The sequence below is a fragment of the Blennius ocellaris genome (genome assembly GCF_963422515.1).
Source record: "Blennius ocellaris genome assembly, chromosome: 2".
NCBI classification, from domain to species: Eukaryota; Metazoa; Chordata; class Actinopteri; order Blenniiformes; family Blenniidae; genus Blennius; species Blennius ocellaris.
Window position 1 is genome coordinate 19,084,725 of NC_137651.1, and position 55,000 is coordinate 19,139,724.

The 55,000-nt window shown below is 41.0% G+C and overlaps 5 protein-coding genes across 5 annotated transcripts in view; 3 read left to right on the forward strand and 2 right to left on the reverse strand.

The window, feature by feature from the left end:
• Positions 1–1,837: 1,837 nt before the first annotated feature.
• On the forward strand, positions 1,838–4,003 carry LOC308141709 (homeobox protein otx5-like; the record flags this gene model as incomplete). Its single annotated transcript, XM_080511918.1, has 3 exons — positions 1,838–1,937; positions 3,053–3,204; positions 3,365–4,003. The coding sequence occupies 3 exons, from the start codon at positions 1,838–1,840 to the stop codon at positions 4,001–4,003; spliced, it is 891 nt and encodes a 296-aa protein (XP_080368044.1).
• Positions 4,004–20,716: 16,713 nt separating this feature from the next.
• Positions 20,717–23,883, reverse strand: LOC308142185 (histone H3.3A). Its single transcript, XM_080512527.1, has 4 exons — positions 23,778–23,883; positions 22,682–22,825; positions 22,320–22,473; positions 20,717–22,204 (listed from the first exon to the last, which is right to left on the reverse strand). The coding sequence occupies exons 2-4, from the start codon at positions 22,807–22,809 to the stop codon at positions 22,076–22,078; spliced, it is 411 nt and encodes a 136-aa protein (XP_080368653.1). The 5' UTR covers positions 22,810–22,825; positions 23,778–23,883; the 3' UTR covers positions 20,717–22,075.
• Positions 23,884–25,623: 1,740 nt separating this feature from the next.
• On the reverse strand, positions 25,624–28,339 carry LOC308141851 (histone H3.3A). Its single transcript, XM_080512081.1, has 4 exons — positions 28,211–28,339; positions 26,992–27,134; positions 26,656–26,809; positions 25,624–26,542 (listed from the first exon to the last, which is right to left on the reverse strand). The coding sequence occupies exons 2-4, from the start codon at positions 27,117–27,119 to the stop codon at positions 26,414–26,416; spliced, it is 411 nt and encodes a 136-aa protein (XP_080368207.1). The 5' UTR covers positions 27,120–27,134; positions 28,211–28,339; the 3' UTR covers positions 25,624–26,413.
• Positions 28,340–28,928: 589 nt separating this feature from the next.
• Positions 28,929–36,965, forward strand: nop53 (NOP53 ribosome biogenesis factor; the record flags this gene model as incomplete). The annotated part of the gene is made up of 12 exons (XM_080512125.1): positions 28,929–29,125; positions 29,566–29,642; positions 29,753–29,852; positions 31,312–31,514; positions 32,432–32,487; positions 32,587–32,682; positions 33,344–33,445; positions 33,544–33,714; positions 34,151–34,326; positions 35,714–35,780; positions 36,159–36,235; positions 36,349–36,965. 12 exons carry the CDS (start codon positions 28,929–28,931, stop codon positions 36,407–36,409), a joined length of 1,383 nt encoding a protein of 460 aa, XP_080368251.1. The 3' UTR covers positions 36,410–36,965.
• A 6,055-nt stretch (positions 36,966–43,020) lies between these two features.
• Positions 43,021–55,000, forward strand: part of gjd1b (gap junction protein delta 1b) — a gene marked incomplete at both ends in the record, with an annotated part of 23,451 nt that continues 11,471 nt past the window's right edge. The window contains one exon of the mRNA XM_080512470.1: positions 43,021–43,091. Coding sequence (XP_080368596.1) covers positions 43,021–43,091 — 71 coding nt within the window. The remainder of the gene's footprint in view (positions 43,092–55,000) is intronic.

The following is a 55,000-nucleotide window of genomic DNA, read 5'->3' on the forward strand; positions in this document are numbered from 1 at the left end:
TAACTATCAAATGTATTACGGTTTTTTTTTCCGATTTCTATTGTGTTATTCAACGACAAAAAGATCTATTTTGATAATTAATAATTCCCCCCCCCGCTAAAACAAATAGTGCCGCCACTAAGCTGTGAATTCAATATTGAATACTTCTACACTGCATATTGCTGCGCGTATTTCCACTCAACCAAACGTGTACATTGGTCCGCTCCTTTGTATCCGTGCTTTTAAACTTCTTATAAAGCCAGAGAAATAATCGAATAGCGAGGAAGTTATTTGAGTCTTTATCAATTCTTGAACCGACCGTGTGGAATGATAAATACCGTGAAATGTCCTAAATCTACTGTGCGACAGATTGTTTTTATTATTATTATTATTATTATTATTATTATTATTATTATTATTATTATTATTATTATTATTAATAATAATAATAATAATAATAATAATAATAATAATAATAATAATAATAATAATAATAATGGTTGTGAGGAATGAATGCATGAATGGGCCGGAGGGAGCATGTTGGGGATCAGGAGGGGATTTAATAGTAGAACAACGCGCTCTTTGTGCTGCTTTTAATCCGGCATGTACCCCCTTGTCCGCCCCTCACTTGTTTTACCTCTGCCTCCACACTCAGACTCGGACCCAATTATTTAGGAGGCCAATCTCCAGACCGCGTTGTAACGATAAAAAGAAAAGACGTTATCTTTGAGTAAACATAGTTCAATAGTTATTGTATATTTCCTAAAAAAAAAAAAGTTTCTTCGGAGTCCTCCTTCAAGTCTGGTATTCAGCCTATGTGGTTTCATTAGTTATTTTTTTCTTCTGAAAAGAACTTTGAAATTGATTCCTATCAACAGGTGTCTGATGCTTAAGGCGTCGCTACGCTTACGAAGAATTGAATAATTGTATTTTTAAAGAAAAAGCCAATTGCGCGCAAAAGCTATCAAAATACATCAAAGGAAACATGAAAACTAATGAATAAATGAATGATGACGTGGAAATTATGTGAAGGTGTTTGCGTCTGAGGGAGAGAAGGAGAGAGAGAGAGAGACAGAGAGAGAGGGAGGGAGTGAGGGAGGGAAGGAGGGAGGGAGGGAAGGAGGGAGGGAGGGCTCTGGGTGTCTACTTGGGTAAGAAGTTACTTCTAATTAGCCAGTCTTTTCTCGCTCGCCTCACTTGTCCACCTTGCAGATTCCCATCCTCTTCTCAGGCCCCAGGGACATTCAAGGCCCTACAAGTTCTTTCCGTCGCCCGTCGTCAGACAGAAACCTTCAGGCGACGAGCTTTTGTGGGACCTGCCTTTTGTTGCACCTTTTCGACGCGAGTGCTCACCGCAATTACGCGCGACTTTTATAGAAAAACTGCTTTATAGTTCGGGTGTTTTGCTTGGTTTTTCAAGCTTATTATATTAATGTGGCGTTTACAGATTGTTGGCTGATTTTGGTTGTTCCTTATTTGACTGGAAGAAACAATCAACGTACATTAAGTTCTTAAATTTGCTGTATTTTACGCGTCGGGCAGGAACAGGTGTCAAGGCGCGCCTGTACTGTTGCGCGTGGACACAGACGCACCAAGTCAGATAGAAGTTGTACAGGACAGTGCTGCCACGAAAAACTGCAAAAACAACAAGTAAGTGACAAACAAGGCAGGGGAAAGAAAAACAAGAAAGAGAGCGAGAGAGAGAGAGAGAAAGAGAGAGAGAGAGAGAGAAAGAGAGAGAGAGAGAGAGAGAGAGAGAGACACCCCCTAGAGACTAGTTGGGAGACCCGGCCCCCGGCCTGAGAGAAGGAGAGAGAGAGTGAGGGAGTGAGGGAGTGTTTTAAAGCCGGCAGGAGGCATGATGTCCTACATTAAGCAACCCCATTACGCCGTGAACGGGTTAACGCTGTCCGGCCCGGGCATGGATCTGCTCCACTCCGCCGCCGTTGGATACCCCAGTAAGTAATAGTCTTTGACTTTTAAATTGAATGTTTTCAACCTTTCCATTGTTATTGTTGCGACTTTTTTTTAAAGGGAAAAACTGAAACATTTAGCCTAAGAGATTCTCAGAAAACTGCAAAAAAAAAAAAAAAATCCAAAATGTAAACCCCAAATGTATTAGCATGAAGTTTGTCTATTATTAAATTTACGCTTTATGACAATGTGATTCTTTAGCTATAAGAACATGTGTTCACTTGACCTATAAGTCCAGCGGATTACAGAGTCAAAAAACAATGAAAATGTGTGTGAATGGAAAGGCAGCCGGTTCTCACACCGAATTAAAACAAACTCCAATCTGTTGCTCTTTTAAAATAACCTATTTACAGAAGGACTGTCATTGTATTATATTTGTGTGTATGTGTGTGTGTGTTTTTCCCCCTTTGGATGAAGACTTTTTTGAGCTACATTCTCTGATCAGCATCTGTCTTCTTAGAGAAGACTGTTTCTGAAACGATGCCGAGGTTTGGCACCAGTGACAGACGGCGCGTAACAAAGATCGGCCCTCTTGTCGCAGATTAGGAGTCTGAAATTTAAACAGCTTTTTTTTTTTTTTTTTTTTTAAATATACGCATTTAAGTGACTTTCGTTTTTTCGATTTGAATAGTTCGATTGTTACTGCCCTACTTGAGGAATAAACAAGCACAATACATTTATTATGAATTTATTCGATCCAGTAAAATGTAAATTCGATCTATCTAATGGAAATACTGTTTGAGAATGATACATTGACCAAAGATTGCAAAATTAAATTTTGTTAAATTGTATTTTAGTGATATTTTATAAACATGTAGAGTAATATAAAAGAACATGCAGCAATTTTAAGATACTTATAAAGTTAAAAAGGGGGAGTTATTTATTTAAAGAGAAAACGTTGGATGATATAATGATCATAATAATGATCAATTCAACATTTTTACAAATTATTTTAAAGAAAAAGTTCTTAGATTCTGTGTAATCTACATGCATTTTGTAAAATCATTTACTATGTCATTTACCAGTTTTCGTATTAATCTGATTAACCAGAGGTACAGCTTGTATTAACAATAATGTTTTTGTTCCGTTTTTCTTGAAGGTACCCCACGTAAACAGCGTCGGGAACGCACCACCTTCACACGTGCACAGCTGGACATCCTGGAGGCTTTGTTTGCCAAAACGCGCTACCCAGACATCTTCATGAGGGAGGAGGTGGCCCTCAAGATCAACCTGCCAGAGTCTAGAGTCCAGGTATGAAAGGAAAAAGCTTCATATTGTGTGTTTCACAAGGAGTATTAAACATTTGGCAGCAGGAAACAAAGCAATGTGCAGAAAGAGATGAATAAATAGTAATTATGTAGTTGTTTGTCTATGATGAATTGCTCATCCTTATTTTCTCTCCGGCTCACAGGTCTGGTTCAAGAACCGTCGTGCCAAGTGCCGCCAGCAGCAGCAACAGAGCACAGGCCAGTCCAAACCACGGCCCCCCAAGAAGAAGGCCTCTCCCACCCGCGAGGCCAACGCCGAGGCCAGTGCCAACGCCACCAACGGACCCTACAGCCCTCCGCCTCCCCCTCCAGGCACTGCCATCACCCCCAGCTCTAGTTCTGCCAGTGCCACAGTGTCCATCTGGAGCCCAGCCTCCATCTCCCCTCTGCCAGACCCCCTGTCCGCCTCCACCACTCCCTGCATGCAGCGCACCTCCACCTACCCTATGACCTACACCCAGGCACCGGCATACAGTCAGAGCTACGCAGGCTCCTCCTCTTACTTCACTGGCCTGGACTGTAGCTCCTACCTCTCTCCGATGCACCCGCAGCTGTCGGGCACTGGCGGTGCCCTGAGCCCCATCACGGCCTCCTCGATGGGCGGGCCTCTCAGCCAGTCTCCCGCATCGCTCTCCTCCCAGGGCTACACAGCCGCCTCGCTGGGCTTCGGAGCCGTCGACTGTCTAGATTACAAAGACCAAGCTGCCTGGAAGCTCAACTTTAATGCTGCTGACTGTCTGGACTACAAAGACCAGAACTCCTGGAAGTTTCAGGTCTTGTAAATAAAGAAAATAGGTTATGAGGATGGAAGGAGAATGGGGGACGAAGTAGGAAAATTGAACAAAATCGAAGTATTGTGAAGAACCCAAGATTTTTCTTCTTTCTTTTTTTCTTTTTTGGTTTTGTTTGTTGCTGTTTTAGAGATATGGAAGTGAACTTGGGATTCGTGAATTTCATAATCATGTCAGTTGAACAACGAATCAGCTGAGTTAATCTCTCTTCACATTTGTTGTTTCAGGACATTTTGTGTTGAAGTAAACTGATCCGCTGATGCTCGATGATTTGAACAAAGGGTATTGCTTCTACATTTCCTACAAGAACATCACTTTTGAACTTAACAAATGGCCACATGTGGGGACAACAGGACTCATAACAGTTATGTACAATCACATTGTTAGGAAAGCAGAATCCTCGTTGGATAAGAAAGTCTGGGCTGGACCATATTCAAATCAGTTAAAAAAAAAAAAAAGAAATCATTATTATCGTGCCACAAGCACAGCATCAGCATACCTTCAGTAATCTTTGAGTTGTCTGAATTGCTTCCATAGACAGCCTTGAAAATGACTTGTTTAAGCACAAGAACTGATGAGAGTCCAGGCTTATGTTAATTCTTCCTGCTAGACTCAGTCTTGTATTTCCTGTGATCTCTTACTTTTCCAGAGCTGCTTTGTTTTTATTTTTTGTTTTTTTTTATTTTACATAATCAAACTGATGCAGAAACTTTTGAGAAAAAACCCCAATGATATCTAAAGGTTGTCTTCCCAGGGTGGCCACGTTAAAAAATGTACAGCCAAACACATGCTGACATTCCCCAATTAGCCTTGTTTGATAACTGACCCTCTGCAGCCTGTGTATGTGTATGTGTGTGTGTGTGTGTGTGTGTGTGTGTGTGTGTGTGTGTGTGTGTGTGTGTGTGTGTGTGTGTGTGTGTGTGTGTGTGTGTGTGTGTGTGTGTGTGTGTGTGTGTCACCAGCGGAGAGGGTGGAGAGTGTGTCAGTCACTCCAGTGACTGCAGTACAAAACCTGTTGCCTTTGAGCATGGTCGCAATCATTAGCAGAATGGCTCGTTCATTGTTAGTTTAATAGGATCACTTCCACACACTTTGGGTAACAATGGTCCCATTGTGACTGTTGTAGCAACCCCTCCCACCACCACCATCACCACCACCACCACCACCACCACCTCATCTCACAGTGGTTGCATGATAGTAACCAGATTGTCAGAGCAGTTCTGAAATCTACACATGACTTTATTGTGAAGTTTTTGTCTGCGGGCGAACTGTGAAGAGTGATGGGAGTGGGGGGGGGGGGGGGGTGGGGACACATGCAGCCCCCGTTTGCACAGTTTGGTGCCTCAATCAGCTCCAACCTGTAAAGATGTGACAAGGATGATGCATACCACTTTGTGTTTGATGTTTTGTTTTGTTTGATTTTATTTTTTATTTTATTTTGTATTAGATTTCAACAATGTTTCTTTAAAAAAAATAATAATTGTGAATTCATTGAAGTAAAAATTGTGGTAATTTGTTTTGAAGTTGATATTATTATCAGTATTGTTGCTCTCATCGTTGATATTATGTCTTTAACTGACATGGACATTGCTAATATACAATTTTTGTTGTTGTTTTGTAAATATTAAAACTTGAAAAATGCAATCATGTCTGGTATCAGCGGTGTGTTGTTACACAGGCACTTCACCCAACAGACTTTCACTCTTTCTTAATTTCTAGAAAACTGCCAAGTTTTTTTTTTTCTGTTTAAACTTTTCTGGTTTCTTCTTCTTCTTCTTCTTTTTTTTTTTTTAAACTCAGGGGTTTTATTCAGTTAAAAAAAAGTAGCAGTAATAGGACACAGTGCTATTTATGCTTCTCAATCTTTTGCTGTACTTTAATCTTTTGCATTATAATCTTCTCTTCTTATTTTTCTGACATGAATTATTTTGTATATTTCATTTGTCTCCTGTGTTTGATTGGTCTCGCCACTACCATGCTAGATAGCTATTATATTTCTGAGACATTAAACAATTCATTAAAACCCTGGGTTCTTTGTTTTCTATTGGATTTGAGTGTGTAAAAGCTGTTAAGTGTTGAATTCAGGCAGGATTGTACCCTCGCCAGCTATTTCTCTGCCATTTAGGGCAGCACAAGAAGAAAAAAAAAAAGGGGGCAGACATCTACAGGCGGGATGCCGGGACTCATTTTCTGGGCGCATTCCACTAATCCATACTGGAGGTTCAGTGAGTATAGGCCAGAGATGAGAGGGAGCGGGGCAAAGAGGACTGAAAACCGATTAGACCTGACCATAAAACTGAGCCCCTCCACTCGGCGAGCAGAAAACCGGCGAGTATGAAATATGAACAGATTATTTTGACCTGCTGAGTGTTTTCCTCTGCCTTCCTGTATCAATCACTCGATGCACGCTGTGTGTAACTATGTGGACATCTGCAATGTTTGAAATGGTACCAGATAGATAAGAAACATCATGATAACAAATAAATAATACAAATAACAAATCTTTGGAGAAGCAAGATGTAAGGGGGTGGACAAATGCTCGATGAAGTCCAACCATTTAAAAATGATCATTTATAAGTAAATGACTGGACAAAAGCTGTGGGAAAAAAAACACATGATTGAATACAACTGGGACATAAATCCATGAGTGTTCCTCATAGAGTTTACATTCAAGCTTCATTATACCATTCAGCCACCAGTTGGTTGACAGTTCCTTTCACATTCTCCTACAGATTTCACCAGTTTGATTCAAATAATGTTAATTAAATCACCACCAATTGTCTCCATTCACACAATCACTTCACATCAGACTAAAACTTGAGTGAAATATTAACTATTGTCTCATGTCCTATTAGTCTTTTTTAAATTATTATTATTTATAGCTTTATTTTCATCATCCTGGTCCAGTGTGCTTGATATTTACAGCTGACAGCAAATGCTCACATGAGCTCAAGTAATTTTTTGAAGCTGATAAAGTTCAAACATTTTACCAACTCAGTATTGAAATATTAGCATTGGCATTCATCTGGAAGTCGGTGCAGTTGTAGAGATTTGCTTCCTTGGGATGATTCTTATTTTTCACTCATCAAATCAATACATTTTTATTACAGTTTTTCTCCATTGGTTTGGCTCATTTCTTGAAACAGAAATTACATTCTCAAAACTGTAAGATCATTTGGCAAAACAGGCTTACAGTTCAGCACAACACCATAGTTCACTTGCAAAAGGTCATATCTCTCCCAAAACAGTTAACTCATGCTTCAAACTAAGTCCCTTTCTCATATAAATAGTCAAGGCCTCCAAACACAAGTTTCTTTCTCAATTGCTTTGGCTCATTTCTTGAAACAGAAATGACATTCTCCAAGCTCTACATGCATTTGCCAAAATAGCCTGGATGGTTCAGCACAACACCATGGCTCACCTGCAAAAGGTCATATCTCTCCAAAAACAGTTAACTCATGTGTCAAAACTAAGCCATTTTCTCATATAAATAGTCAATGGCCCCAAAATGCAAAGTCTCTTTGGCATTGTGTAAGCACTGTTGGTCAAAATGCTTAGATGTTTTGTCACTATGGCAGTGGACCATGGAAATATCACTTATGTCACATTTCAATCTTGGTCCAGACCATTCACTGACAATGAATGGTTACTGTAATTGATGCCTTTTGTCTAGCTACCAGAAATCAAACTGTATCAAACTGCAAAACAATGATGGACCTACACTGTCATGGAAATTGTTACTGTATTTGTATTCACAAACATAAAGTAACTGCCAAACATCACAGTAAAAAGAAAATGTATACAGCAAAATATACTGTACTGTAAACACATCAACACAAAAAAAGGAAAATTATATGCAATATCGTTCACACCAGTAACTCCACCTCAATGGTCGTCCTCCTCATCCTCAATCTCATGGTCGTCCTCTCTCTGCTGTCTGTCTGGCCACAGATTTTCATCCACATCACACCTAATATTCTCTGAGATGTGTTACACACCCCCTTTATTAGTCAAGTACTAGATTCACCTGAGTCAATTTATCAATCAGCAAAAGATATTCATATCATGTAAGGTGATGTTATGCATGGTATTATGCTCCTGACTAATTTTGACAATTGAATGAACTCTTGTGCATATGATGGCTGACACAATGAAATAATGCTGACATGTTTTGGAGAGTAAAACCATTTGACTGACAATCAACAGTTAGTTTAGATCAGCAAGATATATACAATTGGTAATTGTGCTAACTGTAGGCAACTGTAATCAATCATTTGCAAAGTGTGCTAAGACATTTGCAATTTGTTGAAAGGAATGAGAATTTGAAATCTGTTGTGAAGAAGTGCCCAGTGGTTTGGAGGGTTGTTCATGTTGTTTTGAGAATGTAGTTTCTGTTTCAAGAAATGAGCTAAACCAATGGAGAAAAACTGTAAGTCACTTTATGGCTAACCTTTGACCTAATAGTCTGATTTTAGAGGTTTAATACTGTTGGAAGCATTTACCAGCTATGTAATTCTCTTACAAAGTTGTACCATATACGTCTAATCAGACATATTTCAGTTTTCACACGGTTGATTCTGCGCCTCTGTGCCATTTGGCCTTGCTGCTTGTCGGCTGCACAGTTAAGAGTGAGACTTCTGACAGGGATTTAACCTGACAACAAGGAGCACTGGGTTCAGCCTCACGGTGACACAGCACAACATTGGCCTGAGCAAAAGCTCATTACAGTAACGGAGTGCAGTGGACTACGCTCACTAACAAGCTTTCATCCGTGGCTGCATGGCTCTTTTTCAGACTGCAAACCGTACTTTGTTCTGTCCGTTTAACACGTCGGCCAAGCCTGAGAATTTATTTGTGGCAAAACCTTTTTCGAACAGATGGATGGATAGATAGATAGATAGATAGATAGACAGATAGATAGATAGATAGATAGATAGATAGATAGATAGATAGATAGATAGATAGATAGATAGATAGATAGATAGATAGATAGATAGATAGATAGATAGATAGATAGATAGATAGATAGATAGATAGATGGATGGATAGATAGACAGATGGATAGATAGATAGATAGATAGATAGATAGATAGATAGATAGATAGATAGATAGATAGATAGATAGATAGATAGATAGATAGATAGATAGATAGATAGATAGATAGATAGATAGATAGATAGATAGATACATAGATAGATAGATAGATAGATGGATGGATAGATAGATAGATAGATAGATAGATAGATAGATAGATAGATAGATAGATAGATAGATAGATAGATAGATAGATAGATAGATAGATAGATAGATAGACCCCCCTCCAGTGTTCTGCAGGCAGCCTCCCCCTGTAATCTCCCAGTGTAGCATATGGACGGTGAAACACAGAGACACAGATACACTCAGGACTTAGAAATATGATTCATTTCTTTCCTCTCTCTAATCTCCTACAAACAAGCTGGTGGCCAGCCTGCTCTGGAGGCACGCTGTAATCATGCCATGGGCTGCTGCTGCTGCTGCTGCCAGAGCTGACCGGCTTCTTCATCATCCCTCCCTCTCTTCATCCCCTTCCTCCCTCCTTCCTCCCTCCCTCCTGCCCGCCTGCAGTCCAATTTCCTCTTAATCGATTCCTAATCCCAACGCCGCCAAGCATACGTGCGCCGAGGTGCACGCTCCAAACGCATGCATGAGTACACATGTGTAGCATCCGTCCATTTAACGCACACTTTTGGCTCCTGCACCCTCTCGCATGCCTGCATGCAAAAGAAAGAAAGCACGCGAATAAAAGTAATTCCCAGTCATGGATCCTGTCGCACATAAGTTTCGTAGGCACAGATGTACACACAGGTCACAAACTCTCGTGTGTGGATTAAAAAGATGAAAATATAAAATGAATGAGTTTTATAGAGACAAATGATTTACTAACAGAAGAGAAACATTTGATGTGGGTGGAAGACAATCAGTGCAGGCTAAAACAGTCGCTTAGAACATAATACATGGCTCAAGTTATTGAAGCAGCACTATTAGACTTTTTCTGCTGCTATAATTATTTCAGTATAAAGTTGCTAACCGATGAAGCAGCATCCACTCTTGGGTTTACACGGTGAGCTATTATTTTCTGGGTTGCAATGTAGAAAAGAGAAAAGAATAGATGGAGTATTGGTTTGTACTATACAGTACACTTACTTTCATTTACTGGGGATTAGCTGGATGTTGAAGCACAATGCGTCACATTGCCTCGGCTTGTTTAGCAATATTATGTTTTATATCATAATAGGATTGTGCGAACCTCAGATTTGGTATTATTATGCCCAACCTTCAGAGAACTGACATAACAAATATATTTAAAGTCGCCTTTTGGAATAAACTACAAAATCTAGAGAACCAGAAACTACACACATGTTTCACTTCAGTAAATACATTTGAGAAATAGATTGAATTTACTGAAGTAAAATGGCAGATTTTGAGATTTTGGTGTTAAAAGTAAAAAGGAGTCCTTTTAACAATGATCAATTTCTCTGAATTAAAACTGTATCTGGTAAAAGTGGTGCTGCTCTGATTATATAGAGCACGACAAGCAATAATCAGTATAATAAGTCAACTATCACTGGCTCTCCTTGTAACAAATGTACTCACAACTCCTCAAAACCTGCTGTCAAGTTAATATCGGTGCTTTTTTAAATATATATTTGAGTTTGTTGCACAGTACATTGGTACTGGCTTTGTTATTCCCAATCACACACTTGAAACCAGTATCAACCCTGCTGTAAAATACCGCACATTTAATGGAAAAGGGAACATTTGCATTAATCATTTGAATGGACGGCTGCATGAGCAGTAATGCTGCAGAATCACACAGTCCAGCAGGGTAAGTAGGTGTGAGTGATCTGGTGCTAGTAGTGGTAACAGGATCAGTATTACACTATGAATGGATCAACCAGCCACCGTCAACCTCAGCATACACTTCTGCTCAGGGCTTTACTGCAGATTACAACTTAACACCTAGTTAATATCACTAATAGTAAAAGTCAGAGTTTAGAGCCACAGATTAATGATATGGTGAACCCAAACAGTAGTCTGGATTACGGGAGCGTTGGGAATTTGATACAGGTGTAGAACAAGAATGGTAAAACCTGAAGCAGCTGGAGGAAATGCTTCAATGTTTGTGTGATTATGGGTTCAGTCGTGATCTTTTTAATTGATTTCTCTCGGTTCCTCCATTGTACAAGTTCTTCTCGTGTCTCCTTCACGTCAAAGGCGGCAGGACGCTGGTGGAAATGACAGATTTGTCCTTACTTCATTAACCCCTGCCGGTGCTTCTCTCAGGTGCTTGTTGATTTTTCACCTCCTCTGCCTCTATGTGCCGTCGCTTCACATGTTCCCTCCTTCATGCCACCTCCTCTGATGCATGCCACCTCTCCCAGTGTGCCCCCTCATCCACCTCTCCTTGCAGTGCAGTTTGTTATTCTTGCTGATCTAATTTAGAGAATGTCCCAAATCCTCTTAGCGTCCTGCTCCCTCAGCGCAACACTAAGTGAATTAGACAGGATTACCGTCTCCCTCTTCCTCCTCCTTCCCTTCACTCCTCTTCCTCTTCATCCTTGCCATCACTCTCCTCTCATCATCCTTCCTCTTGTACGTCCATCTTTCTCGGGACATTTCTCTTTTCATACACAGGATTAAGGCCTTCGCCCTCTCCAAATGACAAATTATTACCGATGTTCCCCTCCACACACCGCACCCCACACACCCGGGTGACAGATGCTCCTGCAGCCCCGGTGCATCATTGGACACAAAGTATCAGTAATTAAACTTTGACCTTTTGAAAATAAAAATAGGAGTAAAAAAAACCACAAAAAAAACCCTAAACAACTATGACATAACTGTAGTGAGCTCCAACAAACACTGGCATGAAAAACGAGTACCAGAAGACAAAACAGAAAGAAAAACAAGATTGAGGCCTTCAGTCGTTATATAACTACTACAGCTTCCTGCCTCAATCAGAACTTTTGTTTTCTTGTTTTTCTAATAAACAATGGTGGTTGAAGCATGCTTGCTTACATAGCTGAATGATACAGAGAACTGAAGGAATCCCTTCCGCTTTCTGTTTCACACCAATGATATATAGTCAAATGAAATGTGGCTCTCATCAATTCATGCTGCAATTTCATTTCTGATTAAGGCTTTATTTACCTCATGGTGTTTTCTGTGACCCCCCCCTCCTCATTGACAAGACCATAGGAAATAATCTAAAGCAGGTGTGTCAAACATATAAGGCCTCTGAGCCAAAACCGTCCTTCATGAGGCTGCAGTCTGACCCACCAAACTACAAAACAAATTGTTAAAATATCAAAGAAAAAACTAGCCTCAAACAAATGCTGTCAGAAAAAAAATACATAATGCAACAGCTATAGGACACGTTTTTGGAAAGTTTCACTGTATTTTGCACCAGAAGGTTTTATTGAAATTGCCTTTATGTCAAGATTGTAGCCATTTTCCATAGTAATTGTTTGGCTTTGTAAATATATGGATATTTTCACTATGGATACTCTGCTTCTAACTTTAAATTCAAAGGCTATTTCTGTGCTATTTTGCCCTCACAAGATGAAATCGGGCTATATGTGAAGCCTGAACTCAAATGTGTCTTAAACCCCTGCTCTAAAGTCAATATCTACAGTTGATTTATCCCAGTGCATCTCCATTCTAAATGTTTTCAAACGTCTCACTGCCACAGCTCCAACAGGAAGTTTGTCATCAAGCGCTGAAGAAACTTGATTAAAGCTCATTCCTCGGAACAGAGAGAAATCTACAGTAAGCACTGACTCCACCAGGGCTTGACAAGGCTCACCTTATCAAAATTGGCCAACACATTTAAAAATAAGTAACAAAAACTAAATAAATGATTAAAGATAAACATGATTTTTGAATCTCCAGGCCAGATATGCTCGGTGTACCACAAAAATAACAAGCATTAGCGGTTTGAACAAACTTTACATTTGAGTTCCTAAAACTTAAAATCATAAATAAATGTAATTTAATGTTTTTCGGGGTCATAACAACAAGAAACTGAAGGTATATAGTACCAACCTTTTCCCTCTTCAATGAGAATCAAAATGTTGTGGTGATGAGCCCATCCAGGGTCGTTTTTGTGTTTTGATCAAAAACATTGAACATCGAATAGATTAATTATTCAATATCTACTATATTATGAAAATATCATATAGCAAACATTTTTTGTTCATTTCTAAATTGCTTTCAAAACTTAATTTGTCTCATTTTTCTTTTAATGAACATTAAAATCTTTCAAAATATTTTTCTATAATATAATCAGTTATGACAATATTTTGAAAAGCACAGCTATGAAGCACTCCTGGGCCATCATCTGTTGTGTTCGATTGAAATCGTCAGGATTTCTGCTTGCGTTTCACGTCAAGCCGTAATTCAAATGGCTTCATCCAACTCCGGGTTGCTGGACACTGGATCCAATTCCCTGTGGGCAAAGAGTTCATGCACAGCATGCTATGACAGCATTTCAAATAACAGTGGATACATAAAGAAATGAGATCATGTAGATCTTGTAGCGTAACATTAAATCTAAAATAACCAAGACCTCCAGCCCCCCCGCCCCCCCAGCTCCCCCTGAGCCCTGTGTGGCTAGGCCATGGGTTAATAAGGGAAGGAATTCCCCCTCTGGGGATTCATACAGTGCTGTAAAAATAAATATAATATCAAACAAATAAAAGTTATTTGTTTCTATTAGATAATTATTCATTCTTGATAGTAAGAAACATTTTAGTTTACTGTTCACCCCACTCATTAGTTGACCTGAGTGAGGAAAACAGGCGAAGGTTCCTAAAACCACAAATCCTTTGTTATTTTCAAGAGCAGCAGCTGGTTGTTTGTCAGTAGTTGCTGCTAAACAACATAGATCACCCAGGCTGAGACGTTTGATATCGATAGTTGAATTAGATATACGTGTTATGTCTATATGTACGTAAGCATGTATAGGTGTGTGCATTCTTAGTTATGAATTATTTTGTGTAAATGTATTTTCATAAAATATACATCAAATGATTTAAATTGATTTTTTGTTTTGTTTTACAATTTCCCATACTCCCATATATTTATAAAGCTGAAAGGGGACATTAACCTTATGGGTCAGTATCTGGACTTAGGTTTAAAGCGCAGCCATTAAGGCAGTGATTTTCTTATCTGTTGAGCTTTTCCCTCCATCACATTTACACTCCCTGTTGTGAGGCCATGTTTTATTGTTCATGGACATCCACTTTATCAAAACACTGCATTTAGAGCAGAACAAATGTGACTATGGGACCTCTGTTTTGTTCAATCCTGCTTTTAGTCTAAACCCTCATGCAGATCTTCATCCACTCTCCCTTTTTGTTTCAGGGCTTCTTTCCCTCTCTTTGTTTCAATCCCTCCATATCTCCATCTCTCTTTTGCCTCTCTGTTCATCTGTGGGCCATGCCCCCACCACCCCCCACCCCCCACCCCACCACCACCAAGCATTTTCTCCTCCTTCACTTTCTGTAATTCCAGCGTTGCTTCTCTTTCTCTCTTTCTCGCTCGCAAGCATAGCTTGCCCTAATCCAGCTCTGACCTCAATCCCGTGATGTAACGGATCATGTGATGCAGGGAGAAAGGGAGAGAGGAATAGAAAAGAGAAAAGCAGAGAGAGAGAGAGAGACAGAGAGAGAGAGAGAGAGAGAGAGAGAGAGAACAGGGGCTGTAAAGTGGGGAAACATTGCCTAATCCCAGATGCTGGAGCCAAAGACCAATCGCAAACTGGTGGGGGGAGGGGGGTGGGGTCAGGGGTGCCTCCATTAACTTACAAAATATAAGTCACACACACACACACACACACACACACACACACACACACACACACACACACACACACACACACACACACACACACACACACACACACACACACACACACACACACACACACACGGAACCTTTCTGGAAACAACAAGAAGTCAACATGTTTGTTTCATCTCGGTGCCTCGGTGATTATTTGCACATTGGTTCGTCTGTCAAAAACACATCAACACCCAGCCAGTGTGTTTGTGACTGACATTAAGCCCCCTCACACCTCAGCATCGCAAACATCTGCCATGTGAGGCTCCATGAAGATACTGTACGTATATATTTTCATATTTCAACATGAACACTGAATATGTGTTGATGTTGTGATGAAGAATGAAAACAGCTTATGATGCTAAAAAATGACTTGCGATTACAGTTCATTATGAAGGACTGCCATACACTGACATGTGTGAAGGCTTCACTTTTCCACCTTTTCTAACTTAGTAAGTCCTGAAATCCTATTTGAATTTCTGTTGTTTTTTGTTTTGTTTTGTTAATTAAAAAAAGGGGGCACCATAAAAAACTATAGGAAATGTGGCATTTGTTGAAAATCTCACATTTTTCTATTTGATTGCTGCCCGGAGGGCCTTTTTCACTGCTTGTGGTGCAGAGCTTTGTTGTAATACCCTAATTGTTCATTGGAGGGCGCTTTAGAGGAAACCCTCAGGGTTTCTGCTCTCCCTCCCGTCCTGCTGCTGGTAGCAGTGTGACTACAGGAGCACATGGCCTAAGACAGACTCGCATGCGCGCACGCGCACACACACGCACACACACACACACACACACACACACACACACACACACACACACACACACACACACACACACACACACACACACACACACTAAAGTCGTCCTCTGTTCATAAATGTGTTGCTTATTGTTTGTTGCACTCTTCAAGCGTCTGTGGAGCTTAAAAAAATGCTCGTCCATGTTTGAGTATTGAGTACTGTACATCTCAGGATACATCATACATGCTGTATATCAGAAAACTTATGTAGTGGCACAAAGGTTCTACTGGTACCAAAATCAATTGTTAGTTTTAAGTGACAACAATAGTTGCATTGTCAGTGTCAGATTTCATCTTTTTTTTTTAACATATGTATTCATTCTGGTTGTAAATACAGATATGAAACTTTTACTACATGTGACAGTTTAGTGAACAAACAGATTGTAAAAACATCTGCTACTCTTCTAAACCTAATATTTCCACGGGCTCTGTATTTGCCCCATACTAGGATATATAGTGACAAGTCTCTAGAACGTATTTATCTAAAGGTATGGGGTTTTGTTAAAAAAAACAAAACTTTTTTTTTTGGTTTGATTCCTAAAATAAGGTCCAAAATTTGGTTGGTACAAACTCCATGAACTTCCATATTAAGTATATCTGCTCTTGTGTTGAGCTGTATAGTCTTACTGAACCACCAAACATCCAATTGGTGTTTAATGTCAAGTATAGCTCATTTAAAAGATGGGCCCATGTTTGCGGGTGTTGGGATGCTGAGGACTCAGCTCATTGAGCAGTCCTCAGTTTAATTAGAAAACTGAGTCAATCTTGAAATATTACCGACTGGAGATCTTAAACCACTGTTTCATTCTGACATTTGTCTGCCAACTGTGAAACTGGTGTTCAGCTGTGAGGTTTCTCTTGTTTGCACATGTACAAATATTTATATTTTGGATGTTCAATTGTTCGGTTCAAAAAAACGGATGAAATCTTTGGGCTTTTGTCACAAAGAAATAAAAATGAATGGAAACATTCAGGTCCCACTAATATTGGGTTGCTCAGAAAACGGTCGACGAGGGGGGTAATTTTTTGTCAATTTGTAAGCAACAGTGGAAACGTCAAACATACGGTCGCTCTGAACGAGGCTCTTCATGTAAATACATGTCAAGATGTCAAGAAATCCCATGTGTCGACAGACTTAAACGTAAAGTCTCATTGGTGACCCTCACCCACCGTCTCACTGCAAATCATTTTCGTTAAGAATGTTCGTTTTCATTCACAGGTGAGTTGGAGCGTTTCATATCCTTGGTTCACATCAAAAGCTTGTTGAGTGCCGCGTGCGACTGCACTGAACGCAGCTGTGTTACGAGCTGACTACCAGGTTGTGCTAATGGCTGAACACAGTTAATCCCTGGGAGCAATTCCCCGCTCCCACCGCACCCCACTGTCAGGTTATACCCCCCCCCCCCCCACACCACCACCACCACCACCACCCTTCCAACTCACTCATCTGTTTTTGCTGCATGAGTACACAACAGTAATCTCAATGGTTTTCTCTCCCACCAACTTCCCACTGCAACAACAACCCCCACAAACATGCGCGATCCATGTCGCTCCTGTATCTTTGTGGCTTCTACATTAAGTAATCAGCTTTTCCGTTGGAATTTAGTCAAACCGGCGCATGTTTGTGAGACGTACTCCTCAGGCAGACTCGGCAGCATTTACACTTCCTCCTACGGGCCTCACGAAACACAACAATCCACCCTACGTTCCAATTAAAATATAGAAATTGTCCTCTTGGGGTCTTTTTTTTTTGCAGTGAAATTGTAAATGTTGAGTCCCGACAAACTTTACATGATCAGTAGCATTCATCCATTCACACATCCATTACCCAAGATGGCTTTAGCACATAAACTTGAGAAGGGGAGGGATTGAAACAAAAGAATTACATCACTTAAAGCAATTTACTGAGATGTTCAATTTTAAATTGGCTATTTTATATATATATATATATATATATAATACATATATTTCATATATACATAAAATATATATTTCATATATATTTCATATATATATATAATATATATATATATATATATATATATATATTGACATGGCTGTCAACACATACACATACACACACACACACACACACACACACACACACACACACACACACACACACACACACACACACACACACACACACACACACGCTTACCAAATACATCTGTCCCTCTTCCTTCTTCCCCCCTCTATCCCTGTGCCTTACCCCCCCACACCTCCTCCAATCCCCCACCCGCACCCTTTTTTCTATCACACACACACACACACACACACACACACACACACACACACACACACACACACACACACACACACACACACACACACTGTACCAGTTGTGTACTAATCTGGGGTCGACCTCTCAACCTGCTGCCCCTCCACCTCCTCCCAACACACACACAAGCATGCAAGCTGGTACACACATCTCTATCGTCTCCTCCTCCACCTCCTCCTCCTCAACATCCATCCACTTCTCCCCGGTGCCCCCTCAGCCCCCCTCACCCACGCCTTCCCAATCCCAGCACTGTGTTAATCTGCTGCTGGTCTGACGGTCAGCACTTTGAGCGGCAGACAGACAGATTGGCTGTAATCCCCTGAGTGCCACAGATGGAGCGGCACTACGCAGACCTTGGGGAAGGTGAACGCACACAAACACACGTATGCACGCTCAAACGCACACTCACAAAGATGTATGACTTACAGGAAAAGCGTACTCATACCTCTTTACATTCATGGACATTTTATGGCCAGCATTTATTGCAGGATGCCGTCATCAGTGGTGGCCGTGTCGTATGGGACTCCATCACTGAAAAAAAAAATTAAAAATCACTGAATATTTGTCATTAAAAAAAAGATGCACAAATAAATAAACAGAAGACATGCATTCAATATCAAACTGAAGCCTTCTTTTCTCTGACTTATTAGCCACACTCATAGATGTCTTAACAATGCGCATATAGCTTTGTCGCTAGGATTTGTAAATGCAGATATGAAGTTCTGTTTAGAACAACAAATGCCCTTTTTTTCTCAAACCACAGTGCGGGTGTGAGACATATTTGCTTTTGATATTCCATAATCCTGCTGTTTGATTCACAGTGAGTTAGCTCAGGGTTTTTTTTCTCTCCCTTTTATCCAACTTCTACATTTTTCATGTACAATTAGCTGGTAGCTGCGAATTTGAGGATTAAAAAAAAACAAAAAAACAGATGAGGCAAAAGTTCAGTTGACATACTACTTTTACGGCTTGTACTGACAAAAACCTTAGGATTTGTTTCCATTAGGGAACCAAAAGATACATGGATGTTATACTGGTGAAAAATTAGTTCGTATGAGCTGGTGACCATGTGACAGCAGATTTCTCCATTATTTACATAAGAAATCAGTGGAAGTTAGAAGATGAACACATTGCTTCTTCATTCTTGATTCAAAGCATTTTGGTGCAGGTTTGCATGCATGAGTTTTCGACAGCTTCCTTCCAAAATCCAGAAACGTGTTTCTTAGGTTCGGTTGTGGCTCTCAAATGCCAGTGTGTGGGGCATTGTGTGTTTCTCTCCGTGTTTGGCCCGTGATGGACTGATGACCACAGTACACTAAGTCTGCACAGTGGTAAAAGAAGATTGGCTCCAATTTTTGGATCTGTAAGTGAGATAATGTGGGTATAGTAGATGGATGGATGGATGAATGCATGCACGCATGAAAGGATTGATGGGTGGATGAATATACCTTAAAACAATTAGCATGTCTTCAAGAAAAAATACAAATCTATCACCACTCGGTTATTGATTTGTTGAATTAATAAAACTTGCATACCACACCAAGCCGTAACTCTGAAGAGAAACCTCTGTGTGTGCACATGAGTGTGAATCATGCGTGTTTGTTCCACTGTAGTTTTGATGGCCATTCAAAACAACAGGATTAAAGGCCTGGTCTTTGATTAGATGTTTGTCTGTGTGTGTTTCATTGTAATGAGTAATAGTTGGGACTGCGACAGGCCAAAGTGTGTGTGTGTGAGTGTGTGCGTGTGCGTGTATGTGTGTGTGTGTGTGTGAAGGTAATGAATATGCCTGCAGGCTTGGTTTTATCCCTTTTAATCAAGGAAGTAGAAGGATGAAATGAAACACTGATGAGGGGAATGATGTCAACCCAGAAATGGATATTAATTGTAATGCGAGATTGTCTCTTGGTGTGTGCGTGCATGTGTGTGTTTATTGCCCTGCATTGTGTATGTGTGTGCACATGTTTGTGTGAGAGAAAGTAGTTCGAAATCATACTGCATTGGTCGTGTAAAAACGTGCAAAAGAACTCCAAGAACATAAATCGCTGCAACACGTTAAAACGATTCTGCCATTATTGCGCCTGCTGCAGTCCAAACACTGGAGAACAGTGAAATGATCAGTGTGGAGTTTGTGTGCGAGAGAAAAAAGGCCTGTCCTCTTCTGCCATCTAGTGGCCAAACTTTGCAAACCATCAACAATCTGTCTTCGACGGGAATCCCAGGGTTACTGGTCGCTGCAGCAACTCAGTTGAGTATGAGTGAAGGCAAGGACACAACCTGGACAGGTGAGCAGTCCATCACAGGACATTTAGTCAATAATCAACCTCAATCACACGTTTCTGGTCTGTTGAGGTAAACTGGAGAAACCCTTCTCTAATTTTTAGGGCTGTGTGGAAGTGAGTCATTTGAAGAATGGCTGTGCACTAGAATATAGAGGAGAAAAACGAATTCCTCTATTGGTTGATTCTCGTGATTTGGAGATAACTCAGTAAGTCATGAAGCATACAATCCCAAGTAGTTTAAGTATCTAACAAACGATGCAGACAAAATGATAGGTCTTTTTCTACACTTTGACTTGTTTCATGCACAAGAAATGAGCATTTGTATGGCTTCGGTTTCCTTTTAATGATTAAGAAGAAACAGTTAATAAGGTAATGGATCAGCAACTTGTTTTCTCCCAAATTGAAAAATAGTTCATTTGATTGTGATGAACGGTGTGTATTTATGGAAAACTGACACGGCAGAATGTGTGTAACATCCATTTATTACCACATTATATGACAAATTTGGAAATTACAAACATTGTTAAATTGAAACATTATCATCAACACTTCCCAACAAAAAAGAAAATGAAAATCAAATTGGGGAAAAAAAAACAAAACAAAAAAAACTTAAGTTAAATGGTGTCAAGTCAACCTGAGAAACGGTATACAGATGATCAACTGAAGCGCAGAGGAAAAAGCACGGGGGGGGATGTGTACAGCACACATGACCGGGATTACTGCCATTAGTCATGTTAATGCTGATTAAGTTTACGTTTCTATCACTTTCATTTTTAAAAATCATTTTTACATTTTGAGAGCTTTTGGTTTTTCAGAAAGTTACAAACCTCGACAAAGCTTTGATATAAAAAAGCCACTGCAAAAAAAAAAAAGAAGGAAAAAAGACCACTGACACCAATGTTAAGCTCCCAGGTTTTAGCTGTGAACTTAATTTTATGAAACTAAGTTGAGAACCACAAAAATAGGAGAGTTCAACTCTGCGGTAAGTTGGGAAGCGAGTGTTTAAAACAGGATCGATCTTTGGTGTCAGTCAGTAGCGTCACATTTCAGTAGAAAAAATAGTTCAAATCTGCTTTGTTTGTTTTTGTTCTCTGGTTTTTAATCCGATTCATCCCCCCATCTCTGTGTCATCCACAAACGTTGTTGAAGTTTAAAAAAAAACAAGACAAAACAAAACAAAAAAAAAAATCATGTGTGAGGCTTATTTGGAAAGAAAAAAAAAGCTAAAATGAAGGATGACAGCCATGATGTAATAGCAATAGCAAATCAAGTTCTCCAAAGTTGCTGATGGACTGTATACAATTCTCTGTAGTGATGAGGGCAAACACTCACACACACAGGGACACAAATCCAGCCTCAGCTTCCACCAGCTTGTGTCTGAGTGGAGGCAGAAGACTGGAAACAGAAGAGACCCGGGTGTGTTCTTCTAGCACCCTGCTGCAAAAATAAAAAGAGAGAGCAGAATCCTCCGCAGCAGATAAAAACCCGTCCTCTCCAGGTGTCTGTCCCTCCTGCATCTCCAACTGTTCCAGTCCACGGTTTTCCTCATCGTCTCCACAGGAACAGAGCAAACTCGGACATGTGTGCTTGAGGGGGAACCTCATCACCAGAGACACGGTACATGCACAAAAAGAGAGTACCTAGAAGTCTGCTGCCGAGAGCACTAAGAAAACCACGACTATACACTTTAATTATAATATAATCAGTTTTCCTCTACACACTACTAACACAGGGAGAAGGGGGGGGGGGGGCAGGGACGGAGAGGTGAAGGGAGGAGAAAAGGAGGTGAAAAGGAGAAAGATTGAGGGGAAGCGGGGGCGTTTTAAGCACGCTCTCCGCGGATACGACGTGCCAGCTGGATGTCTTTGGGCATGATGGTGACACGCTTGGCGTGGATGGCGCACAAGTTGGTGTCCTCAAACAGACCCACCAGGTAGGCCTCGCTGGCCTCCTGTGAAAGACGGAAAACAGAAGTGTTTAAGTGAAGCCAAAAATGATTAAAGATGAATGCCTTATTCTGACTCAAGCAGGTAAATACAGGAACTTAAATGAGTGATTTTTTTAACCTGCAGAGCTCCGATGGCTGCACTCTGGAAACGCAGGTCAGTCTTGAAGTCCTGGGCGATCTCTCTCACCAGACGCTGGAAGGGCAGCTTGCGGATCAGCAGCTCAGTGGACTTCTGGTAACGACGGATCTCACGCAGAGCCACAGTACCAGGCCTTTGCAAAAAAACATTAATTATCACATTGTTGAAATATTGAAAAGTAGAGCATTCTTAGAAATGCTATTCATATGTGCCATTTTCATACAGCAAAGACTAAATTTAAAGCTTGTTTTATCAAATCAACCTTACATTTATAAAAGTGAATCACTATTTTGTTGGCTTTGTTTCTGTCTGACCCAACAGACCATGTTTTGCCGTCTCACCTGTAACGATGGGGCTTCTTGACTCCACCAGTGGAAGGTGCACTCTTACGAGCAGCCTTTGTGGCCAGCTGCTTACGTGGGGCTTTGCCTCCAGTGGACTTACGGGCAGTCTGCTTGGTACGGGCCATGGCTACTACAGATCACCTGGAGAACACAGAATTTTTTAGTATGCAAACAGAACACTTTTTTTTTTTTTTTTTATAAAGGTACCCAACTTACTTCTAGTACTGTCACATAATTACCTGACAATAACACAGCATAATATTATTGTTCCACAATGAATTTGGAGACTAACTAATCTTATCATCTACAGACGTAACAACTTGACTGAAGTAACTGTTTATAGTTTATTACATTCAATGAGCTAATCCTACACTAGACGTAAAGTCACAGTAGTGGAGAACGGCTCCTGTGACATTCATATCAAACTATTTGCTGACTTTTTTTTCCGTCCATTTAAAAGACAGAACTTACACGAAGTTAACTTTTTCAGTTAGTAAACATACGGCACATTCATTTTCGATCCGCCCGATGCGTCAATCAAACGCCAACAGTTATCCTATTGGCTGGTAGGGCAAGTGGAGCTGAAAAATACAACCCGAGAGCCAATCAGCTCGTAGAGTCTGAAAAGTGGGCGGGCTCTACCGCTGCCTTCCACTGTTGCTAGGCCCGCCCACCTCGCTCTGATGATGGCGGCGGTTTGATGCGCAAACGGGATAAAGACCCAGGGCAGAAGAGCAGAGGAGTAGCACTAAACAACTCCAATTTTAGCAATAACCGCTGTTCCCGCGTGTCGGAAAATAGCAGAAGAACACAGAGGACACTTCAGGGAAGCCATAGATGTTGAAAAAGGGACTGAGCGATCCCTAACGGCTGCGTAGAACCGAGCTGAACAGGCGCATTTATTTGAAATCGAATTTGCCCTCCTCTGAAGAGACTGCGTTCCAGCGCCGCTCCGACAGCCACCTCTGCTTGTTTTCACACGACACAAATGTCATGTTTTTATCAACAAAACGCCGCGAAAGGTTTAGATAAATAAAACTTTTTTTAAATAAACTTTATTAACAGGCGCGGTGGTACAATTCAGAAGGCTTACCGAGCGTAGAAGTGAGCAGAAGTCGTGAGAAATATTTCGCTTGTCTCTATTTTCTTCTTCGTATCCACAATGAGAAGCAGCGTCCAGCGGGAAAATGGCCGCCGCGTCAATCATCGTCCCACAATGCAACAGTGTTCATTTCTGCGATTATGGCTCGAGACGGATGGGTCCGCGCGGGAAGTTACCCGAATGTACTTTTTATTGGTTTTAACACGAACGTACTTTATATAGTTTTACCGGGAAGTTACTATAGTGTACTTTTTTTAAAATATCGTCTTCACCTGGATGTTGCTTCTATCTTTTTTATCGAGCGTTTTCACACTTTCACACTCCACTCAACAAAGTTGAGGAGCTGCTCCATTGGAATGATTGATTTTAAATAAAAAGTGACAACCCGGCTGAAATGAGAGAAAGTGTGGTTAAAAAGTTACTTTACACCACGCAGAGGCTCAAATGTGCTGTGCTTAATGCCAGTTGTGCACCTGTACTTATAAATAAATGTTAAACTATTTAAATCCACAGTGAAACTTTCTTAATTACATTTGTTAAAGATTGAAATGTTCAAAAGAAGGATGAGCAATCCCCAAAAAACTTTATTGATCTCAAATGTAAGTTGGAATTACAACAAAAAAAGTGTTGGAATTCTGACTTTAATTTAAGAATGCTGAAATAAACAAATCATAATAATGAAAATAAAAACAGTTTTCAGACATTTTTGGTGGCCCTAATATTCTTTTGCACATCATAACACTGTTACGAATATGCATATTTTTCATACACAAAATAAACTATTCCTTTTTTTTCTTCAACAATACCAAAGATTCTCTACTTCATCTATTAATATTATATATAAACATGTATCCTGTTTTGCTTTGTAATGACATACACAGAAATAGTATGTGCTCATTTGATCATATCACTTGCATTTCTTCTTAATTTGCAAATAAATTTGCAATTATGAATTGTTTTGATGCCTCATATCTAAATAGAAAATAAGTGGGAATGAACTTCCACACTCATGTTTATTGGTGAATAGATACGTTTTCCTGAACTGTTAAATATTTCTGGAACATGCATCCAGATATGTATCAGTAAATATATCCTAAGATGTTTGATTGCATATAGGAGGCATATCTTTGGTGAAAACTGTGCGTCAAGCAATGTTATTTAATTACCTATCCAAACAATTAAGTTGAAATGTTAAATTGAAATTTCACATTAAAACGTTTTTCATTGGCAGATTACTTTTTTGTGATTCTTTACTTTGGAGCATCATTTTATTGATTTAGGCCTGCAACACTTACTTTCGAGACTGGCTTTAATTTGTGATGGTCTTGGGACAAATATAGCAAATAAGTAATTTACTTGTACATTTTACATTGTTTAGGTATCCCAATGTCATTCATAGATAGTGTGACAAGATGTTGCATGAAAGAAAAAAACAAACAAACCCAGCACAAAAAGCACCAAAGGTTTTAGTGATGTTAATTCCCGATTTTTTTTTTTGCTTTTAGGTATTACTCTGAAATTATTAAAAAACTGCATTATGGAAATTGAACATTTTACTGTTTTGTAGCCCCATTACTTGAAAGTAGCACCCAAAAAATAACTTTTTTTTAAGGCAGATTCGTGTTTTTTTCTTTTTCTTTTTTTAACATTGACACATTCTCATTTCACTGTATAAGATCACTGTATTTCACCAGTTACTTTTATTTTGAAAGTGTCGAAAAGGTGTAAATGACCATTACTATTATCGCAATGTGTTTCGCAACTGCTTGAACTTTTCTGTTCAACAAATATGCCAACTTTAATATTTAACTGCATCACGACAGACTTACATATACCCTTTTTTAACCACAAGAATCAATTTATTATGTTTGTATGTGATTTTCCGAGTACAAATATTTTGCTCTTAAAAATGAATGATAACATAACTCAAAAACACTGTAGAAAAAAAGAGTTATCATACCAACCTGAGAGGAACAAAAAAAGCCAAAATATTACCACCAATAACATGGCTGAAAATCAAAATATGGTCAACATAGGTCTGCTACATATATGCCGCTTGTAGTCTGTCAAACCATGCAATGTCATCATAGCACAATGACGTTTCTAATTGACAACCAGAATGAATCTTTTGTATTTTGATACATCAAACAATAACAGTAGAAATACACCATCGTTGTAAAAAAGAAAGCTCACTACTTTTACAACAGATTTCTAATAAAAATAATGGAGAAATAAATCAAAAGACCCATTATATCAATATATGTGTCCGTCTAAAAATGAAAATGTCTCAACCTTAAATGCTAATTCCTATGCTCAATGCAGATGACACACTAGTCTTGGCTTGCTAAAACACCTTATTCATGGACAAGGCATTCCTGTGTGAACACTAATTACAAGTGATGAGTTCTACTGTGATTCAAAGTTTGAAACATACATGAAGATACCTCTAAGAAAGATCTGCTAATAGTAGCACCGAAGATGACATGATCACACATTTACGGTTATCACAATCATATGATATATATATATATAGAAACTCAAACCAAAACTACTAAGTATAGAGGAAGGAAAAGAAGAAACAAGTGAAGGGGACAAGAGGACAGCATATAATAACTCAGAAACCACTTTTAGGCACGCTCTCCGCGGATACGACGTGCCAGCTGGATGTCTTTGGGCATGATGGTGACACGCTTGGCGTGGATGGCGCACAAGTTGGTGTCCTCAAACAGACCCACCAGGTAGGCCTCGCTGGCCTCCTGTGAAAGACGGAAAAGAGAGGTGTTTCAGTGAAGCCAAAAATTATTAAAGATGAATGCTTTATTCTGACTCAAGCAGGTAAATACAGGAACTGAAATGAGTGATTTTTAACCTGCAGAGCTCCGATGGCTGCACTCTGGAAACGCAGGTCAGTCTTGAAGTCCTGGGCGATCTCTCTCACCAGACGCTGGAAGGGCAGCTTGCGGATCAGCAGCTCAGTGGACTTCTGGTAACGACGGATCTCACGCAGAGCCACAGTACCAGGCCTTCGCAAAAAAACATTATCACATTGTTGAAATGTTGGAAAGCAGAGCATTCTTAGAAATGCTATTCATATGTGCCATTTTCACACAGTAAGACTAAATTAACCTTACATTTATAAAAGTTAATCACTATTTTGTTGACTTTGTTTCTGTCTGACCCAACAGACCATATTTTGCAGTCTCACCTGTAGCGATGGGGCTTCTTGACTCCACCAGTGGAAGGTGCACTCTTACGAGCAGCCTTTGTGGCCAGCTGCTTACGTGGGGCTTTGCCTCCAGTGGACTTACGGGCAGTCTGCTTGGTACGGGCCATGGCTACTACAGATCACTTGGAGAAGAGAAGGAAAAAGACAAAATCTTAGCATTTTTATGAGAGAGAAAAAAGGCAAATTGTGTAGGGCTTGTGGGTTTGACATTACAACACTCACACACATATATATGTATATATAAAACTCTTCTGACTTTTTTTTCTACTTGAATTAAGTTTGTTTCAGTAAATTAGCAAAGGACAATTCGAGAATAAAACAATTTTAACCCCAGGTTGTATTTATTACTCACATTGTACAGTATGCAAAGGACGTAAAAATATGTTTTACAGTTGTATTTTCCATAAATATGAAACTTCACCTTCCAACAACACAGATTTAATGTTTTTAAATTAAAAAGTGTGAAAAAAAATACGCATCACTTCAATTTTGTTCAGGGAGCTTATGCAATCGCTTCAGCATGAGTGACAGCAGAGAAGTCCAATCAGAATAGAGCTTCTTATAAGTTAATCCAATTACATTGCGTGTACAAGCCTCGGAGGCGGAATGTTATCAATCGTTCCACCAATCACCAGACGAGGCTCGCTATTCAAACCACGCCCCTTGCGCAATGAAGAAGGGTTCGTTCGTTTCTTCATACTGGGCTCGCCGGTGGCGCACAAGTCATGTTTATTTTATTCAGAATGAGCTATTTTAAAGGAAAAGCAGTCGGCCCCGCCCCCGCCGGCTGTTCGGTGTATACAATCGAGCGAACGCAAAGATGATGGCTGGCTGCTGGCTTGAAGAATGTAAACGGGAAGGGAAAAATAGGTCTACCAAACGAAGAGGGCGATGATAAAAACGACGGAACAACATAGAAACCGCGGCGCCAAAGTGGACTTTACTTTTTGAAGATGACACTAGACATGTCAAGGGATCGATCTGTGAACGATTTTTTGTCAGATGACCCCTCACTTTGGGCGCATTTCCGAGTCAAATTCGAGCGGATCAGAAGTGCTTTTTAGGTCCCTGACTCCCCGAGCAGGCAGATAACAGCTCGTTTTCTTTCTCACCGAAAATAAACCAAAATACACTTCCATCCCGCATTTACACGACGTTAAACGGAAGATCGAAGTTTTATTCAAATGGTGATACTCACCTGGGAAAACTTTCTGACAGATTGCCGCTTAAAAATGTGGATTTATTGTTGAGTGTCTAAAGCGTTGTTCTCGCTATAAAATGAAGGGAGGAAAAAAAAGAGAAAGAACACAGGAGAGCCAGAGGAAACACGTTTCCCATCATGCATCTGGACAAACATATTAAACACATGCTGAAACATGATAAACAAATTACAACAACACTATCACTAGAAATAGAGTCAAACTAGTTTTGATTTTGTTTAGTTTTTTTAATTCCTCATTATTGACCCTTTTTTTTGTTACCCAAATCTTCCAATTTCATGGTGGTATTTTAATTTTCATCAAAGTTGCCTCAAATGGCAAGAAGGAAACAAAACACGATTCAAAAGTAAACACGGGAGTTTAGCTCTTTCGAGAGAACTATATACATATATATATATATATATATATATAAACTTTTCACTATGTTTATTTTGTTAATAAAATGAATTCAACACCACAATAATACGACTCTGTTTTTTCTGTGATTAGATTCCACATATAAAGACTGCTTAAAATAGGCGATTATTTATATATCTTCATATAATCGTGTTGTAAATTATTACACTACTTAAACATTTCATACACACTGTGCATTTAGCTGCCTTTACATTATCTGTCCAGCAGATGGCAGAACTGACGTCACCACAGCACCACCTCTGAAGAGAAGAAGAGTCACGCTGTTTTTACTCCGCCAACATGGCGTCTACCAGGAGGGCGAAACGCGTGGCGGCCTCACAGTCCGGTTTTTTAAACTTAAGCTCATCTGCATCACCGATCAGCAGTCGAAGAAAACGACTAAACAAAAACAAGAAGAAGAGCTGGAACAAACACAGTGACATAAACGATGTGGAGGACTTTCTGGAGGACGTGCGGCATCAGGAGAGGACCACCGGGTGAGTTAGCCACGCGAGCAGACCACGATGGAAGATTGCAGTTCCACTCACAGGCAATGGCTCCGATATAATTCACTATAACGTTAACGACAGGTCCTCCGTGTTCACATCCAAGTTTGGTTTTGAAATAGTTTAATTGTTCTAAAGCACTGGGCGAGCTCCCTGTGAGTGAGTTACCTGCTCATATGGTTCGGATGTGTTTCTGTAAAGAAACATGCCAGGACAAGTTCCCCAGTTTTAGGAGCCAACTGTCCATCCATGTGTTCGACTTGAATGGAGTCTTGTAGATTGGCATTACAAACCCAGTCTAGAAGTTGTGTGAACAGCCAGGACAAATCATTAAAGGTATCACCAGAAAGCAATGTCTTAAGTGTTGAGACGTTTTAAAGAACCGTCGATGTAAGCTGTATCAGCTGTTTTAACATGTTTGTCTGTTCCAGAGGTCTGCTGTCCGAGAAGCCAGATGACAGTTTGTTCTTCTTGGATGTTGGCCAACCAAAGAAAGCTGAAGAGAAAGGTGAACCTGGGATTCCTTGTCTCTTGTAGAGGAGCAAATCAAGTGTTAAGTCTTTAACTCCTATGTTTTCTGAGGTTATCTGATGTCTGATATTTCTTTGTGTGGAGCAGCAGAGCCTGTAGAAGTAAAGAAGAGAAAAGGAAAAGCATCTCGTCCCCTGAGGATAGATCTCATCCTTCAGAACGACTCGCTCATCTTGCCGCCTAAAGAGTCAGTTCTCTTCAAAACTCTTTGCTTACGACTGTCTTCTCTTGTTTGACTTCAGGTTCAAAGATGCCACAAAATGAATCTTTTAGTAGACTTGCATTATTATGAGCTATTATCATTACATTTGAGGTTATTCAGTCTCAAATCTTTTGACAATATCATTTATCTGCGATAATTTGTGGGGACAATATGTTGCCCTGGAACATTTATCGTCACAGGCCAACTTGCCATACTGCTTCTGTTGGAGCTGATGTCTGAAGCTGCTGATGCAGTTGCTATTAAAGGCATTTCAAACCAATCTGTTTTAACCACAAACTATTTGCAGCCACGGTTTGTACCAGTGAAGACCAGCTGGTCTCAACATGAATGACTGAATAGTTATTATAGATAACATTGTGAAAAATATTGGTATGGTTAATGAGCCCAGTCATCACTTCAGCTGCAGTTCAATTAAAATGTGTTGCAGACTTTCACAAAGTACTGATACACGCACTGAGCTGACCTTTTAGAAAGGTAATGCCACAGTAATGTATTAAATTCATCTTGTATATACTACTATACTTTGTTTTATCTACTTCTCTTACCTCATAATCTTGTTCAATTGTTCCGTGTAACAATCACTGAAGACTAATATTAAACTTAAGGTTTGTTCTAATGGCATCAATGAAAGCCGACAAGTACAACTTTAAAGTGTGAACTCGTCAGGCTTTTTATCCGGTGAGGTATTTGCTACACATAAATTAAGAACTTCCTCTAGATTCTCTCAGAAAGGCTGCAGAAATCCTCAAAAATATTGAGATTTGACCAAGCATTACAATGAAGCCGAACACTACCGGACTTTTGTGAAAATACAAAGACTAAATCTTTCAAAATGAAACAGTTGCTTAAAGTTATTGGAAGCTATTGTTTTTTTTACCCTTATAACAATGTGGACAACCTCATCAGGCAAAAATGTTTGGTGCCTTCACCCACAGAAGCGGTGGTCTGGACCACAGATTGGGGCAAGCTGTAATTTATGTACTCTCCTAAATCTACTTTTTGCTCGGTGTCAAGGTGTAATTTCACTTTTGACTTCCCCCCCCAAAAAAACAATTGCAAACATGATGATCGCTATAACTGTAGTGTTTTATGTGCTCCAATTTCTAAGTTATTACCATTGATTTCAGTATAATTGAAATTCTTATTTTTATATTTAATAAGTAATTTGAGGTGATCAAAAAGTTGTGAGCTTGGTTGTGTATATCCTGTGATGATCTCATCCTTGCGCTCCCAGTATTTCCTTCACGGGAATGTGAAGACAACTCACAGGAGCTCAGGAGGCTATTGTGTGAACGGCGTCCTGAGATCTGAGGATGTGCAAAGACTCGGCACAAAGTAGCAGTCTCATGAGTTTTTAATTTCACTTCCTCCCGTCTCACACAATCGGCATCTCTCCTCTGCTTCTCTCCCTCCCCTTTTCCAGTGTGCTGGCCCACCAGCAACCAAATGCCAAGAAGCTCCGCCGCGTCGCCGAGAAGGCCGAGCAGCTGGCAGCCAAAGGCGTTGTGCCCCGGCGGCAGAGGCGGCTCCTGAACAGAGGGCCCATCGACGGAACGGCCAAGAAGGCAGCGGCGGAGGCCAACAACTACCCCGACAGAGGCTATTATGACATCTGGGGACAAGAAAGTGAGTTTGAACTCTGTGCACTTGCATGCATGTCTGTCCCGTGATGATCCCATCCTTGCGCTCCCAGTATTTCCTTCGTGGAAATGTGAAGACCCACATGGAGCTCAGATCATCGTTGTGTGAACGGTTTTCTGGGATCTGAGGACAGAGAAGCACTGATTTTGAGTTGTGATCCAAAGATCAGGATGGACTTAAAATAAGAAATAAAATAAGCTTGTAGTCTTCAATATTTATACGCTTTAAGTTCTCATTCTACTGGTCCAGCGTCACAGCCATTCTTTTAACCGCTATATTTACGATACCACCTCAAGTTAAAAATGGTCACAGAGTGCATTTGTGCAATATTCCACATTTTCCACACATACAAAATATAAACATGGCAAAATTAAACTCAGAACTTGGTTGTCCATGAGGTGGAGAGTTGACTCAAATAGTCAAACATCTTTACTACATCATTAGTAAAACAACAAAAGTACATGCAGGTACACAATTGTAGAAGCATGTTGCAGTGGGATTCATACATGGAGCATATAGACTGAAAACTTTACTGCTGAAATACAGGGCATGAGTAATAATAGGCATATGTATTGATATGAGATGTGACTGATATTGTGAGTCTACTTCTCTCTGTACAATATTTCCTCTCCAGTTGAAGCTGAAATCTTCTGGTATCAGACTGGCCATCGCAGGCAATTCCTTATCCATAAATAGTTTGTTGTCTATTTGCTTGATTTCTGTGAAAATGAGATGAGAAATTCTAGAAAGACTTGGTCCATTTCCCCTGAGATCTGTTTATTAAGTTTAGATTCCTATTGACCCCATTTCTTAAAAAAAAAAAAAAAAGTTGACTATACAAGTTTAAAACAAATGTAAATAGTAATATTTCAGAAGAATCGACAATATCTTTGTCTTTTCAGCCAAAGATTCAGCTGATCCTTGGTATCTTCAGCAGACGGGCAAGAAACGCGTCAAGGTGAGAATAATGAACTGTGGGTTCATAGGCTAATAAAAGATCATCGTTTCATTGCAATTGAAAGTTTAATTTTAAGTAATGTGTCTGTTACTTTCTCAGCGTCCGGAGAGCCTGAACGAGAAGCCGTCTGCGCTTCCTGCTGTGGAGGTGATCGCCCCGGGAGGATCGTACAACCCAGATTTCTTCTCCCACCAGGTAATGTGAAAAATCCATGTCCAGGTATACCAGAACAATGAGATTAGTGTTGAATGGCTATTTATTTGTGCTGTAATTTAATCCAACAGTAATTGCTTTTTGAGGTTTGTTTAGCTTTTGTTTTTTTCCACATGGAGTAAAATGTTTCAAGCTTTTTTGGGATACAGTTCTGAGTGATGTGGCTTCGAGAAGAAATTGAGAATATTAAAATTTGATTTGAGGAGATCAGCTTAAATTTAAAAAAGAATCATACAGGATAGCTGACCTTTTGCTGCGCCTAACTTTGTGACGCACAAAAGTAAATTACAGATCAAGCGTAAGCATTTGTCATCTCGTTCAGATCAGGCTGACGGGCCATTCAGGAGCATTTGACACTCTTTCAGTATTTGTGACCTTCGTGGTTGACCGACACAGACCACAGCAACTTGAAATGGCTCCTGTATCCATGTAAAACTGAAATGCACTTTTTTATTTTTACCATCAATCAACTGGCTTCATGTATTTACCTTCTAGGACATGACTTGTTGCAGAGCTCCAACGTCTGCTTGCAACATTATCAGAGTATGATGTGAAAGTCGAGAGTGTGCAGTAGAACATGTTCACAGGACTGTGTTGTGCTTCAGTTGACCTTACATTGACTCTCCCCTCCGTCTGTGAACAGGCTTTGCTTCAGGAGGCGCACGAGGTGGAGGTGAAGAAGAAGAAGGAAGAAGACAAAATCGAGCGGCAGCTGGCTTTCGACAAAAAAGACAGAGCAACAGAGGTGCACATGACGCATTCATGCAGCCTCTTATCATTTTCCATTTCTGTGCCGATGTTAAACAGGAACTCGTGTGTGTGTGTGTGTGTGTTTTTTTTCAGGAGACAATCCTCCGTGAGCAGGTGGAAGGTTTGGTTGAGGAGGAGGAAGAGAAGGAGGTAGCACAAATGGCTCCTAATGAAGGGGAAGAGGATGTTGCCGGGGGAGCCATTGCACTCGCTCAGAAAAAGACGGAGAGGCAGAGAAAGAAAGAGAAGGCTCTTAAAATTAAGGTACGCACTGAAGTGCATAAACAACTGTTTTTTCTTCTTTTTTTTTTAAGCGTTTTTATAGTCTTCACTCTTAAGAGTTGCTTGGTGGATTGGATGATTGTACTCTCCCTCAGCAATAAGGCGAGAAACGACACACATTGGCCATTTTTTTTCTGTGCTTCATTCATTTTACACTGTCGGGAACCTCAGTAGCGTGTGGAAGATCCATACAGCCACAACAGCTTTGCACATCTTCGCCACACCTAAATTCTGCAGGGAGTCTGTGATGATTCTGCAATATGAGATTCCCACTGGTTCTAGAGTCTCATTGCGATGCCTCACTGCATTCAGTTTTCCTTCCATGATGACAAGTTCTGTTTTACCCGTGAGAGAATAATAAACTCATGTTAAACTCTCCCTTCTTGCCTTTTTTTTTTTTTTTTTACTCCCTCTACAGGAGCAGCAGCAACTCTCCAACAGACACAAGACGGAGCAGCAGCAGCAGCTCTTCCAGCTTCGCTCCATTAAAGCCTCAATCAAACAGGAGGAGCAGTCCACCAAACAGAAACAGATCAAACGCAAAGCCAAGCAGGAGGCAGAGAAATTTCAGCCCAGACGCCTCGGCAAACTCAAGTACACACTTCAAACAGTTTTTTTTTCTTTTAAATATGGCTTGAAGCTTATACAGTGGGGGAGAACAAGTATTTGATACACTGCTGATTTTTGAAGTTTTCCCACTTACAAAGCATGTAGAGGTCTATAATTTGTATGAAAGGTACTCTTCAACTGTGAGGGACAGAATCTAAAACAAAAATGCCAAAAATCACAGTGGAGGATTTTTAAATAATTAATTTCTATTGTATTGCATGACATAAGTATTTGATACATCAGACAAACGGAACTCAATATTTGGTACAGAAACCTTTGTTTGCAATTATAGAGATCAGACGTTTTCTGTAGTTCTTCATCAGGTTTGCACACAGTGCAGCAGGGAATTTGGCCACTCCTCCATACAGATGTTCTCCAGAGCGTTCAGGTTTCGGGGCTGTCGCTGGGCAACACGGACTTTCAGCTCTCTCCAAAGATTTCCTATTGTATTCAGGTCTGGAGACTGGCCAGGCCACTCCAGGACCTTGAGAGGCTTCCTACGGAGCCACGCCTTGACATGCGCTGGCTTGAGCAGGGGGACCTTGTGTGCAGTGCAGGATTTTACTCCATGACGCGGAGTGTGTTACTGATGGTTTTCTTTGAGACTGTGGTCCAGCTCTATTCAGGTTATTGACCAGGTCCTGCCGTGTAGTTCTGGGCTCATCCCTCACGGTCCTCATGATCTTGCATGGCGCTCCAGACCGAGGGAGATTGACCGTCGTCTTGAACTTCTTCCATTTTCTGATATTTGCACCAACAGTTGTTGCCTTCTCACCAAGCTGCTCGCCTGTTGTCCTGTAGCCCATCCCAGCCTTGTGCAGGTCTACAATGTTATCCCTGATGTCTTTGCACAACTCTCTGGTCTTGGCCATTTTGGAGCAGTTGGAGTTTGTAGACAGGTGTCTTTTATACAGGTAACGAGTTCAAACAGGTGCAGTTAATACAGGTAATGAGTGGAGAACAGGAGGGCTTCTTAAAGAAGAACTAACAGGTCTGTGGGAGCCTCAACTGTAACTGGTTGATAGGCGATCAAATACTTATGTCATGCAATACAATGGAAATTAATTATTTAAAAATCATCCACTGTGATTTTCTGCATTTTTGTTTTAGATTCTGTACCTCACAGTTGAGTACTTTTGATACAAATTACAGACCTCGACGTGCTTTGTAAGTGGGAAAACGTCAAAAATCAGCAGTGTATCAAATACTTGTTCTCCCCACTGTATGTATGTTTCTGAAGCCTGGAAGTTTTGAGACTTTATTTGATGGCCTCCAGCACACGAGGCCGCCGTCGTAGATTTTCGTTTCAATGTCCTTCACCGACTTTTTCCCCTTTCACCTTGCTAAATGAGCTTCTCCTTCATTTGAACAGATTCCAGCCTCAGGATATGGAGGTGAAGCTGAGTGACGAGCTGGCCGGCACCCTGCGTCAACTCAAGGTACTCCACCAACATTCCCCATTTTTCACTCTGACCTCTGCCAACGAGGACACAAGTTTTTATCTATAATGAGTTTGGTTCTGTGTATTATCGTCGGCTTTCTGTATTGTCTTATTGTAAGCTTTATCCTTTTCCTCTAATACTGCCGCGACCCAGTTTTCCCACCGGTGTCATTAAATTTTCAAGTCGATGTAATTGCCTGTGGAAACTTCTCTTTATCGCCTGCCATTATGTCCTTTTGAATCACACTTAAATCAGCCTCAGTGGTGTGAATGAGATTTTATAATTTTGGGTGGGAATTGTGCATCGGGTCTCTCTCATGGATTTATTTTTTGGTCTCAACTCTTTTCCCTTCCCTGTAATACTGCGGCTGTGCAGCCAGAGGGCAGCATCCTCAAGGACCGATTCAAGAGCCTGCAGAAGAGGAACCTCATCGAGCCAAGAGAACGAGCCAAGTAAGGACCTCAGCCTTGCTCTTACATAACACTTCATCAGACGCCACGGTGACATGCGAATTCATGGAGTGGATGCTGAGTGAAATGTGTTTTTCTTTTTTTCTGCGCCGCAGGTTCAAGAGGAGGCTCAAGTTGAAGTATGTGGAGAAGAGGGCTTTCAGAGAGATCACTTAATACTCAAGGATGGACCACAGGAGCAGAGAAACGTTTGAAACCCACAAGTGCAGCACAATGGAACTGTGTATATACGAGATAATGGCTGCTGAGGCCCCGATCGACCTCTTCAGACCATCAACGATGATTTACAAACTGAATGGAGTCACACACGTTTTCTGCAGCGGAGGGGCCCGTCTTACAGATTTCACTGTCCTTTCTATTTTTCCAGTTTAAACACAGTTAGTGTTATTTTTGTTCAAGTTACATAACATGACCCTTCCCAGGATAAGGTTATCAACAGGGTTTATAGTGTACAGCTGAGCCTGCTGAGGCCAAATGTCAGTGTGTCACTACTCTGCTCATACATGAGTAAAGACTCGGTTGAGGCTGATAAACGGGGTCGGCAGCCACATCAAGCGTTGACATGCTCCGCAGGCTCGCTGCGCTGCCTGATGTCAAACGGCAGCGTGATTGTTATTGATCTGCAGCCTCCAACACCTGAACCTTTGAATATATCCAGATTTCTCAGTGACAAATGGAAGAATTTCTATGAAAATAAAACAAACTGATCCTGTCTTGTCAGTGATGCCGCATGATTTATTTCCCAGCCTTTTTCAAAAGATCATTTCCTTTTTAATATTCAGTGAATTTTCCAAAAATGTGAAGAGATACGGCACCAAATTAATGTGTATCATATTATCCACATAATGGATCAGTTAATTAAATTGAGTGTAAAGATTTTTTTCCACCCAAGACTTAAAAAACCCCCCCAAAAAACAAACTTGGATTGGCTTGAGGAAGTTGGCATGTGATAATTGATTCTATCCCGCTGGCTTAAAACCATAATTGCCTTCAGTGCCCTGCTGGTGTGAAGGACGGCCACACACACACACACACACACACACATACATACACACACATCCCACCCCATGGTGCCTGGAGCTAGGCCAAAGCTTCTTATCTGTTAATCAGTGTGAAAATGTAATCTTTTACCTTCAGAGTCTATAAAAGCCCCCCCCCCCCCCCCCCCCCCACATAGCTGCTTAAAATGGTTGATCCCTCCTGGTCACCCCCCACATGTCAAGAGAAAACAAACCCCCGGTCCACCTCCCATTTCGGTGGCTTATCAACGCTTCTATGCCAACTACCTGCAGATAAATTAACCTGCTGACTCATAAAGTGACAGTGTGACGGCTGCGCTAACCTCCCCTATCCATCACTTTGCGTTTTACAGGATTTACGGCAAGATTTACTGTAAATGTGCCTGAAGGGAGCCACTGAGTGGCGGCTGACTCACCCCGTTAGACTGATAAAGGTGATTCCTAGAGATGGTAATCCCCCCTCTTCTCGCTGGTGTCCATGTTTTGTCTTTTACACCACTTATTTACCTTAAATTGATGTATTTGAACTGTGGGAGGAAACGTCTGCATATGTAGGCACGGCGTGTAAACACTACGTAGGAGCTCCTTTAAACTGCCACTGTTCAACATTGTCGTGCAACCTTTTTTTTTTTTTCATTCAATAATTTGGTATTTCAGAAACGTGTACTTAAGTGTGTGTGTTCACAGCCTGATCCAATGCCCTTGGTTCGTGCTGCCTTCCACCCGGTGTCGGATTGATGGGAAACTGTTTGGAAGTGCAGCTTCTGTAGGATCCATGTTACTGTGCTAATGCATTGACGCATTTCAAACTGGTTTGAACTAGCGAGGATTGTTTGAAATGGACTTGATCATTTAAAAAAATGCAGTTTATGACGTGCCAAATTTAAAAACAACAATTTCTTTAAATCCACACAAGTTGGATACAAATGGAAAGGTTAAAACATACTTTCAAGCCTTTGGTATATTTATGCTCATAATACATAAGTAACTACTGGCTTTTATAAGAGTTCCATATCATTTGCCTGGTTCAATTGAGATTTCATCTATTGTCGCAGCAGTTTTGGAATTGTTAGTTTAACTTTTTATGTTTTCGGATGTTTTGGTGAGAACGTAAAAGGGTGATTACACATAATCTGAAAACAATTTACGGAGCATCTGTCATACCTGAAATTAAATGTATTGGTATGTTCCACTTTTTATTTTATATTTCTACACCGACACAATACTTTTCTTGAAGAGCCGTGTCGACGTGGGGGAAAAAAACATCAGCTTTTTCAGTGGTCAATTGTCACTTTATACCAGATCATCAGAAAACCCATTTGCTCAAATGTCGCAGTCCAAATCTTTCTATTCTGAAAGGGCCTCCACTTTCATACTTGGTTTCTGTCTCCTCAGTAACACCCCCCCCCCCCTTTACAGCAGAGTGGAATGCTCATTAATTCATGAATATGAGACCTAATTTTACATACTTGCTGTTTTTTTTTTCAATAATTAAAATTTGTCTGGGTGCTTAATAATACAAAATTATGTGGCGTGACAAACTCGGAGTACAAATTTAGTCCTTCACCGAAACTGTATTAAATGTTGGCAGGATTCAGCTGTGCATCTTTATAATGGTTTCTTTAAAAAAAAAAAAAAAGATGTGGTCATGCCAGCAGCTCTGTGAGTCTTATCTTTAACACCGATATGATAACTTGCCAAACGTAACGACATTAACTTCACTGACGTTGAGCAGATAGTTAATGTGTTCGCTATCTCAGCTTGTTAGTCGGTCAGCGTCTGCTAATAAGATCTGAAGACGGAGTACAACTAAAGCTCATGGAAATGTCATTAGTTTTTAGACGTGTGGCTGTCCACCGCGGATTAAAGTTCATCCTGAGGCAGAGCGGCTTTCCTATTGTCGCTGCACAGCAACATACAATAAACAATGTTTAGAATCTACAGCATAAAGGATTAGGTGTAGTGGTTGGTCCTCTTACCTCGTAGAGAAAACGCCACCCATAGTCCAAATCCATAAGGTTAATCGATGATTCTAAATTGCTCCTAAAGGTGTGTGTGTGTGTGGTTGTCTTGGTGTTTGTTAGCTGGGATCATGTCCAGCCCCTGGCACTAAATTGGATAAAGCGGATGAAGATGACGGGACGCATGTATAGGCACATGTGAACAACGTCAATATATGTCAGAAATCTCAAGCATACATGTTGAATGGTATGTTTTGACCTCATGAGTCTTACTGCCTAATCTCATTACAGCCTATCCTGTTGTCATAACATTGAACTTGAAATCTACACACCAGAGCTGCTGCTGATGGTGTTTGAGCACCATCCTTGTGTTTAGGATATGTTTTAAAGGTTTAATTTAGCAGACATTGTGCAACTGCTGCTTGTTCGAAGAAATGGAGAATGGGCTTTACAGTGAAACAACAGAGCTTACGATCACCTTACAAGGCTATGCGGAGCTTAGAGATAAATCCCAGTGTTTTCTTGTCCGCCAGTGTTGGAGACAGATTGCACTGTTGTAACCCCTCCCTATTTTCTTCTTTTTTTTTTTTTTGTTGCTTTTCTTGTTTCACGTGTAAGTCACGGTGCTGCCAGATTGTCTTGGCATGGGGTAGGACGGATTACGTGTGCAGTGCACTCACTCATTACCTCCTTCAGAATGGATTACTCCTCCGGCCCGCGGAGATGGGGAGTAGCTGAGGAAGCCACTAAAAACACTGGGCTGCAGGCGTAGATACGCTGCTCCCTGTGTGTGACTGAACCCTGTCGTGTGATCCCAGGCTCGTCTGCGAGCACAGGGACGAGCGCTTGCATGGCGGCCCAATGTCTCACCTCTTCAGTCACAAATTGGGTAGCTGAGCACACGCAGAGGCACGTGGACAAGCTAATGCTTTGTGCTGTGAGATGAATGAGGTCAAATACTTCCCAGAACGCATCAAACGGGGGCAAAAATGCTACATGAAAATAGGACGGATTGATTTGTTGTTGAATTGAGTTGTTCGTGTCATCTTCAACATGAGTTGCCTACTTCATCTTAAAATGCCACTGTAGCCTATATCACAGTAGGAACATCACATGATTTGACTTTTTCTACATCTCCGTGTGTGAACACTTCACAAATCTACTATCGCTAATGGTTTGTTAAGTAGACTCTGAACTCTAACCACACGTCTTGGTTCATGCAAGCAACTTAGCTTCTTGATCTTTGCAGTTTTGTGATTAAGAATCCCTTAAAAAATTATAATACATACTGATCAGTATGTGATAAGTGATTATGTTGAGTATTTGGGATAACATACAGGTTAAGGCCAGACAGGTCACCAGTCCATCACAGGGCAAATACAGAGAGGCATACGCAGACATTTATATTCATAATTTATGGTAATCATTTAACCTCACGTGCATGTGTTTGATTGGAGGAAACCAGAACATCCAGCGTATATAGTGAGAACATGCAAACTCCCTACAGAAAAGCCTGTGCTAACCACATCTCTCATACACATCAAACTCAAATAAATGGGCCGTATCTCTGTCAGACTTGGTGAAGTTGTTGTGGATCAGATCCAGGAAGCGACTGGCCTCCTAAGCGCCACATTCCTGCAGCAGGTCGTAACTGACCCACACAATGGAGGAACTCCTGTTGCTGCTTTAGCACCTTAATGCATATAAGCTTTTGGTAAGTTCTGAGCCGGTAAAAATAGCACCAAAATAATCCAGCAAGCATTGTGTTGCATTGTTGGAGAAGAATGTGGCAGAATGTAGGATGCAGCAGCTGTCCAGCATACTTTTCGCTCATGTCTTGAAAATCCTAGCCTGTGCTCAAGGTGAAGTATGGAAAAAAAAAAGTCCTCACGTCTATCTCTGCACAGGACTGTGCATGCTTTAAAATGCAATTCAAAATTGGTGGACTTAGCAGGGCTTACTACTTTTTTTACAGAAATATAGACAAACTGCCAAAGTTGGCTTGGAAGTACAAACTTGTCCAACCAACAACATCAACAACAACAACAACTGTATATCAACTCCTCCCATACATCCAGATTTTTGAATCAACTTGAGCATTTTCAGGCTTGACAACAGGTATATCCGCACGCCTGTTGTTCTCTGTCAAGTTCATAAGTAAAACAATTATCAGAATTAATTTAAAGAAATAAGCAGATTGATGCCGAAAACACACGGCTGCTGTTTGACCACACATGATCCGCTTACACGATTACTGTGTGTGTTTGAAGTGTGGGAAAGCATCCTCTGAGTAAATTGCTCTAGATCTTGATGGCTGTCACTAATGCCTTTTCTCCATCTCACACACACATACACAGATTTCATCACGTTCTGGCTCCGTCACACACTTTGCCTGTGTCGACTCTGTATCCTTGCATAGCCCCGGTGTGGCGCTGCCTCTCACGTCTGTGTGAGCGCTGAGCGACACTGATCACCCTCGCAGTCACTGGAGGTTTCAACGCATTGAGGTGAGGGTGCAGCTGATGACAAACACACATGAAAGAAGGTGGAAAATGTTGTGTGACAGAAAAGTGGAGGAAGGAGGGGGGGGGGGGGGTGGGTGATGGTTCATGTGGTGGTGTTGGAGCAGTTGGAGCGGTGGGAGATGAAGAGGAGGAGGAAGAGGAGGCGCGGGGATAAACACGGTGATGATGGAGAGTGAGTGAGAGGGAGCGTGAGGGGGGAGGAGCGGAGAGATGATTCCTCTCTCTAATCCTCTAGACGCACGCTCGGTCTGGCTGCCTACTGGCTCAGAGAGGAGGAAAGAGAGAGTGAGAGACAGAGAGAGAGAGCGAGAGGGACGGAGGCAGGTGGAGGTTGCAAACAGAGAGAAATCAAGTGGGAAGGGGCAGAGAAAAAAACCCCCAAGATGAAGGAAAGAGAAGGAAGGAGAGGTTCCTCCTGTGCAGCACGCTGACAGAATCCCAGCGAGGGAAAGGAAAGAATCGGCGAGGAACGAGGAGGAGTGGAGAAACCAGAGACTCCTGCAACGGCTTCTGGCGGAGTGAGGGCGCCGGAGGAGGAAGAGTGCGATGCTTCGTTCCTGCTCTGGTTGAACCCAAACAAGAGAGAGAAAACGAAGGCGCAACAGAGGTGGCCGTGACGGAATCCCCTTTTGGAAAAGCAGCCAAAGAAAGACAAAGGGAGAAATGAGGGGGATGGCGGAGAGGAGAACGAGCAGAGCTGCAGACGCTCGGTCGCTGAGGCTCACATGAGTTGTGTGGACACGAGTTACTACAAGATGCTGTCAGGGAGCGAGTGTGTGAGGGCGGGGTGTTAGTGATGGATGTGTTGTTTGCACAAACTATGGCAGCTCCTTGAAACTCTCCAGAAGTAGACGAGAGGCCGTATCTCTGTCAGACAGAGGTGTGTGTGTGTGTGTGTGTGTGTGTGTGAATGCCAGAACATATGACAGACCAGCTGTTTTAGCGGGTAAACGGGGTCAGAGGCGCCCAGAGGAGGGAACCGAGGGAGGACGTGCTCACGTGTGGAAGTGCATGGACAGAGCTTCACCCGCAGCTTAAGCACCTTGAAGAGAAGAGCGAGTGACAACAATGGGGTCTCCCTGAGCATCTTCAGAGCTTCTCTTGACTTCAGACCTTACCATCCACTCCCTACCTCAGCTCGACCCACCAAGTGGACTTGACGACTCGCGCTAAAGGGCTTTACCTCCAGCGCCGCTTCCCTTGCCAACTGGGAAGCACCACCTGATTTTCCTGTGCCCGGTGGATGCCTCCCAACTCTAACCATGGGAGAATGGACCATCCTGGAGCGCCTCCTGGAGGCTGCAGTGCAGCAACACTCTACTATGATCGGGAGGTAAGTGTGTTGATTTAAGAGTGTTTATTCATGATGTGATTCTTGCTAGTGTTTATCGGTTGTGTACACACCCTCATTGGGAAATATTTCTACTCTCTGTATGTATATTACAGAGCTTAAACAGGTATATCATATAATAATAGTTGCAAAAGCAACCTAAAATAATCAAGAACATGAAGAGAATCAGTTGTCAGGACATCATCTGAAAAAAACCTAGTATTTCGCTACAGCTGCCTCCAGACTATCTAATCTTGCACTTCCACATTGAACCACAAGATGGTGTAGTGAGAAGCTATAGCACCTCGTCTGTCCTCGATCTCCATCCAGCAAGAGAGGAATATCACAACTGAATTGGATTGCAAAAAATAATCGTCAACAAATCTCCTGGACATCATGAATGGCCAAATGAGGAAGAGGCACATTGAGGGCAGACTGAAACATCAAGTGACTCACCTCTGCCATCTAGCGTATACAGAAATACAATATATTGTACCTTTAAAATGCAATGTATGTCTGACATGTGCCTGCAGAATATGAATTCTTCTTTGCAGCCAGTGAGTGGTTTCTGGTCCTAAGCGGGGGGTGGTGGTGGGGGGTGGGGGGGGCTTTAGCTTTTTAATCCCTCTGAGTGACATGATGGGAGGGTTAGGCGACCATGAGGGACGCTATTAGTTCGGCGTAGAGGCTTTGATCATCAAAGCAGGGTGAGGATACGGCACCTCAAAAAGTCCACAATGCTGTCATTCACAATTTTCCACCGTACTCCTCCACGCTGGTGTCTTTGTTCTCCCCGCTTTACGGTGTTACACAGGTGTGCCTCATCCATGCTCAAGCACAGTTTCTCTCTCTCTCTCTCTCTCTCTCTCTCTCTCTCTCTCTCTCTCCCCCCCACCCCCCACCCCATCTTTCTCTGTGAAGTATGATGTCACTTTCACAACTTGATAGAAGTGAAAACAAGTCACCAGAGCAAGGTCACGACAATTATGATTTATGCATTCGACTACATGCTGGGATGTCGTGTATTCTAGTTTGAATTAGTCATTCTCGTCATCCTCAGAACAAGCAGTTATTCATGAGCGTTTCAGCCACAGAGGCACATCAACCCTGTTAACAGTATTGGACACAATTTCACATCTTGTAAAAGGACATTTTCCTGAGTCTCAGGGTTTCCTTTGGACATGTCCGCAACGGCAAGTTCAGCTTGAGTTCATTGGTCTGAATTTGCAAATTTGACCAATTCCCTGTAGCCACTGACACACCCAGGCGAGTGGTACTCTTAAATTATTGAGCGAATAAATGTCGGCAAGTCTATGAAAGTAGATGAATTGTGGAGACATGTTGTGTTTTGGTCAAAGCAGTCTTCCTCTGTTGACAAAGCTCTTGATGTGTGAATTTAGTTGTTTCCAGTTGATGTGATATTTGGGATTCTGAGAGGAGTCTGTCGGCTGAGTGGTTCATTAGTGCCGTTTCCTTTGGTGCAATGGTAAATGATTGGTCAGCATTTGCTTCCCCTCATGAATGAGACACTGGAAGAGTGCTGTCGCTCATCAACCGGGCTAGTCATACTGGCTGCAGGCTCTGAGTGCGCGCGATACAGAGAAGAGACAGAAAGAGAGGGCTGCTGAAATGAAAATCACCAAAGGAGAGTGACATCAACAGGGGCAGCCGGGGAAAAACAAGAGAGAGGAAAAAAAAAAAAAACTCAAAGCGAGTGAGCTCAGTTGCAAGGCGGAGAGACGACAATCAGGGTGCGAGATGGGGGAGACACGAATCAGATGACGGAGTAAGAGTAAAAAAGACGGAGTGAAGGCGACGGCAACGGGGGAGCGGTTATTCACAGACAAGTGAGCAGACACATGGCCTCGGTCTGCAGGGCGTTGGTAGCAAGCCAAGAGGACTGTCTCGTCACGAGATGGTGCTGCGTGTCATGACCTAAGCGGGGCAACCAGGACACCCGCAGGCAAAAAGCCTCAGATCATCTTTGCACAGATTATATTTGTTGTTCGGACAGTTAAAATATTCAAACAGCGGGGAAATATAAATGTCAGGGCTTTTTCACCAGCAGTTGAAAATGTGCTCACAGGCACATCGGCAGCCTGCTGTGCTTGCAACTCATTCATTTGTTTACCTTCCAGTTAATTTTGTGACCTTTACTCTGCTGTTCAACACCAACCCAACGAGGTATCAAATGTATGAAATTATCAGCCACTTCCGTGTTATTGATTTCAGACTATTTCATTTTCAAAGTCACATCACAGTGTCTGTTTTCCTCCAAGGTCTAGTTTGACTTTTCGTTAAACATAAGTAGTATATCATTAATACTTTAAATCAAAAGAGTTTTATGGATTAACACAAACTTATCTAGAATGACTGGCATCCAGTCATTCTAGAAATGTTTGACAGGCTACGCTCCAACCCCAGTGACGCTAATTAAAATCAATTGTCTATAAGGTTTAGATATTAACATATGGCTATTTTCAGCTTCAACCATAAAACAAGCAGATGACTTGAACCTCACCAAATGTCCAACTTGTCCTCTTGAGATGATGCCATGTCCTAGAATTCATTCATTTAGTGCAACTGCCCCCTTTTATACTACAAATAAAAACCTGTATTTTTTTCTCTGTACGGGACTAACAAACAATTATGTGCGTGATGATATTCATTTATTTTCTAATTTATTGCCATTTGATGCTATATGACTCTTTATTTGTGCTGTTGCAGAAATAATGAAAACAGACAGATGGCCTCAGCTGTAGATTGTAAGTGACAGTCTGTACGTTCCAGCAGTGATGTGCCGTCCCTGCATTTGGCATTCCTACAGCTTAAAACCATCTAATCTGGGCCATCATGGCTGACATGATTTTTTTATACTAGTCACGCTAATACTCCCTCAGTCATTAAACCTGTCCGTCCTCTCTACTTGTCTCATTGGTTGTCAAAGGTGCCCTCCTGTGGGAGGAAGCATTGGACAGGTTTCTGTCCCTGAGGCGGTGCCAGAGTGCTCTCATGAGCCCACCATGATGAAAGAGCCTGTGTGCCTGAGTCCATTCGTCATATGTGACTCACATACACACGCACACATTAGCACAAATGTAATGCTCATTTGTGTAAAATTGCACATGGCTCCAGAGATTTGCCTCCACGGCCGGGGTTTGCGTTCGTATGGAAGCACTGAAGGTGTGCACAAAACGTGACTTGTGTTCCTCGGTGGGCATATCACCCGCGCTCTGATGGCTCCGAGTCCTTGTTGCCTCTGTGTGTGTGTGTGTGTGTGTGTGTGTGTGTTTGTGTGCTCACCTGCTACCAGTGAATTATTCCTGTCACTACGAGCAGTGGCCCAGGTGCGAGTCGGCTTCCCCGGGACCAACTGATGGACCGCGGCTCTACCGGCCCACTTGGTACATGGCCTCTGAGGATAAACCATGATGAAGCACTCCCTTCCTAACTCCCATCAACACATCATTCATGCCCGTGTCCGTAGTCCTCCTCCCACCGGCCCGTGTGCTGGGATTGGTCGGAGTGTGACTGCTAAGCATGCACAAGTCTGTCCTCCCACCTCTCTGATATTGATTTCCAATAATGGAATAGGAAGTAGAGTTTGATAGAAGACAGGGCACTTAATGAAATAGTCTTTAGGCACGTCCATTTGCAATACAAATGGATTCACAGGCTGCACTGATGGGAATGTTAAGCGAGTGATTAAATCTGTAAGTACTTGATTGACTTTTTTGCCTGTTAAAATAAATCTTGATCTTAATTAGCACAGAGTGTATATATTATGACTATAACTGTCTGAACGAGGCAGGTGGCAGCTAAACGCCCTGAGAACAATAACATAAAAGTTATTGCTACTCTTCTCAATCGGTGTTAATGCCGACATGTGGCAGTTAAATCACTCTTGTCCTCATTAACAAGGTTTGATCAGGGCTTTTGTACGCTTGCCTCTAAAAGAAACCATTGCTGTTTTTAGCTTCACTGTATGATTCTCGAAAATTGTTAACAAGAGAGGGGCTAAACAAACTTTCTGAGATGCAAGATGTGTTCCAGGAATAAAAAAAAGAAAAAAAAAGAAACTGGCAACTCCTGCCAACAACCAGTTCAAGAAAATAAACCTCATCTATTGATTTTGTTTTGTTTCCATGTCTCCATTGAATGGAGAACAAAGCTTCCAGCTTGTTGCTGCTTCTTTATTGTTCAAACACTCGTATACTCACCTTTCAGGTTTGTCAAAATATGTTTCTGCGTTTGCTTGTTGGTTGTGTTCCCGTAATGATTAATATCTTCAACTGCTTGATAGACGCTGGACCTTGGGTCAGTCAACTGATATAAAATTTACATAAAACTTGAATAAAAAAAATTGGGAATCGACCAATATGGTTTGTATTATGCATTCCACACCATGCTTCACTTTATTATTATTTCCTACAAAATACGTGCTTGTAAATAATGGTAAAACAGTAAACACATGTAAACAGTTCCACCACTGCTCTCAGCATGTGAATGGAGAAATGATAAATAGCTCCTCCTCATATACATACACTTCATGTATTGAATGCTGGTTGATGGTTCTGGCCTTTCTGGGCAGAGTTTGCATGGTCTTCATGTGGGTACTGGGTTTTCTGCAGTTTCTAAAAACTTGCATTTGACGTAAATTACAGACTGTAAATTGGCCATTAGTATGTGTGACTATCTGTCTCTGTGCGTTTTCCCTGTGATGGACTGTTTACCTGTCCAGATGTCGCCCGCCTTCATCCACAGTTATCTGGAATTGCAGTGCCTCCTGACCCTGAACAGGATGAAACAGTATAGAAGATGGATGGTTGGAGTAATTTACTTTTCTTTACATAATGTTTTAGTTGTATAAAGCACACTTTCATGAATGTTTTTTTGTATGGGCTTCTAAAGTGTGTTTAAATATATATTTTCACACACATTTAGACAAAATTGCAGACTGTTCAGGGGCAAATCTGGGCAATTCCACCCTTAGTTAAGTTTTTTTTAGATTCTGTTACATTAGTAATTTGTAACTTTAGATTGTTTTAGGCAAGGCGTGGAAAAAAATTACATAGAAATCCAAGTGAAATATTTTGTAGTATAACTGTTTCTCGAGTTAATATATATAATATTTGTGAGCATGTTGGCTCTCGTGATAGCTCTTTCTGCTTCTCTTGTTTGTGCCACTTGTATTCTTTTTTTAAGTAAAGCACAATAAATATGTATTTGTGAGCTGTGTTTACATGCGAGTCAGTGTTCCTGTGCCCGCTGACAGGTTACCGCTCCGCCGTCACGTGACCTTTAGATCACTGTGCTTTTATTTAGCAAATCCCCACGGAGCTCTCACAACCCCCGCAGAGGTGATGATGGATGATTTGTTTGTACAGAATTTATCTCGTAAACGTGCATCGCGTTGCAGACGAGAAGAACGAGGCCCTGGTGGCGCCTCGCTTGCCAGATTCTTGACAAGATTGTCTTTTCTTTTCTCTTTTTTACTTCTTGACAAAAGACACTAAGATCGCCGACATCTATTCTGCCCATCTTCTTTTTCCCGCCTCCTCCCTCCATATGTAATGACCCCTGAGATGCTGCTGGCTGGGATGTCAGTGTCCTCCTCACCGCCGCCATAAGAAGAGTTATTAAAATGACCTCCCATGTTCCTTTGGGAGATTATGAATCACTGATGAGAGGCTGATAAGCCCGGATTCCTGTCACATCCTTTGTCAACACAAAGCAGCCACCTGCTGATAAAAGTGGAAATTAAAGATGGGTTCAGAACTGAAGACGTCTCACCACTGCACAATTCACATCCACGTTGGTGCTGGTGAAGAATTTGATGTACTGTTGCTGTGCTACTAGAGATACAAAGATCCTGGAAATGATCCCCAGGAGCGGGAAAGATGCGCTCTGTCGCTGCTCGCAGTCTTTCATGACTGGAGTACTACAACCAGTCTCCACAGGGACTGCTGGAGAAGCACAGTCGTAGCTGGGGGAGAAAGAGACAGCGGCTGCACATAATTATGCAGCTTGTGCTCTCATTTCTTCCTGCTTACACCTCATATCTACTGCTCATCCCCCACTTATCTGTGTCTCAGCCGCTTCTTCTCAGTAACTCATCTAACCACGGTCCACATGTGCTATAAGGACGGGGAGGGTTTGCTGTTTATGTGCGGGCAGATTAATCGATTAAGCTCCTATTGTACGACGTCAAGTTAGAGGATGCGTCACGTCACAAGCTTCATGTCTAAGCTGCTATAATCTTAAAAATGCAATCAACACTTTCAAAGAAGAGCTCCACACTGAGGAAATTTGTCGACGTAAGAAGGACAGGTGAAGGGGTCAGAGTTCATTCGGATTTCTCCTCGCGAGGATCCGTCTCTCGCAGAGTGACACAGGAAAGCTAATAGATTTATCATTAGCACGGAGGACAGAGCGGGTCAGTGTTAAATTGATACCAGTGGGAAGTTTAACGTGAACTTTCCCCTCACACACTCCCGCAAACTGAGAACAGCCCATTAAGGAAGTCACTGATTCTCACTTAAACTACTATCTTTTCACTGGTACATTAAAGTGCCCGTACTCCGTACTGCAAACGTGTACAGTATCATTATATCTTGTTGAAATCAATTCCTGGTGGGTCAGGAGACCATTGTGGGGAAAAACACTTGTCTGAAATAGCTCTATTTCCATTTGTTGTTTGACATGAATATTCCAAACCATGCAAATGAGCCATTTCCCACCCTTACTTCTTTGTATACCTTATTAATAGTCATTTGGAAAAAGAAGCCAATGATAAAAAAGAGTGTGTATGTAAGTTAACTATATTTAAATTAGCTTTAGGGTGAAAAGTGTAGCAGGTATAAGGATCGCTTCCCTATAAGACATCCACTTTCTGATCATACATTTGTATATTCCTTGTCATGAATGACAAAATCTCTTAATATAAAATCCATTTCGAAGTCTGATGTTAATGGAAATTCATGTCAAATTATGCACTGCCTGATCTACAAATTATTAGCAGGGGTTTCACTCTCAATGCATGGGAGTTGGCAACTCCGCTTCAATCAGATTTTAAGCTAGAATTATTTGATGTTTTGGTTTGCTGGTGAAATATTTTTAATCACATCTAAAGTCCCTCCCATGACATTTAATTGAATTGCATTGTACCTTTCTGCAGCGTAAAGTATCTGCTTCGACGTATTGATTTCACAAGATGTTTATCCAAAGTGTAAATAATTAGGTTTACACAATTTTAAATGACTTGTTGCTCCTAAATTTGTCTTAAAGTTAACCATTGTAGAGCAATGAAGAGGATACAAAAAGATAAATGTATGGTTATTGTTTACATCACAATTTAAATCGGGCTTACATTTTCTTGCATCAGAAACTTGTGACTTTTAACAGCAGTACCCTATAATGATTGCCCTGAAAAAAGTGTGGTTGAAGTATATCTTAGGCTTTGATTTTACTCCTCTAATACCTTAAGTGCTTGTGAGTCCATCGCCTTTTAGCCCAATAAATTCTCCAGCCGTCAAGGCAGGCGTGAACATCTTTCCACTTGAGATCAGTACAATGAAAATGTTTCTTGCTCACAGCGAAATGCAATCACAAAACCTTCACAGTCACTTTGGTCTACTTTTCTAATAGAAAAGCAGCCAAAAGCAGAACCATATAGGAAGTGAATTTGTCCCAGCTGGATCATCCTTTCTCCAGTGATTGGATTTTACAAGCCACGAATAACAATCACCTGCCTGGATCCAAAGTGTGTTGTCAGAAAATCAGTACTTGAACATCCAACATGGAAGACGAAGAAAAAGAAAAAAAAATCAGTCCCTGAGGTCATCTGCATTACCGCATGATGGTAACGCTGATGTGATGAATAATTAATTTCTGACACATTTTCCCCATCTGCATGTTGATTTCTGCCTCCACGTCAACTTTTAACATGAGTTTGATGTATTAAATTAAGCAGCTGATTAACTTTCCTCAAGGACTGAAACTGTCTGAAGCTGGTTTATCTATGTCAGTGTTACTGTTGAGGAAGCTGATCCCCGCTGATGAAGGCATTCTACTGGCTGCAGCGGTTGCCAGTCCATAACCAGGGGAAGAAAAAGAGTCAGTCAAAATCACTCAAATTCATGTCTACAATTTACATATAATCCTCAAAAGCATATAAAAAAAGGTCCCCAAACCTAAATTTGAACCAGAATATTCTGAGTCTTCTTCAGTCTCATGTTACTGATCTAATGTTTAATATTTTGACACGTTTAATAGTTCTGGAAATGTGCTTTTAAGTTGGCAGAAATACTGATTTCTTCCTTGAAACTTGCATCAAATGAGCCTTATTGACTGCCTGACAACTTAAACAAATAAAACAATCATAAACAAACTGAAATCTACTTAAAACATTTTTTTAATTTCATCTACATTTAAGCCTTTTTAGGTGGTTTCAAATGCTATTAGGGAAGATTTTGCTATTCTGTATACACACACAAAAATGTTTTAATATTTAATGATACATCACAAATAAAAAGCTAAATTGCATGTTATGTAAACAGATCATACTTTTGGCTTCCAAGTATTTTGTAGGTGGCCAAGTTAGAGAATTAACGTAATTGATAGCATTCTCAAACAGAAGTAATGAGGTGAGGGTTTGGGTGTGTCGCAGCCTACGGCCCACATGGAAAGACTGGAATATAGGGGATGATCTGTTACAAAGACAACATGGTGGAGCAACAACAACAAAAAATAAATGCATGGCTTGGTAAGAAGAAAAAAACTGGTGAGCTAATCTGCCCCTTCCTTTCAAACATATCAAATACAGATGCAATCGTAAACCAAGCAATTGCAGTGAGGTGTTGTAAATCACATTGCACATGCGAAATGAATTAAATCGCAAATACTCCAACCAGTATTTTTCACATTCTGCCACAAAGATCTGATACTGCGTCTTGGAAAAAAAAAAAAAAGCACCTGCCAGATGCAATCATCAGTGCACCCATTTAACAGATCACCTTCAACATGAGAATTCAAGTTTTCATATGTTTCTACACACAGAAACATTTATTACATCGGGCCGCTGGTTTCAGGCAATGTAATAATATTCTTCTAAGCAGATCCTCAGGTTTGGATGGGAATGTGTCTTTACAGATCTTCAGTCGCGTACAGTGCACAGTTTGTTGAGTAGCTCGAGTCGAGCTCCGACTGGTAATGTAATCAGTCCTGTGCTGGCACAATGTTTTCAAATGTAAAAATGTGACGTGCAATAAAAGTAATTAAAACTCCCGCTGAGCTGACTTTGTCCACTGATATAAAAATATGTGAGCAGCCGAAATAAACCAAGTTACATAAAATATGAGGGTAAAATTAAAACAAATAGCCAACTTTGATCTTTGTGTAGTTCAAAGCGAGGCTGCAGCTTTTGAAGTCCTCCGAGTTGGGTCTATTTGTGTGGGCTTGCGGCTTTGCGAATATTGTCTTATTTATACAATCTGCTTTTATTACTCATGACAGACGACGTTCCTTTGCAGACGCCGTGAAGCTGGTTTTGTCTCATTGGACCTAATATCTGTCTGCTGTTGTCGAGATTGAGCCGCTCCTCCACATGTGATCCTGCACCATCCACTTGTTTGTTGTTGTTTTTTTTCCCCTTTGTTCCCTTGCCTCCAACGCTTGATCCTGCTCCAGTTCACGCTTTGTAGATGAAAAAGATGCTCCTCTGCCACTGAGTTATCCTCTTGTAGCCCGCTCACACACCCCCTCTGCAGCGCCCATCACTGGCTCCATTTAATGCTTTACAGAGTTTCGTTAATGAACAAGGTGAGAGTCCCTGTGGTACATTCATCTCTGAGTGTGCGTGTGTGTGTGTGTGTGCGTGCGTGCGTGCGTGCGTGCGTGCGTGTGTGTGTGTGTGAGTGTGATGACTGTTTCCTCAGAGGCAGTATCATCGTCTGCACAGTGTGAGTGACTCAACAAGAACATTTTCAGAGGGCTTACACCTTTGCTAAATCACAGATCATCTCTACGAGGTCCAACATACTTTTCACCAAGCTGTGTGTGATTCAACGCTTCCTCATACAAAATGCACCATCACGCACACACATATGCGCGCGCTCACAACCAGATGGTCATCCGAATACGCAAACGTGTGCGTAAGCACACTTGCAGCGTGGTTACTATATTTACTCTTTACTCCAGGGCTGAAACATAGACATCGACACGCTTTCACACATATGCACGCATGTTGCCAAAAATGTGACAGCCCCCCCCCTCCTGCCCCCCACAAGGTAATCATATGAGCAGCCAGATAGGGTGTGACAATGTGTTCACACCTAAACGCACGCACCCACGTGCGCAGGAACACGTGCACTTACACTTTCCCATTTGCAGATTCTTTAATTAGGCAGCGACGTGGAGCTGCAGGGAGGGTGATTGTGCTCTCGGCAACATGCTGCATTCACATTGATGTCGTTATCAAAAATTGGAAGAAGAAAAAGTACCCAAAAGTACACGTAGACGCTGTTGTGATGTGAAACGGATATATTTAGACTTTGCAACCTGTAACATGACAGCAGCATGGACTGGTGTGTCTGGCTGCTATTTGCTTGAGAAAGCTTTATCTCCCAACAGGCATCTGTGTGACATTTTGAAAATTTGAGGCTGCCTTCACATCCTATCAGATGGTGGTGAGACATCTATAGAGCGCAGGAGCTTCTTATATATTTAAAAAAACAAAACAAAACAACCCTCTGCTTTCAAACGGGGTTCAATAGACTCAATTTGTTTGTGAAATGTGTCATTTTGATATCAAAAGTCACGATCAAGCGTATTTACATAAAAGCCCTGGTTTCCAACTACACCGACATTTACCATTCTCTGCACCAAAGATACAGATTAAAAGTAGTCCGATAAAACTCCAACAATAGATCTCATTGCAGCGGATTATAATGAATCTGTATAGGATAAGGTCAAGAGGTGTATTATAATTGGTTTGAAAGAAGTGACGTTGGACGAATCAATTATAGGACTGTCAATTAGAAACATTTGCAAGAAGAATATGTGTACATTTACATTTACACCATTTCATACTGGAGACATACCTATGTTATGTAGTGTTTTGGACCAATGGAATTCCCAAACTAGAACACAACCCTGTGGTTTATTAAAAGAGCTGTTTGATTGAATTAAGGAGGCTACATTTCCTCTCACATGTGTTCTTGAGATCCAAGATTGTTGGGGTCCCTAATGATTAACCTTTAACATATCATTGTTGAATTAATTGGATGGGTATGAAACTAGTTCTCCCTTCAAGACTAAATTCTTGAAATTCGTGTGTGATCTGACGAGCTTGTCGCTTTCCCACTGAAAAATATATGAGCACTGTCAGCTTTTTGTCTCATTTTCACTACGTTTCCACTGTAAATTCAGCATCACTTTTAAACTGAAGTGTACTAAATGGAGCACTTCAGAAAAAAAAAAACCTGCTTTTTTTTTGGTTATAACAGATGAGTTTTTTGTTGTTTATTGTATTTACTGTTTCGCTACAATCTTTTTAAACATGGCCACACTGCTTCCTTTATAAAACTTGAACCTGCTTATTCTTTCTGCCACAAAGGATAATAACATCAATCACTGCCCCTCTCTCACACGCTTATATTTCACTTATATGTATTTTATCTAATAAAAACCAAATCATTGAATCAGTTTTTTTGTTAATGAATGTGAGAGTTTGTAAAGCTCTTTAAATTATTATAATATAATTCATTTATTTATAAATTACATTATAATTTTACATGTGCTGTTATTGTATTTGCTGAATATGTGTTTGATTTAAAGTATCTGTTAAGTCTTTATATGTACTATATTGCCTTTACTGTTACACTTGTTTTTTACAAAGTTTTTTTTTGTTTTGT

Coding starts and splice junctions, on each gene's coding strand:
- LOC308142185 (XM_080512527.1), bottom strand. CDS start 22,809: ATGGCCCGTACCAAGCAGACTGCCCGTAAGTCCACTGGAGGCAAAGCC. Junction 22,474..22,681: donor AAGAAGCCCCATCGTTACAG/GTGAGACGGCAA, acceptor TTTTTTGCAAAG/GCCTGGTACTGTGGCTCTGC. Junction 22,205..22,319: donor CAGCCATCGGAGCTCTGCAG/GTTAAAAAAATC, acceptor CGTCTTTCACAG/GAGGCCAGCGAGGCCTACCT.
- LOC308141851 (XM_080512081.1), bottom strand. CDS start 27,119: ATGGCCCGTACCAAGCAGACTGCCCGTAAGTCCACTGGAGGCAAAGCC. Junction 26,810..26,991: donor AAGAAGCCCCATCGCTACAG/GTGAGACTGCAA, acceptor TTTTTTGCGAAG/GCCTGGTACTGTGGCTCTGC. Junction 26,543..26,655: donor CAGCCATCGGAGCTCTGCAG/GTTAAAAATCAC, acceptor CGTCTTTCACAG/GAGGCCAGCGAGGCCTACCT.